The 71,581-nt window shown below is 43.1% G+C and overlaps 2 protein-coding genes and 2 pseudogenes across 2 annotated transcripts; 3 read left to right on the plus strand and 1 right to left on the minus strand.

The window, feature by feature from the left end:
- The first annotated feature begins 1,013 nt into the window (after window positions 1-1,013).
- On the plus strand, window positions 1,014-33,088 carry GNB5 (G protein subunit beta 5). Its single transcript, XM_070469267.1, has 11 exons — window positions 1,014-1,288; window positions 10,440-10,576; window positions 14,398-14,439; window positions 17,424-17,500; window positions 21,145-21,277; window positions 24,469-24,612; window positions 26,419-26,510; window positions 28,754-28,802; window positions 30,432-30,528; window positions 31,437-31,603; window positions 32,804-33,088. The coding sequence occupies exons 1-11, from the start codon at window positions 1,177-1,179 to the stop codon at window positions 32,813-32,815; spliced, it is 1,062 nt and encodes a 353-aa protein (XP_070325368.1). The 5' UTR covers window positions 1,014-1,176; the 3' UTR covers window positions 32,816-33,088.
- Window positions 33,089-33,862: 774 nt separating this feature from the next.
- On the plus strand, window positions 33,863-49,882 carry BCL2L10 (BCL2 like 10). Its single transcript, XM_070469268.1, has 3 exons — window positions 33,863-41,944; window positions 43,681-43,799; window positions 48,821-49,882. The coding sequence occupies exons 1-3, from the start codon at window positions 41,510-41,512 to the stop codon at window positions 48,855-48,857; spliced, it is 591 nt and encodes a 196-aa protein (XP_070325369.1). The 5' UTR covers window positions 33,863-41,509; the 3' UTR covers window positions 48,858-49,882.
- LOC139035459 (T-complex protein 1 subunit delta pseudogene) lies at window positions 45,429-47,194 on the plus strand (annotated as a pseudogene).
- Window positions 49,883-58,561: 8,679 nt separating the features above from the next.
- LOC110152947 (protein FAM114A2 pseudogene) lies at window positions 58,562-61,625 on the minus strand (annotated as a pseudogene).
- Window positions 61,626-71,581: the final 9,956 nt, after the last annotated feature.

Here is a 71,581-nt window from a genome sequence, read left to right on the forward strand (position 1 = left end):
TCCTTTAGGATGGACTAGTTGGATCTCCTTGCAGTCCAATGGACTCTCAAGAGTCTTCTCTGACACCGCAGTTCAAAAGAATCAATTCTTTGGCGCTCAGCTTTCTTTATAGTCCAACTCTCACATTCATACATGACTACTGGAAAAACCATAGCCTTGACTAGATGGACCTTTGTTGACAAAGTAATGTCTCTGCTTTTTAATATGCTGTCTAGGTTGGTCATAACTTTCCTTCCAAGGGGTAAGTGTCTTTTAATTTCATGGCTGCAATCACCATCTGCAGTGATTTTGGAGCCCCCAAAAATAAAGTCTGCCACTGTTTCCACTGTTTCCCCATCTATTTGCCATGAAGTGATGGGACCGGATGCCATGATCTTAGTTTCTGAATGCTGAGCTTTAAGCCAACTTTTTCACTCTCCTCTTTCACTTTCATCAAGAAGCTCTTTAGTTCTTCTTTGCTTTCTGCCATTAAGTCAATAAACTAGAAGTTTGTGGCATCATAGGGGAGCATTAGAGATACCAGGGATCAGAGCATACCCTTGGCGCAAGCCAGGCCCCTTCACCTTCTTCTCTCTCATCCGCTCTCTTCAGTCAGAAGCCACTGGGCCCCAAATAGGGGAGACTGGAGACATCCAAATGACTCTGTCCAGTCATTTCACATGTGTAGCAAACATGTGTTTCAAGCATGGTACCCTCAGGCACACCTAAATATCAAGTCCCAAACAGGGGAGGTGGGAGGAAGGGGCGTTGGAAGGGCTCTACCACTGGGACTTCGCCAAACTCCCAGGAGCAGGAGTAGTCCTGTGTTGGACTCCCAGCCCGGCCTTCACTAAGTGCGCATCCTTCAACAAGTCGCGTATCACTTCCTAGCCTTGTTTTTTCCACCGGTGAAATGGGCACAACGTTGCTGCGTGCCGGCAAGATGTGCGCTAACATTAGCCTCGGCTGGGGCGCGGGGGCGCGGGGGCGCCCCTGTGCCTGCGGCCGGCGGAGAGGGAGGAGGATCGGCCTCCGCAGCCCGGCTCTCAGCGGCGGCGTCAGCGCCGGAGGGCGTGGCGCGCTCGGGGAGGCGGCTGGAGCTGCGCCGGTGGCGGCTGGGCGCCCGCTAGCCGGCCCGGCCTCCGCCACCCGCTAACTCGCATCCCCGCTTCCCTCCCGCCGCGTCCCCGCGCGAAGATGGCAGCCGACGGGCTGCACGAGAACGAGACGCTGGCGTCGCTCAAGAGCGAGGCCGAGAGCCTCAAGGGCAAACTGGAGGAGGAGCGGGCCAAGCTGCACGACGTGGAGTGTGAGTGCGGGCCGCGGCGGGGGCTGCGCGCCGGGAGGCGGGCGGTGGGAAGGAGGCCGGCGGGGCGGGGCGGGGGAGGGCGGGATGGAGTGGGGCGGCCTGGACCCGGAGCCGGACCCGCGCCACCGCCCTGGATGAGGGCCCGGCGCCCCGGCGCCACTTGAGACGCGGCCCGATCCCCCGGGTGCGCTTGTGGGGGGCCCGAGCCGGACCCTCGCGGGCTCCCAGCACGTCTGAGAGTCCCCCGCCCGCTGGCGAAGGCCACCCCGCCTCTGGGCGGAGCAGCTCCTGGCCGCTGTCCTGACGAGGGACTGTGGGACCAGTTACCGTCGTCACCTGCCTGGGCGAAGCGAACTGATCTCATTCTTGCCGTTCCCAAGCTGAGCGGAGTGTAGGGGGTTGTCGGGGGAGGCGAGCGCCGCGAGCCGAGCTCTTGTGGACACGGCCTAGGGGAAACTCCTGGATTGCGGTTTGGTTTATGGGGGTTTTGGGTTATCATTTTAGTTTCTCCATCACTGTTGTCTCCATCACAGTTTTGCTTTTATAAGGAACCAGACTCTGATTTAAAATCTCACTTTTCCAGTCTGAGGGTGGAGCTAGGGAAAGGAAGCAGAGAAGCTTACCAAACGCCAACGTTTAGTTCATTTGAGGCTGTTCCAGATGCTTTTGTTTGGATGCCGTGTGGTTGGCATAAAAGAGGAGCAGCAGTCTTAAATAAATTTACGTTATTACTCACGACCATAATGCAGAACCAGCTCTGTGATTTTTATGAGTGAGCAATTAAATAGCCCGGTGACATGACTGCTTCCCTTTACTCTGTCGGATGGTTCATCCCTAGCAGGGCTTGGGCTAAGGCCAAGCTTGGGGAAGTGGCTTTATCTGCTTCTTGCTCAGCCCTGAGGGTGGCAGCTCTTTGCTGAGCAGGACCTTCCCAAGGTACCCTCAGGCACACCTAAACATTGTGCTCCTGCCATTTTGGTACCACCCTGTTTGCATCCTCTTTGGGAAAAAAGAATGAGGTTAGTGCTAGGTGCTGTAGCACCTGATTCCTTTCTTTGACAAACCTCTTGATAGACGCAGAAGACCTGAATCCCAAATATGCTGTGCCTTTGTAGGGGCCGCCTTTAAATAGGCAAGCTGAGCCACTGTATCTTTTAGAAATGTATTCAGTTACAGTTAGCTGTAATCCCCAAAGTAATTAAGTAAATTGAGATTTATTTCTCTTATCAAAAATCAGGGTAGGCGATCGCCTGCTTTGGTTCGAGTGCCCAATGTGTCATCAGGAACCCATGCTTCTTTTCTCTCCACTACTTACGGCGCTCATGTTTGCCCCGTGCTTATGATATAACTGCCATAGTGTCAGACATCACCTTTGTATCCAGGGCTGGAAGAAGGGGGAATGTGAGCATCAGCTTCTGTTTCTCCCTTTTCAGGAAGGCAGAAGTTTTTTTCAAAAACCTCCTTTGTCCCCAACATATTTTTCTTTGTACTTCATTGGCCAGAACCAGGTCACATGGCTACTGCAAGGGAGGCTGAGAAAGGAAGTGAGCTGGGCAGGCTGCCATCCCCAGACAAAGTTGGGTTCTGTTATCAGAGAAGTAGGGAATGGCTGATGGGTCCGTGCCATTTCCGTTTGCAAATTCCTGTGCTCCACAGGCAATAGTGCTGATGCTCTGAGCGTGGTGTTAGTGCCTCGGGGTCATCTGATGTCTGTTTTACAGATAAGGAAACAGGCTTAGAGAGGTGAAAGGATTTGCCAAATGATCCCAGCTAGTAAGTAGAGGCTGCAGGATTCCAGCCCAGCCTCACTTTGTTTTACTGTTGTTTTTTGTTTGTTTGTTTTACCAAATACCTTAGTGCTCAGTGCAGAGGGCATTCTCTAGAAACTCTCTTACTCACCAGTACAGGCTGCCCACTGGGATATTTTTCAGCCTTTTCTGTGAATCTGGTAAATTGCCTGAGGCAGAGAGGTGGTTACAATGAAGCTTTTCAACAGGGAACCCCTGTCCTGCCCAAAATGCAGGGCTCTCAGAAATCGGGGTCAAACCATGAACCCACAGCAGAAAGATTTATCCCCACCTGTATATGGCAGAATTTTTGAGTAGAAAAGATGAGAAGTCATGTGGCCAGGGTCCTGTTTATTCCCTCTGCAGCTTCCAGACCACTTCTCTTCACTCTGGTGTTAAACCCTTTCTCCACTGAGGCTCTGAGCATTCAGCTGGCCTCCCTCTTCCCCTCACCTCTGTTCTACTGTCTCCCGACCTCCCTCCTTTCTTGAGGACTTTGGCACATGGCTCAAGTCTTCTTTTGACTCTAAGCCCTGTCCCATCCCTGGTGTCTTCAGGATCCACAGGGTGACCCTCATCAGACACTGGCCCCTCACTCGATCACAGTCCCCCGGAATCTTATAAACACTCAGCACAGCTCCTCTGACTGCAGTCTCTCTCTTAGAGATCTCCTTGATCTTGGATTGCTGGGCTCTTCCCACTTCCATTCTCTCAGCCTCTTCCCGAGTGTGTGTGTGTTTGCGTTTTGGTGTTGTTATAGGTGACCCTGTAGCCCCGGTCCTGGTCTGGGAAGGGTCTTTAAGCCATAAGCCAAGGTGACCAAGTCATCTTTGTGCACCTGGGACTCTCGATTTTATAAAATGGAAAGCCTTGCATTCTGGGAAGACGTTCACTGCTGGGCAAACTGCAGCAGTTGGTCAGCCTTCTGTTTGCTCTGCCTTGCCCAAATTCTTGCCTTAAAAAAGTCAACACAACAAAACTAGAGCATAAACTTGGAGGAAAATGAGCTTAATTCCAGATTCAGTTCTTCAGTTCCCTTCCCTCTGACCCTCAGACCAGCATCCATACTGTTGGACCCTCATCCCCAGGTCAAACCCTGGGCCAACTCTTAACTACAGGAAGTGGTTCTTCTGGGTGAACTAAGGGTAAGCCAGCCTACATCAAACTCCACAGCCCCAGGCCCTGTGCCGCTGCCCTGCCTTTCCCCTCACTCCTCCAGCCCCTCCTGCTTCTCCCCATTATCACCTTCATCACCTTCTGATTACCTTCCCTTCTGGGTAGGTGCTTCCTCACTTGATTCTCAGGCATTTTAGAACCATGAGGTGACAGCTTGTATTAGTTTCATGTTGCTTTTGTACAAATTTCCATAAACACAGTGGCTTAAGACAGTACAAATTTATTCTCTTACCAGTCCTGGAGGTAAGAAGTCTAAAAGCAGTCAGAGGGCTGTGTTCCTTCTGAGGCTTTGGGGCAGAGTCCATTCCTTGTCTTTCCAACTTCTAGAGGTTGCCTGCATGCCTTGGCTTGTGGCTCCACATCATTCCAACTCTGCTTCTGTCATCACATCTCTTTCTTTGACTTTGACCCCTTGTCTCCCTCTTGTAAGAACCCTTGTAATTAATTACATTGGACCACCCCCCCCCCAGCCCCAGATGATCCAGGATACTCTTCTCATTTCAAGATCCCTAACTTCATCACATCGTCAAAGTCCCTTTTGCCACGGAAGCTAGCATATTCACAGGTTCTGGGAATTAGGATGTGAACATCTTTGTGGGGGTGTGGCTATCACACAACTCTTAAAACTACAGGGGTCACCTGCTTCAACCTCAGTCTTCAAGCACAAAAGTTTTCTTTCTCTCCCAACATCCCTATCCCCTTTCCTTGTGAATGAAGAAGCAGCCAAAGGTTTAGGACTTTTCCAGAGGTTATCCAGCTACTCTTCGAAGCATAAGAAGAGTAGACACCAGGCTCCTAGTAGCTCTCCCTCTCACCATGCTAGGCCATCTCTCAGAGAGCTGAGATTCACATTAAAAAGGGGAAAGGAAACTAAGTCTCTGTGTGTATTGAAAGTTGTCAATATGAAGTAAATAAACCAAAGTGCCCAACAGTGTATGTAACATGGTCTTATTAGCTTAAACAAGAGATGCTTGTATATGCATTAAATGTGTGGCAGGATACATGGGAGATGTTATCTCCAGAAATGAGAATAGAGGGGGATGTAGAGGTACTGTTAACTTTATACAGATTGGTGTATTTACTGCTTTTGTAATAAAAAATGAATACTGGAATGAGGGTTAAGATCAAGGGGGAAAAAAGGAGAGAGTTCAACTCTAAAGTCTTAATTTGAAATTAAAGTGACAGATGATCTGGAAGACAGGCTGAAAGCAGACAGCAGGAGGGAGGCTGTGTTTGTTTCAGCCTACATGTGTGAAGGTCCCTGGGCCTATGTGGGGGCTCCATGCAGGTTTCCAGCCCCTTAGGGGAAGATTCTATTTTTGTCTAGGAACAAGAGTAACTCAGAAAAAGAGACTTATGTAACATCTCTAGGTACAAATCCAGACAAAATAAGGGAAACTACAGGGTTTATCACCCAATGCTATTCACTTTTCTATCTGTTCTAAATATAACATTGTGAAAGGTTTTATCCTCAAAAGCTCTATGGCTGGAGCCTTGGACTATTCTGATGTTCTGGTGTTAGGAAAACCATATTTCTGGATTAGTCTGAAGCAAATTTATTGATTGACTTTTTCCATGTTCTGAGGAAATATGCTATGTGTACTGAGTCTTTAAAAAGTGAGTTTCCCAGCAGAGTGATTTGCTTCTGGCTCTTGTGTGTGTGGCCTATTATGTCAGAAGGAGCAGAAAGCAAACTTGCCTTTCATTTCCTCACCTCTTCCTCTTGCTAGAATACTGTCATAATAAACTAATGCCACTGTAGCAGATTCAGAAATACAGAAAAACACATTATCCATAAGCCCACCACCCAGAGGTAACCACGTTTAATATCTTGTTGTGTTTTATAGCTTATGTTTTCATTTTTGTATATGTATTTATAAGCATGTTTGTAATTGTACCAGGTATAGTTTGAGTTTGTTTTTTGTTTGAGCCTAGTTTTAATTTAACCCAATGAATTGACTAGCCCCTTGTATCATTTTTATAGTTCTTTTCAATGTCAGTATTTAAAAGTATGATTTAAAATCACATATTATTCCATCATAAAGGCTCTACCATAATTTAACCCTTCTAACTTTTAATTTGGGATTTCAGAGTAGGTTTTTTGTCTGTGGCTAATTTATGGTTTTTGTTGTTGTTTAGTCACTAAATTGTATCTGACTCTCTTGCAATGCCATGAACTGTATGTAGCCCACCAGGCTTCTCTGTCCATGGGATTTCCCAGGCAACAATGCTTGAGTGGGTTACCATTTCCTTCTTCAGGGGATCTTCCTGACCCAGGGATCAAACCCATGTCTCCTGCATTGCAGGCAGATTCTTTACCATCTGAGCCACCAGGAAAGCCCAATTTATGGTTTGGGGGCAATTAAAAATCTCTTACAAACATAAGTGAGGTAAATAATTGTAAATGTTTTCTTCCATCCAGGTGTTTGAAGCTTTTGTATACATCCCACCCCATTCTGCCGTGGGGTAGAGACAGAATGAGTTTTCACAAATTAGCTTTGGTTAAGTTTTCTTGCTTGATTCCTTTCATCTTCTACCAAATTGTGGCCATCACAGAAACTGTATACTGGTACAAAATTTAGGAAGTTAATCAAGATCATTTAAAAAATATTTCTGTTTTCCTGTTTAAGACCCCTTACTCATCTTTAAACTTATGTTCTATATTTATAATTGATTTCACAGTGTTCATTTTCAAGGAGATTTTAGAGCGTGCTTTCTCTGTGCCGGACTGGAATAGTCTTGCCAACAAGCCCATGAGGAAAATGAGGTTGCAGGAAGGTGAGCCTCTGCTCATGGATGTGGAGCAGCTGCACGGGGCTGTGACCCAGAGCCCAGGCTCCTGACAGCTCTGCTCCAGTGCATGCTCCAAGGAGATCCAAGCAGAAAGCACCCCACCCTCCTGCCTCTTACCTTCTGGTGGAATTTCTTTATAGGTTATCATTATATTCTAGAGGTTCTTATTATAGAAACAAGCTGGTTGTCTTCATCATTTCTTTTCTTTTTGTTTTTAAAGAAAAAGTTAAGTCCTGAAGGGGTAGTAAATCAGAAGGCAGAGGAGAAACCCCATCTGCGCTGAACCAAGCTGCCATAAATGATTTACAGGACATATTCAGCTCATTTCCAGGTTTTTGTTTTTAATTTCATTAAAAAAGATTTTTTTTAACTCGAATTTAGTGAATGTGAGATTTGGTGGATAGAAGCAGGAGTGGGTTGAGAGTGAATCTGTGTGTAGGAAGAGAAAGTGTCATGATAAATAATAATTAATAAGTTGGGATGTGTTCAAATTCATGTTATGTAAGGGACCGTATTTTGGTCGGTGAGTCTTTTTTTGGTAAGAGAGACATTAAATGGCTAGGATTGCCCTAATGCTGAACTGAGGGAAGCAGAGCTAGTACAGATATGAAGTTTCAAAGTAAAATACTGACTAGGATATGCTCACAGCTCTGAGCTGGTGCAAGCTTGTGTAAAAGGCTTGTAAAAAATTAGAAAACTTCAGTCTGTTTTTAAGTTGCATTCAATATGTTTTTGTGAAGAACGTTGCCATAAAAGACTAATGTGCTGTTTGTGGCAATAAAAAATGCAGTGTTTTAGCAGAAGCAATGGTGTATTAATTGCACATTCATGTAGCATTTTATAGTTTAGCAAGCACTTTTAACAACTTGGGTTTTCGCAAAGACTTTTAACCTGTGTACTCTTTTCTTTCATCATAAAAAAATGGGACAACTAAAAGAAACCAAGACTTCTTGGAGAAGTGGCTGCTTCCGGGGCCAGGGCATGGGGGGGACATGAGCCTGCCAAAAGATGCTCTCAGAGGATGAAGGGGTTATGTGGGAAGGTCTCCGGAGCCTGCTTGATGGGGCTCCCACTGAGCAAATCAGGGCCCAGTTGGGCATCAAAATAAATAGTAGCAAAGGATTATAACCCCTTGAATAAAGTGAGAATCCATGAGTTCCCTGTAATGTAAATAAATGAATACACTGGGGAAGAGGGAACCTTCCTCTGTATATTAGAAGGCCACCTGAAAATTGCAGAAGGAATGATTCAGAAAAGTCACCACTTACCAGCTGTCGTAATAATCAGGTTCAGGCAAGAATCATTAATGGATATTAAAACTGGGGTATTCAGGTTTGAGGGGTAACATGATAGGTGTGTGCTCTCAGAGTACATCCCCACAAAGTACTTTTTCATGACAAAAGGCTCAATGGTAACTGTGCAGTGGAGAACCACGGCAGATGCCACCTTGACCAGATGATCAGAGTGAACACTGCTGGGGATGGACTAGCAGACAGCAGATGCCTCCTGGTGGGACAGATGCACGGGGAGGATCTCATCGCTGGTCTGCAGTGTTCCTGCCAGTGTCCTTTACCCAGAGCTTATTTGGAAGAAGCACCAGACAAGCCCAGCTGGGGAACAAAATCACTGGAGACAAAAGAAAATGACCACTGAGGGCAACATGTGATCTTAGGTTTTCTTTTGCTATAGAGATATTGTTGGGACAGTGGAGAACGTCTCAGTAAGGCCTATAGATGAGACATAGGGTTGTGTCTGTTCTCTGACTTTGATCATTGTACAGTAGTTATGTAAGAAAGTTCCTTGTTTTGGGGAAATACACACGGAAGTGTTTAGAGAGAAGGAAGGGAAGACGGGAGGGAAGAAGCAAGGGTTTCCCAAGAAGGGGCACTGTTGTCACAAGGCTTACTGCAGAGTCAGCCCCTCAGTCCCGGCTTCCCGCGAGGGAGGCGGGCACTTCCCCAGGGAGGAAGGAAGGGGCCAGCGCTTTGTCTCTCTCCACCCCTGATGCTTCGTCTGTACCAAGACCCTACATCTTTCCTGGGGCTGACCCCTGGCTTAGAATGCCCCCTTCTCTCCTCCCCACCTGCCTGAAAAAAGGCCCAACCGAGATATTTGGAGGAAAGAGCAACAGAGATGAGGTTAGGAACCCGGGCACAGCCTCTAACCTGAAAGGGGGAGGCACTGCACAAGGGGGCAGATGCCGTGCGATTCCCCCACCCCCTCAATGACTGGATGGACTGGATGGTTTCTGGGGCCCTTTCTGCTGTTTCACGTGTACTTGTCTTCTTCTAAGACTGATCCGTTGACTGCATTTCTAAAAACCCCTCAAAAGCTCTCCCTGAGTCTCACGAAAAAGGCTGTGGTCCCAGCCCCTGAAGAATAGATTTTTGGAGCGTCTTCCTGGGGCACATGCCTCCCGCACATCTTGTGTTCGGACCCGTAGAATGTTGCCTTCATCTCTGCTGGCACTGTAAGTTTCCAGTGAATCCGTGGGGTACTGTTTGCTGGGTTGGTCAATTCGTTCCTTCCAGCAGCACGTGGAGGGGACACCAGCCACGTCCCAGGCCTGAGCCAGGCATGGGGGGACCAGAGGGGACGCACGGGGCCTGCTGTTGAGCAAGTGGATGCACATCCTGGCACCTGATGGGGCAGTTTCTTTAAAGTCACTTGTCCTTGTGACTGGAAAGGAGTAGGTGAGAGAGCCAGAAGCCCCTTCTTTGCTCCCAGTTAGTTGTATAAACTGGTATTAGCCAGATAACCTCTGTGAGCCTCAGTCTCCTTGCCCGTCAGTGGAATAGCGACCTCACTCCACTACCTCCCCCCACATTGCAGAGCTGTGGCCCTTCAGTGGGAGAATTCTGTGTCAGGCTTTGCAGATAGAAGGCAGTCCTGTCCTCAGTCCCTCAACATGCATGTGTGGATGCAAGCGCTTTGAAAAACGTGGGGTCTTTTTTAATGAGGCATAGTTGATATATAGTATTATGTAAGTTATAAACAGAGAGTCTTAAACCCACAGGAAATGACAGCGTGTCTCTACCTTCTGTGTTTTGTGTGTGCTGAGTTGCTCAGTTGTGTCCAGCTCTTTGTGACCACTTGGACTGTAGCCGGCCAGGCTCCTCTGTCCATGGGATTCTCCAGTGAAGAATACTGGAGCGGGTTGCTGTCTCCTCCTCCAGGGGATCTTCCCGACCCAGGGACTGAACCTGCGTCTGCCATGTCTCCTGCAGTGCAGGCAGATTCTTCACCCATGAGCTATGGGGGCTGAGCTTGAAAGAGAGAGCATCGTGAGTCATGGGGGTAAAGTGCAGGAGGAGGGGCCCCGACAGCCGCCCTGGTCCGGCGTGTGGCTCAGGCCGGAGCTTGGTCACGGGACTGAGTGCGCCTTGTCCTTGCAGTGCACCAGGTGGCCGAGCGCATGGAGGCCCTGGGGCAGTTTGTCATGAAGACCAGAAGGACCCTCAAAGGCCACGGGAACAAGGTTCTGTGCATGGACTGGTGCAAGGATAAGAGGAGGCTCGTGAGCTCCTCTCAGGTACGTCACACCTGTCGGGCGATGGTGGGCATGCTTCTGATTGTAAAGCTGAAGGGAAGGAGCCATCCTTTTCAAAAACCCTCTCAGGACAAAAACCTTATGACTCTGCCTGTTTGCCAAAGGGAACAAGTTACCTCGTTAAGAATTCTCTGGCATGCTTGATAACTTAACTAATTTGGGTAGATTTGCAGTTGGCAGTAACTAAAATATTATAAACTCTGTTTGACAAACCATTCAAAAATTTTTCTTCCTGAGCATATTTCATGGTCTTATTTGTAAGGGAAGCCATTTTTTAATTAGGATGTTTTTCTCCCCCAAGTTGAGGGCAAAAGTGAAGTGCCACCGTGGCTACTTTCAGCTTAAGAGTTTAGCAGTTTTTACACCTTAAGTAACACATTTAAACTATGTATTTTGTGAAATATAATTTTTGTCATTCAGCTTATATAGGTCACATCATTGATTTTGCATCCTATGTGTTACTTATTAAACTGCTGCATGACAAATTTCCCGCAAGTTAATCAGTGGATATTTGGTATCTTACATGGTTCCTGAGAGTGAGGAATCAGGGGCAGCTCAGCGGGATGGTTCTGGCTCAGGGTGTCTCACAAGGTTCCAGTCAATACATTGGTCGGGGATGCAGTCATTCAACAGCTCAGCTAAGGCAGAAGCTCATTTCCAAGATGGCCCGCCACTTGGCTCTTGGCTGGAGGCCTTAGCTCCTCACTGTGTGGACCTCTCCATCGGTCTGCTCATGACGCGGTAGCTGGCCTCCCACAGTGACAGAAGGAGACAGAAGCAGAAGCCATGCTGTGTTTGATGACCTGGCCTCAGCAGTGACATCCCCTCCATTCTGCTGTATACCACTGGTCCCACAGACCACCCCGATGTAACGAGGGAGGGGCCTGGACAAGGACATGTCTCTCAGGAGGCTGACTGCACCGCTTAGTGCTTTTTATGTCTGTATTGGTGTTTCATGTCATCTCTATTTTTAGCTGGTTTAGCCCCTGGCTCCTGCCGCTTCCTTTAGTCCAGCTTTTTCAAAGGAAAATTTGATTTTTGTTTATAGCCCTTATAAATATTAAAACTGTGGGGGAAAAAGTGAAAGTGTTAGTCAGTCGGTCATGTCCGACTCTTTGCGACCCTATGGACTATAGCCCGTCAGGCTCCTCTGTCCAGGCAAGAATACTGGAGTGGGTAGCCATTCCCTTCTCCAGGGGGTCTTTCCAACCCAGGGGTCTAATCTGGGTCTCCTGCATTGCAGGCAGGTTCTTTACCATCAGGGTTCAGAACCGCTGGGGAGGTACATATTCTAAATAATCCATGAGCTCTAATATCCATGTCGGTACAGTATAGGACGGGTGTTATTAATCTCCTGTGTTACCTACAAATCTAGTACATCACACTGCATGTGCTTTTTAATTTATTAGTTATGTATTTTACTGGAAATGAGAGCAAAGAGAAGTTTTTACTGCTACCACCCTGTCATAATTGGTATTATTTTAGAGCATTTCTTTCTAGGCTTTTTTTCCCCAAATGCTCCATTTTACAAAGGGTTGTTCAGATATCTGTGTTGCTGCCTAGCCTTTTAGACTTTTTTTAATCCTTAAAAGAACACCATATGTTGGGTTTCTGTCACTCTGTTCCGCTCTTACTAGAGAGGGAGGGAGGAGAGGAGGGCTGCGTGGGCACCGCTGACTCACGCCATCCATCCACCTGGACTGCAGAGGGTGTCTGGAGGTGGCTGGGGGTGGGTGGAAGGTGGGGAGCAGCAGAAGGCCCCTGGAACAGACTCTGAGTGACTCAGAGCAGCCTTTCTCCCCTAAAAGGCAGGAGATTAATCCGCCTGACTCTGTGGGTGGGGGTTTGGGGTGGAGGCTCAGTCTCTCCAGGTACATAGGCCCCTGGTGTATATATCTGTGCTCATGGAGGGACCACATTTAGCCCTGAGTCTGATTTTAGCCTCATGGGAGCCTCTGTCTCTCCGGAGCACAGTGGGTGGGTGGTGGGGCCAGGCAGGCCACCTGTGCGCTGAAGGGAGCCTCTGAAGGGAGCGCTGACTTGGGCGATGCACCGAGTCTCTCCGCCCACCCCAGCAAGCAGGGGCTCCAGACCCCACCCCACCCACAGCTCTCTTCTCTGCTCTGTTATCTAATCCACCCAAACTTTGTGTTTGGGCCTTTAGTCAGAGAAATTAGACTAGAAGAACCAACGTGCTTAGGAGTCTTGAAAGACTCCAAGCTGCCGGCTTTGACCTTGACCATGACTCCTCAGCCTCACGCAGCGTGGTCTTAGCATCAGATGAAGTGAAGCAAGCCGCTGTGTCACTTTAGTTCATCAGGCCTTGCTGGTGTCCCTGAGTCGCATCCGCCTCCCTCACCAGATTTGGCTCCAGATGGCTTGAGTGATTAATAAAAAATCCAGCCCACCATAGAGGCTACAGATTCTCCATCCCTAAGGATTGCACATCCTCCACCCATGTGCTGGAGGAAATCTACTTGGCCACAGCCTGGGGGCCTGGACCACCCGCACACTACGTTCTGTAGGGACTGGGGCTCGTGTGGGTTTATCTCTGGTGAGTTTGTGTTATATGGATGAGATCATAGCCCCTCCCCACACCCCCAGTGAGGGCCGCAGCAGTGGCTGCAGTGAACGTAGCCACACTGTCCATGGCATCGCCAGCCCAGAGCTCAAGTGGGAGCGCTCTGTGTTTCCTGAACAGCCGCCCACAGGGGTCCCCACCATCATAGGTGTGAGTCCCATGTTTGCGGCACAGGCGTGGTAGGTGTGAAATGTCAGGATAGGGGATGTTCCTGAGCACCTGGAGAAGTCAGATTGATGCAGAACTGCTCCACAGAACTGCTCCACAGCTTCCACACGGGGGGGGGACCAGGGGTGGGGTGAGGCTCTTATACAGTCCTACAGGAAATGTGGACTCCAAGGACAGTGGGAGAGAGGAGAGACTGGTGGGGAGGGTGAGGAGATGGAGACTGTTAGTGACTGTTAGGCATCTGAAGGTCATTTCAGGCTTACCTCATCCCGGTATAACTCACTGACATTTGGGGTATGGTGGTGATGAGAGTTGACCCGCAGTTTGTGCTTGGTTTATAAATGGTAGAAAAAGAGTGTCTGAGCATTGCTTTTTGTCATTGTATCTACGCAAGGGATGCAGGGTTTAGAACTGAGCCTTGCACCACCCTGGGAAGTGTAGTCCCATCTATTCCTGTTTGCTCAAGGGTGCATTGTAGGGTCTTGATTGTCCAGACACTTGCTCTGGTTTTCCAAGCGGTTCTCAGCAGTTCACCTGTTAAGTCTTGTTGACAATTCTTAAACTGTTTACACTTTTTTGTTTTGTTTCTCTTGAAGTGTAGTTGATACACAATAGTATATGTTACAGGTGTACACTATAGTGATGTACAATTTTTAAAGATTGTATGCTCCATTTATAGTTATTACAAATATTGGCTCTATTCTGTATGTTGTACAATATATCCTTGTAGTTTATTTTATACATGACAGCTTGTACCTCTTTTTTAAATGTTTTTTATTGTGGTAAAAGTCACATAATATAAAACATACTGTTTTAACCAGATTTAACTATAGTTCAGTGGCCCTAAGTACACTCACACAGTTGTGCAACTCTCACCCTCATCCATCTCCCAAATTTTTCACTTTCCTAAACTGAAACTTTTCCTGTTAAACAGGTAACTCCCCACTCCGGATCCCAGCCTACCCCCAACCCCTGGTACCTCTTCTTCCCCGCCCCCCACCATCTCCCAGGTGGTGATCACTAGTTTGTTGAACTCTTTACTCTTTTCCTCCAGGATGGGAAAGTGATCGTGTGGGATTCCTTCACCACTAACAAGGTAAGGCCTTGTCCCCGGCGGACTGAGGCACTTCACAATCCCAGTCCTGTCCTCATCCTCTCCAAGCATCGCACTAGTGGTTGCCCTGCCCCTCAGGAGCCTACTTGGGGTGTACACTCCACGGAAGCCCATCTGTGTTCAGATGGCTCAGCAGCCCGCTGTAGCATTCACTCTTCTCAAGTCCAGCCCTTGGCCAGGAGAAGAGCATGCAGGGCTAACGTGGAGGCTGCTGACATGGAAACAGAAAAGAGTGTGGCCCAGAAATGTGTCACATTCACACTTGCTACTGCATTGATGATTTTTCTTCTGATTGATGAGAAGAGATACCAAATCCCCAGTCTTCTCTTCCACTTCTCTCTCCCACTAGACCCCATGGTGGGTGGGGAGCTGAGACTTCAGTGGGATTAAACTGCACTTCATGGAGGTGCCATGGAGCCTGAGCCCCTTGCAAGTCTGGTGTAGACATGCACTACTCCAAATGAGACCTAAGTTTAGACTATTAACTAAACGGAAAGGGCAGAATCTGTGTGTAGGTGAGCCTGCGTGCCTGCATTGTGTTGGCATTTATGGTAACAAGTACTATATATTAAATATGGACTCCAATATTTACTTAGAAAGACAGGCTTCCTTTCACTGTATAAAAAAGAAAACCCATATCTGTCTCAACAGCATCCTTATTGTGCATTATTGAAAATGTTCAATAGATGTCATAACAGGCAGTTGGTCTGGTCAAGAACCATCTTGTAGAGCAAAGTCCTAAATGGTCCCACCCCTGGGGAATAACAAAAATGACAATATAGCAGTTTGCAGAGGGCTCCCTATATGTCACTCTGCCTCTCCCAGCACTCCTCAGCATCTTCAGGAGTAGGGGAGTGGGGATCCTTCCAGTTAAGACTTAGCATGGTGGAAAGCGCATGCTGCCTGTCTTCTGGGGAGCTGTGGTGTTGCCACTGGAGGCCCCTGGCAGGGCACGCAGTCACTGCTGGTCAGCAGAAGGGCTGGATGCCCTGTGCTGAGAGTGCCCACCTCACCTCCTTGGTGACACCCTGAGGCTATTCATGGTGTCCAAAGGGCTGCCAGACTGGGAGTGACAACAGAATCTTGACAGGGGTATCAGGGCCAATGTCTCCCCACAAAAACACAGAGGATCATCAATCAAAAAATGGACCAAAGAACTCAACAGACATTTCTCCAAGGAAGACATACAGATGGCTAACAAACACATGAAAAGATGCTCAACATCACTCAGTATCAGAGAAATGCAAATCAAAACCACAATGAAGTACCATTATATGCCAGTCAGGATGGCTGCTATCCAAAAGTCTACAAGCAATAAATGCTGGAGAGGGTGTGGAGAAAAGGGAACCCTCTTACACTGTTGGTGGGAATGCAAATTAGTACAGCCACTATGGAAAACAGTGTGGAGATTTCTTAAAAAGCTGGAAATAGATCTGCCATATGACCCAGCAATCCCACTTCTGGGCATACACACCAAGGAAACCAGATCTGAAAGAGACATGTGCACCCCAATGTTCATCGCAGCACTGTTTATAATAGCCAGGACATGGAAGCAACCCAGATGCCCATCAGCAGACTAATGAATGAGGAAGCTGTGGTACATATACACCATGGAATATTACTCAGCCATTAAAAAGAATTCATTTGAATCAGTTCTAATGAGATGGATGAAACTGGAGCCCATTATACAGAGCGAAGTAAGCCAGAAAGATAAAGACCATTACAGTATACTAACACATATATATGGACTTTAGAAAGATGGTAACGATAACCCTATATGCAAAACAGAAAAAGAGACTCAGATGTATAGAACAGACTTGTGGACTCTGGGAGAAGGCGAGGGTGGGATGTTTCAAGAGAACAGCATTGAAACATGTATATTATCTAGGGTGAAACAGATCACCAGCCCAGGTTGGGTGCATGAGACAAGTGCTCGGGCCTGGTGCACTGGGAAGACCCAGAGGGATCAGGTGGAGAGGGAGGTGGGAGGGGGGACCGGGATGGGGAATACATGTAAAACCATGGCTAATTCATTTCAATGTATGACAAAAACTACTGTAATGATGTAAAGTAATTAGCCCCCAACTAATAAAAATAAATAGAAAAAAAAAAAAAAAACACAGAGGATCATAACAGGAAAGAAGACCAGCACTTGAATGTACTTTAGAAACTGTCTAGTCCCGTCTTCTCCCTTGCCAGGTGGAGAGGGAAACTGAGGTAGGACAGATGGCCAGCCTGCGTGAGGCTGCACATATCACTGGTGTCAGGACCAGGGCCCATGGCTCCCAGGGAAATAAGGCCACAGACTCAGAAGTTTTTTAAGAGTGCCTTGGTTGCTTATCTGTTTATGCAGGAGAATATGGGTGACTCAGACCCCAGCCAGAATCCGAGGACTTTCATGTCCTCTTAATGCTTCCATTTTACTGGTTCCCTTTTCTCCCTCCACTCCCCCTCCGCACCCTCACCCACATTCCTGCCTGGAATGGTTTAGGACCCACAGGGGACAGAGGCAAGTAAACAAACTTACACATATAAAAAGTCGAGTGTGTTTTTAAGAGTTTGTTTCAAAAATAACACCTGAGTAAATAAGATGAAGTGTGTGTGTGTATACACACACACACACACACACACACACACACACACACACATATATATCTGAAATGAAATTTGGATAGTCTTTTTAAAAAAAAAATGAGCCCCAGTATTCATTCAGAGCAACAGGAGGAGTATAGCAGTAAGAAAGAAGATGTTAAGGATATTTTTTTGCTAGGTGAGATTTTTAACTTGTAGAATATATGATACAAGGTTTGGATGATTATTGGAGAGCTGAGTCTCCTCACCAGTCTCAACCCCTTTGAAACTGGAATGTAATTTGGTAGATGCCTCAACAGTTTTACTTGTTAAAAGCTGACATTTGTGTAGAAGCGCCCTCATTTATTCTAAGCACGGTGTGTGCTATGTTTCAGGAGCATGCAGTCACAATGCCCTGCACATGGGTGATGGCATGTGCATATGCCCCATCGGGATGTGCCATTGCATGTGGGTAAGTAGGGGAGACAGCAGCCTTTCATATGTCCTGTTAGCCATAAAACACTGTTCTATTAACAAAACATGCAGATAAGAACTTGTAATTTTTGTTGATTACTTAAGCACTGTGTAATCCTCCTTGAATTTTATCAAGGAAAAAAACTGCAGAATGTCTTTCATAATTTATTTTCATTACAGATGGACATGAGTTTAAAATCATGTTTTAAATCATGTTTCATAGTTTAAAATCTATTCTCTCCACTCTCAGATGCTGTTGGCAGGGACCACAAATTTGTGCAGATACTTTGGAAAGCATGTTGGTAATATATATTCAAAGCCTTGAAAAATTTATGACCATTGATCTAGTGATTCCACATTTAAGAACTTGTTTGAAAGAAAGAAAGATAGAAGAAAACATATGAGCAATAACATTTATTGTATTGTTATTTAAAATAAAGCAAAAAGGGGAACAATATGTGCACCAAAGGAAATTAAGTGAATGGTGGTACATGAATTGAATGGAATATTATGCAGCTGTTAAAAGGAAATTCTTAATGACAGTAAGTGAAAAGAGCATCAAGATTAATAGGAATATTGTGCCTTAATCTGTTTTTCTTGTGCTCAGTTTAACAGAGTTGGCAGTGAGAATTGCAACCATGATAATTTCCTGTCCTTGTGTTAATTCTGGACCATTCAAAGTATTTCTATAGTAAGAGCTCAGCCATATTTAGAGAAGAAGTGTCAGCATAAAGGCTGTGATGAACTACACCAAAATGCAATTGTAGTTCTCCTGGATGTTGAGACTTTGGTGTTTTTCTCTTTGTCACAATTTTGTCTATTTTTGGTTTTTTTAAATCATATGTTATTTTTATAATCAAGAGAAAATAATCATATTATTTCAAATATGAAAATGCTGGACCTCCAAGCAAAAACTTTGGAGCCTTCTCCAGCCAGGGTCACCCCAGCCATCACTCCCCACATCTTCTCTGTTTAGACCGTTGTTTTGAGGCAACTTCCCACTTTCTCCACTTGCTGAGATCCCTCTGGAGACCCTGCTTACATACATGCATTTCATATTTTCCCATTTTTTAAATAACTCAAAAGTAGATTGTATCATTTTATAACTGGATGGCAATATTTATATAAACTGTATACCCATGTACTTCCTAAAAGGATATGAAGTGACCACAATAAAAGATATAGATATAAATATAGATGTGAACACACATACATGTTTAACACATTTATATACATATGACACAGTTATAAGGTAGGTGTGAAGGAGTTTGGACAGCTCAGCAGTTACACGGCATAAACCCCACTGGACTCCCCTCAACTTCACATAGGCACAGGGTCATACCCAAAAATTACCATCAGGCTCAGTAATTAACTGGAACTCAGGAAAGTGCTATACTTAACGCTCACAGTTTCATCACAGTGAAAGGATACAAATTAGAACCAGCCAAAGGAGGAGATGCACAGGGCACAGTCCAGGAGGGGTCTAAACGTGGAGCGTCCGGTCATCCCCTCCCTGTGAAGTCACATGGCCTTCCTCCTTGCATCACACTGCAGAACTTTTCTGCTTCGCATAGCATTACAACTAATCCTAAGTGTGAGTATCGCAACAGAGCTACAGCAGTGACCCTGAAGCTTCAGAATAGGAGAACATGTTTCACCTCCAGGGTTAGGGAAGCCCAGTCTGGAGCATGCTTGTCTGTTGTCACAGCCAGGTGCCAATCATTCTCACCCACATGATCTATAAACAAGCTTGCCAAGGCCAGTCACTGGTCATAAACTAGCCAGCCCTACACCTGTACCTCCAAGCAATTAGAAAGGCACAGGGCCTCAGAAGAGAGTACCCCTCCCAAATGTCATTCCCCCCTAAATAGAAGCAGGGCTCCTTGGAGTCAGTCTGGGCAGGAAGAGAATAAAGCAAGCTGAAGGTGTTTCCTTGTTCCAAGAAGCAAGGGAACATTCAGTCATATCAGTGGAGTCATATAAAATGGAAAATAAGACCCACTTGAAGGGACCCTCAGTGTCAAAATTTCGGATAATTTCAGCATCACATGACATGATGATAGTAATGGATCTTAACACTTTGACATGCCTTCCTCACTAAGTTTGATCATTTCTGGCTTTTGATTTAGTGAGAGACTTGCAACGCTTCCTTTCACTTAAACACTTGGAGGCCGTTGTAGGGTTAATAATTGGCCTAATTTCATTATTGCTGTGTCTCAGAAAATAGGGAGGCCTGAGGGGAAGAAGAGAGATGGAGGAACAGCTGAGCGGTGGAGCAGTCAGAACACATACGGCATTTATCGATTAAGTTCACCATTGTAAATGGGCACAGTTTGTGGCATTCCTAAACCATTACAGTAGTAACATCAGAGATCACTGATTACTATCAAAATGTAATAACAATGAAAAAGTTTGTAATATTGTGAGAATTACCAAAACGTGACACAGAGACATGAAGTGAGCAAATTGCTGTTGGAAAAATTACACTGATAGACTTGCTTGAGGTAGGGTTGCCACAAACCTTCAATTTGTAAAAAATGCAATAAAGCAAAACGCAGTAAAACGAGGTATGCTTGTAATCACCAGCAAGTCACCCTTATTGTGGAAAGATCTTGTGGTCCCCACTTTGACCAAGTAATCAAAGTTGGCACCACCAATCTTGGGCTGAGAGGCATGGCAAGCCTCCTAACGTGAAGCAGTAAGAAAGAAATACACAGTGTCACCTTTATATATCACATTTGTATTGTTGCTAAAAATGTTATACTTAAATGTAACATTAATAAAAGTGAAAGTGTTAGTGGCTCTGTCCTGTCCAGCTCTTTGTGACTCCATGGACTGTACCCACCAGCCTCCTCTGTGCATGGAATTCTCCAGGCAAGAATACTGGAGTGGGTAGCCATGCCCAACACGACAAATCCAGACTGTGGGACATTCTGTAAGACAACTGACCTAGTGACATCTCTCATTATAAACAGTCAAAATCTGTGTCCGTCCTCCATTAAAAGATCTTGTTGTTGTTTAGTCGCTCAGTCGTGTCCGACTCTTTGCGACCCCGTGGACTGCAGCCCCCCAGGCTCCTCTTGTCCCTGGGATTCTCCAGCAAGAATGCTGGAGGGGGTTGCCATTTCCTTCTCCATTAAAAGATCTTAAAAAGATATAAAAACAGATTGTAATGTGGAGACCTATTTGGGCTTTGGATCCTTGAGACAGTTGGGAAATTGAATATGGATGGCTTACTACATGGTGTTACAGAATTTTTGTTAGTTTTCTCAGATGTGATAATGAGTTAGTGATTATAAAGGAATGGTCTTATTTTTAGGAGATGTAATTTGCAGATTGAAGTATTTAGACGTAGTATGTCATATCTGAAACTTGCATTCAGACGGTTCAGAATTTGCTCCCACAAATGCGACAAAATGTTAAGTTAGCGAATCCATGTGAAGGGATCTGGGAGTTCGTTGTACTATTTTTCTTTCAGTTTTACTATCCATTTAAAAATATTCAAAGTAAAAGTTTAGGGATAGGTTACAACATATAATACTGCCAAAGGAAAACATTTTTGAAAGTGTGTGTGAATGAGAAAGTATACACATGTTCTATTGCCCTGTATTAACATTTGACCCTTCTGTCTTTTTCTGCTAGTGGTTTGGATAATAAATGTTCTGTGTATCCTCTGACATTTGACAAAAATGAAAACATGGCTGCCAAAAAGAAGTCTGTTGCTATGCACACCAACTACCTGTCAGCCTGCAGCTTCACCAATTCTGACATGCAGGTAAATCAGGGGCCTGGGTGATGACGGGCCAGCCTGCAGGGGGAGCAAGTTCGGTCTTGGAGAACTAAAGAGGGGGTGCAGGAGAGGAAACTGTTCCCATGTCCCTCTTCACAGGACAGTGTTTACGCTCCAGCAGTTGGCCCTAAGAGGAAGCTTCTGTTGCTTCTCACTGGTTTTATATGTACTATCATTTATATATATATATAATTTTATATAGAAGGCTAAGTCACTTTAGTTGACTCTTTGCAGCCCTGTGATCATATCCCACCAGGCTCCTCTGTCCATGGGATTCTCTAGGCAAGAATGCTAGAGTGGGTTGCCATGCCCTCCTCCAGGGGATCTTCCAAACCCAGGGATCGAGCCCACGTCTTTTTTATCTACCGCATTGGTAGACGAGTTCTTTACCACTAGTGCTACCTGGGAAGCCCAAATATTTTATATATATATATATTATAATTTTGGCCACACCACATGGCTTGCTGAATCTCAGTTCCCCAACCAGGGATTGAACCCAGGCCACAATGATGAAAGTGCGGAATCCAAACCACTAGCCCACCAGGGAACTCCTAGTTACATTATTATTTTTCATAAAATCAGAAATGGGTAAAGTTGGGGCTGTTGATTGTTGGTATAGTTGAATGAATTCCCTGCCATATCAAACCTCCTCCTCTAAATTGAGTTGGTGGGGGTGGGAGTGGATCAGGGAACCTTCTAGGGTGGTGGAAATTCCTGTCTTGAGTTGGAGAAGTGGTCCCAAGGCCCTCCTGTGTATAGAATTTCACTGGGTGCTGACTTTCAGAGTTGTGCATTTGACACACCTCACTATACCTACATTAGACTTCTGTTTTAACAAATGTGAAAAGAGAAGGCTTCATATAGAAAATCTGTGCCCTGCTTTGAATAAGCCACAAAGTGGAGGTAATACGTAAGCTATATTTTCTTTCAGAATTCTAAACATCCTGCAGTGCCTTTGTCACATCTCTCCAGCAAACCCTCATAGATGCCACCACCCACATGGCCAGCTCCCAGTGGTGGCTGAACCTGGGGAGGCTGGGAGCCTGGAGCAGGAGCGGGGGGTCATAAACATGCCTTGAGAGGCTGCCTTGGAGGACAGTGTGTTGCCAGTGAGGTGTGGGGAGCACTGTGGGAGGCAGGCAGCCTGAGAGTTAGGAGGACTAGGTTACATCCCTGCATGGTGGAGCTGACCCTACAGATGGTAGGGAGCCATTGCAGGGCTTGGGGCAGGTTGGGTTTATTTGAAGGAGGAGATTGTCTTGAGTCAGACTAAAGCCCATTCTGGTTTCAGCTGACTGATGTCAGCAGGTGGGCCAGCAAGGGTAGTGGTAGGGAGACCTGGCGATGGGTAATTGTTTGATTGCTGTCTGGGGGCAGTGTCCTGATTGGGAGGCCAGTGTTGACCCTGTTGTTTGCCACCAGGAGTCTCGCAGGTCTGTGCAGTAGGGGGCACGGTGGCCCTGGCTGTGGCCGTGGCCACTCCTCATGTCTTTGGGTGTGAGGAACAGCCAAAGCAACAGAAGATGTTTAGTCTGATGTTCTAGCTGGTCAATTCTAAACGAGGTTTTATTATCCTCTGTGTTTCGTTTTTCTCACCTACAAGTGAGGATGGTAGTATATTCCTCCCTCAGGAGGTTTTCTGAGCATTAAATGAGATGATTTGTGTAAAATATTTAGTGTTGTTGCTTAGTAGCTAAATTGTGTCTGACTCTTTTGCAACCCCATGAACTGTAGCCCACCAGGCTCCTCTGTCCTTAGGATTTCCCAGGCAAGAATACTAGAGTGGGTTGCCATTTCCTTCTCCAGAAGTACTTGGTATAAACCCTGGTAAATATCAATAAATGCTAGCTCTTATTATTTTATTATTAACACGAAGCTTCACAGGTGATTCAGATGTATGGCCTTTTTTGGCTACCACTGAACTCATGAACTTAGCATTCTTCCAGCCCTGGGATCTAAGATGAATAATGAAAACCTCAAAAGGCTGGTGTAAGACCTGCACGTTCTCTGCATTCCAAAATAAATGAGTGACGGTGGCGTTAGAGGATCTGTTTAGTGCATTTATCATAATGAATGTTTGATTTTTAAATTTTATTTTTTACTTACATTATAATGAAGATCACAAATATTTAAAATATTTTAAAGATTAAGAATTTACTGTTAACTTTTAAAAAACTATTCATTTCTTTGATCAAAGAGTATGCCATGAAAAATTTCCATTAAAGAGCTAGACTGAGGACTTCCCTGGTGGCTCAGATGATAAAGAATCCGCCTGCAACGCAGGAGACCTAGGCTCAATCCCAGGGTTGGGAAGATCCCCTGGAGTAGGAAACGGCAACCCACTCCAGCATTCTTCCCTGGAGAAACCCATGGAAAGAGGAGCCTGGTGGGCTATAGTCCATGGAGTCGCAAAGAATCAGACATGACTAAAACGACTTAGCACAGCACACTCTGTTTCATGAATTTTTTACAAAGCTATTAGTCCTGATAAATAAGTTGTTTAGTTCAGAGTCTTATCTCACAGGATCAGGTTATTTCCTGGAGCAGGCAGCTAGCTTATTTTTATTTGGTCTCAGTATTATCTAATGCAGCACTGGGAAGGTGTGGCTTGCCCTGGAATTGGTTAACATGGGGACAGGGAGTTAGATGGGTCTCCTGCCAATCCTGTTAACGGAGCCCCAGGAGAGCAGCAGCCAAGGCACAGTCTTTCTGCAGCCCTGCCACCTAGCAGAGGGCCTGGACGCGGTCCGCACACAGCGGAGGCCTGGTCCTGCATGTGTGTGTCCGCACCCCTCAGTGGCCCGGGGAGCCCTGGGTGTGGGTGCACGTTAATGTCTGGGAAGCTCCGTGCTGGGCTTGGCTGCCTGTGGGGCCCGCTGGGGGTTCTGTTCAGCAGGTATTCGCAGAGCGCTTCCTGCGGGTCAGACAGGCAGGTACTGCAGGAAGGCCTCCAGAGTTCATCCTCTGCAAGAGGACGGGCGTGTAAACAGCTCGCGACAGCAAGGGTGTCAAAAATGGACTGTCTTTCTCAGTCCTGGCGAATGAGTTCTGTGCTTGAGTCCAGATTCAGCAGGTGTGTGTGTGTAAGGAGCCTTCTCTTCCCTGTGGAACTGCAAGCATCTGCTTGGCTTCCCCAGAGGCCCTACTCACCCCCTTCCTGTCCTCTCCGGCGGCAGATCCTGACGGCGAGCGGCGACGGCACGTGTGCCCTGTGGGATGTGGAGAGTGGGCAGTTGCTGCAGAGCTTCCATGGGCATGGGGCTGACGTGCTCTGCCTGGACCTGGCCCCGTCGGAAACCGGGAACACCTTCGTGTCCGGGGTAAAGATCCAAGGAAGATCTCTAGGAGCCCTCTGTCCACCAGGGAGCCTCAGGGTGGCACTTCCTGTCAATCTGTGGGACTAGACGGGACACCCCTGGAGTGGGGCTGAGATTCCTTGGCTGAGTAGCAGAGAGTTGGCATCCAAGAGCAGTCGAGACAGCAGCCAGGGCACCAGGCAGCTCGAGTAGAAACAGCGGTGAGGCATAGCCGTGGTGTGATCAGGGCTTTGGCACCAGTGGGACACTCTCCCGCCCCGCCCCTGCCAGTCTCCAGCCCCTCCAGCTCCCCCAGCTCCCAGGCACAGGGAACGGTGTGTCTGAAAGCTCAGAGTCGGGCAGGCAGGCCACCATGGCAGAGGAGCCCCACATGAGGCGTTAGCACACCTGGGACCCACCTTTGCTGCCTGACTCCACATTTCATCCTTTGTAAATTGTGTGGAAGGCACAAGAGCATTTGCCCCCCACCTCCCCATATATTCTACTATATTAGGAATAGTAGAGGGAAGAGTTTCCAGTGTGTTACGCAAGTAGGAAAGGCAAGTATTTCTAGGACATCTGGGAATAAAGGTGGAGAACTGAGCTGGCTGACCCGACCCTGGTCCTGTCTCATCTCTGTGAAGAGACAGTGGTGGGAGGGGACAGAGATGCAGACACCATCTAATGATGTTTGCAGCTAGAAGACATAAAGGCCCTTTGTTCCATGCTGTCCACTTCTTAGTTCTGGACCTCAGGTAAGGGTTGTGAAGCCTCTAATTGGCAGGGACCCTGATTTTCTTCTTGGATATTTGGCCCCATCTGTGTAAGTTTCATTCCCATGTCTTTGTATAACTGTATTTATCTCCAATCAACTACGCTGTTTTTTTCAGATTGTTGATATCATTATAGATCATATTGTCTCTTTCAGAGTATTAAACTTCGTGGTTTAGGGTCCTCCAAAGATTTGAAGACACTCTGATTCCTTTGTCCACATTCTCAGTAAAGATGTTGGAGAGTTGAATCCCCATTGCAGGTCTTTCTGAAACATCAATGTGGTACCTCACCCACCCCTTCCTCTGAGTTGAAACCAACAATCTAATTTTAACCCATTTTTCCTTCTGTTTGTCCTTTCAGAGTCTAATTACACTGCTCATGCTTGATCGCAGACTGCTCTGCAGAAATTTATCAAAATGCTCCTAGGATCAGGATAGCATGCATAAGCTTGGTGTTTTTGAGTCTCTGGATCATGTTAACTACCCAGAGAGGGTTCATTTTATAGGTGTTGAGGCGGAAACCCAGGGAGGTGACTTGCCTGAGCCACCCAGCTGACTGCGGGCAGCCCCCTGACTAGGCTGCTGGGCTGCAGCTGGCCAGGAGCACCTGGCTGTCCACCTGTGTTCAGGCTGCCCCACACACCTGAGGCAAGCCTGGGGGGTCCCACCATACCCACTGGCCACTTGCCCTCCCCTCTGGCCTTACAGAAGCAGAGATAAAGAGGAGGGGGAAACATGAAGAGAACTGCCTAGGAGGAAGGGGAGAAGGAGGCCCTGGAGGACTTGCAGCCATTTAGAAAGATAGCAGAGAAGAAAACATGCTAAAAAGGGTGTCTGGGTACCTTCTTTTGCTCCACCTACCGCAGGACCTAGCTCTGACTTCCTGAGGTCAGAGGGAAGTGGCCTTAAATAAAGCTAGTCTCAGAAAAAAAAAGGCATGTTGTCAGAGCCATTTACTAATGGGAACTGAACGATCTCTGTGACATAACCAGAACTCATACCTGTCTGTGGGCAGTCCTTGCAGTAGTCATAACTCTGGGTAACTTTGCGTTTGCAGGGATGTGACAAGAAAGCCATGGTGTGGGACATGCGCTCTGGACAGTGCGTGCAGGCCTTTGAAACACACGAATCTGACATCAATAGTGTCCGGTCCGTGAGTAGAATGTTCACATTGCTTCTCTATTTTATGCTGTCTCCCAGCCTGGGCTAATGCTTAGCCTCCAGCCTCAGTTTACTTTGCTGAGAGGCTTTTCCAGCAATAAGAGCTGATGTGTGGTGAGACCGAACGGTACTCCAGATTTCTTGGAGAATTTCAGTGTAATTGCACCAGAGGCAATGGCTATTTCCTGTCTAAACAAAGTCAGTGTTTTTTGTTCATTCATTCAACCAATATTTATTAAGTACTTATTTGCTGAACATTATTCCAGGAACTGGGAATACTGTTTTAAACAAGATAAAAATTTCTGCTTTCCTATAGGAGACAAACAAGACAAAGCACAGATAAATGTACAGTGTACAAAGATACTGATAAGTTCCATTGAAAAGTAAAACAGGGAACTGTGATGGAGATAGGTTATTTCTTTGACTGGTCAGGCATCTCTGAGAAATTGATGTTTAAACTGAGACCAGGATAGTGAAGGAGGCAGGCTTTCAAAGAGCTGGGAGGAGGATCAGGGAGATGAGATGCTCAGGGACCTAAACAAAAGGCCAGGTGACCACTTGAGGTGGCTAACATGATGCATGTTTTGTCTTTAAAAGATCACTCTGGCTGCTGTTTGGAGAATGCATTGTAGGGGGATGAGAATGGAAGTATTATGGCCAGTTATAAGGCTGTTGTGTGAGTTCCAGATAGAAATGATACTGGCTGAAACTAAAGAAGACACTGTGAGTATAGAAAGGTTTCGAATTGGGAAGGATTTGAGATTTTAGCCTAATTCCAGACTCTCAAGTTAAGGCTGCCAGAGTTTTGTGGATGCTGGAAAAAGGCATAAGATTCCTGGGTTAGAGATGAAGGATAGTTGATTACTAATAGTGATGGTTGTAGCTATGCTAGTTATCACAGGGTGACATGCAAAGGACTAAATGACACCTGGGCATGCAAGGAATTGCATTTCAGGAGGAGAACCCTGAGCTCAGGGAACCCGAATCTTTTATAAGGGACAGTAAACATTGATCCGTTTGCGGAAGGGTTGGAAGCAGTGCAGGGAGAAGGCAATGGTTGCACATGGATTCTGGAATTCTGTCTTGGGCTAGCCAAGCTTGAGATGCTACTGTATGACCAAGTGGAGACGTCAAGTAGGTAGCTGGATCTGTGAACTGGATTCCAAGAGAGAGGTCAGGACTTAACATGTACATTTGAGACATGGCACCATCAGGACAGCATTTAAAGTACAACCAGTGAAGAATCTTCATTATACTTAGAGGAAAGCACTAGACTTATTCCCCTTAAAAGCTAGAACACAGTAAGAATAATTACTTTATTAGTAGAAATGTTAATGAGGATTTTCTAGCTCACTGACCTTAAATGTAGGAAGGGAAAACACTATCACTTTTTGCAGGTGTATAGAGATTTACCTAGAAAATCCAAGGAAATAATTTGAGAAATTACTACAGTAGATGGAGTTATTAAGATACAGGATAGACTATAAAGCCACAAAAATAAATTCCTATATATTCATGAAATAACAGCTTAAAATTGCATATTCTCTCATCCATGCTGTTCCCTCAACGCAGAACCCTCTTCTAATGTTCATCAGGTCTCAACTTACAGTACCCTGTCTCCAGAAGGCCTGATTATTGAGGAGAGGATGACTGTAACAGTAATAATGTCATTTGTTGCATGCATTTTATCTGGCCCCATGCCATGTTTTTTGTGTATACTGTCTTATTCAGTCTTTACAATAGGAAATGTGCATTATCCTCCTCACTTTTCAGATGAAGAAACTGAGGCTGGGCCAGTTGAAGTCACTTGCCAAAAATATCCCCTATAGTGAGTGGTCAGTGCAGTCCCCTTTCATTCAATTGCAGTGTCTGTGTTTATAAGCACTGTCTTATCCCTGAGCCTTTGGAATGAGGTGTGTGATCAAGGGAAAGTAAGGATGTAGGCATCTGCCTGTGTTCAGTGTCAGATACAAATAGACATATTGTCTCATTTATCCTCACCAACACTCTGCAAGGCCAGTGTCAACTGTCCCATTTACAGAGAAGAAACTAAGGTAGGCCAGTGGGGCCTTCCGGCTGAGCCTCCATTTCTGGTCTCTGTAACGAGGAGTCCTTGTGTCCCTAGAGTCCAAGGGCCCAGCATGGGACGGCCTTCCCAGAGGCTTCTGATGGTCACCCAGGATTGGGAATCACTGCTCTAAGTGCCTTCTCCCCACACTTCCTCTCTGCAGGTACTACCCAAGTGGAGATGCCTTTGCTTCAGGATCAGATGATGCTACGGTATGTTTAAGTCCTTAAGAGCTTTTCCTATTTGAAGGAGAGATATGCTGACCTAATTTTATTTTTCAAAAATAATTGTTTTCCTGATTACAGAACTGATATGACTTCTATAAAGAAAACTTAGGGGGAAAAAACTAAATTTTGTTTATCATTCTACACAAGAAAAATCACAGTTGAGTAAATTCCTTTCTTTTTACTTTTTAAACAAATGCTGTTTTATAATTTGCTTTTTGCACTTAGCAATAGATTGTGAACATTTTCTCATGCCAATAAATACTTTCCTACATTATATTTTCTTGAAGTTTTCCATACTATGGATATGTCATCATTTACTAGCCAATCTTCAGTCTGGGGACATTTAGGTTTTTTTAAGGATTTTTTTTTTCCCTGTTAAAAACTGCATAAGCAAGTATTTTTGGTACCTCTCTTATTTTTTCCTTAGGATGAATTCTTATACGTAAACTTGATGAGTCAAAAACTGGCCTAATTTTAAGGCTTTTGATACTAGTTGCAAAATAATGTTGACCTGTTTTTCAGTAGGCACAACCTTATTGTGCTCTCAAAATAGCAAATATCTTATTAAATAATGAATTTCACCTTAGTTGGCTATTGTGAAAGAAATTACAAGGAATAGATTGAGAGTTTGATAATAATGAAAATTTAAAACTTCTGTATGCCAAAGAATATTTAACAAAATACAAGGGCATACATTTGGGGAATTTCAAAAGCTTTCCTTACCCTTTGGAATTTCTTGGAAACAATTCTAAGGATTTCATCCTTAGCTATTCTAAAAAAATATTAAAGATGCATATAAAGATTTTGATAGCAAAATGATCATGGCTTCCTCATAATTTTATTTATAAAAGAGAAAAATTAGACACAATCAAGACACTTAGCAGAGTATGGCTAAGTAGATTCTGATATATCCACATGAGGAATATAACAACCACGTTAATCCTATTTTTTGAAGATTATTAATGGTATTTAAAAATGTTCATAGCATCAGGCTAATTGAAGCAATAATGAAACATCCACCCCATTTAAATCCACACATAAAATAGATTAAGACTGGGACTTCCCTGATGGTCCAGTAGCTAAGACTCCAAGCTCCCAATGCAGGGGTTGCGGGTTCGATCCCTGATAAGGGAACTAGATTTCACATGTTGCAAGTAAAGATGCTACATGCCACAATAAAGATTGAAGACCCTGTGTGTGCCACAACTAAGACCTGTTGCAGCCAAATAAGTAATTTTTTTTTTAAAGTAAATTAAGACTGAAGGAAGTAGCCAGGTGTTAGTAAATATCTCTAAGATTGCCTTCTTTATGCATTTCTGAGATTTTCTGAATTTTCTACAGTGAACACATATTCCTTATCAGAAAAAAAAGAAGGCTTACATTTTGTTTTTTGTACTAAAGAAATCTGCATTTGCTGTTTCTTCGAATCTCCAGTACTCCATGGGGATATAGTAAGAATTGGGATTGAGGAAGAAAATACTGAGAGAAAACGAAAGGTTTTCGCCTTGACCCTCAAACCACGTAAGCTACGGCACCTGCCTGTAGCTCTGTGATCACTGATGCACCAAACAGGACCCAGAAACAAGTGCCTCTTTGTCTTCTTTGCCACCCCAGTGTCGCCTCTATGACCTCCGGGCAGACAGGGAGGTCGCCATCTATTCCAAAGAGAGCATCATCTTCGGAGCTTCCAGCGTGGACTTCTCCCTCAGTGGTGAGATTTTCCTGGGACTGTGACACAGGAACTCAGAGAATCCACCAAGCTTCCCCTCAGCTGAGCTTCCTATGGCCTCGTGTGCTAAGAGTCTGCGCCTGCATGGGTTTTCCTCCAGTGCATTTTTGACACCACATTTTGCCCAGCCTGAAGCAGCTTCCCCAGCCCATAAATGAAGGCTGGGCCCATCTCACACTCTTCTTCAGAACAATGATATATCAGAACTCCATCTTCTGTGCCTTTAGGCATTTCCTCTCTAGCCTTCCATTTTTCCCCTTCATACTTGAAAAGGGACTTTTTTCAGAGGTGGAGAGAGTGAAGTGAGAGTCCCCTTAATGCCCCGAAGCTCATGTCACCTCTGCCTTCACAGCCAGAGAGGCTCCCGGGGAAAGTTAGGGCAGCATTTGTGGTGTATTGTGTATATATCTGGTATGTTGTGTCAGTGGACCATTCAGTTCTCCCAGACACCTTCTAGTCATGCAGCTGTGCCTTTGTGCTGCTGCTGCTGCCTGGAACATCATTTTCCCTCCCTTCTCTGCATGGCAAACTCCTATTCAACCCTCAAAGGCCAACTCAAATAGTGCTTCTCCCATAGTATCCTCTTTGATCCCCTTTCCTCTATAATCATGTAGCACTTTACACATAGCTGAGCAGTTCCATTACAGCCCCTTCCACACAGCGCTGCCATGATACATGAGTCAGCCTGCCCACCATCACCCTCCACAGGGGCCAGCAACTGTGCTCTCTCCTCTTTGAACCTCCAGGGCAAACCACAATGCCTGGCACATAGTGGGCACTAAAGCACTGTTTCTTGAATGAATGAATGAACGAGCGCAAGAATGAGAGTCATGAAAAGAAAAACAAAAGGAAGGAACTGGTTGAGTGACCATCTTACCTCTTGCTTTAAGGTCGCCTGCTGTTTGCTGGATACAATGATTATACCATCAACGTCTGGGATGTCCTCAAAGGGTCTCGAGTCTCCATCTTGTTTGGACATGAAAACCGTGTTAGTACTCTGCGAGTTTCCCCTGATGGGACTGCCTTTTGCTCAGGATCATGGGATCATACCCTCAGAGTAAGAGAGAAGCTTTTCTACTTTACCGTGTGTGTGAGAGCAGGAGTGATTGGTCTTCTTGAAAGCGGAGAGGCGGAGAGGTCAGAGTAAGCTAGGATGGGCCTGGGCAGCCAAAAGAGAGCTCTAATTTCAAGTCTATAGCCACAGAGGAATGATTTGCCTTGGGAGGTAGTGAGTTTCCCATCAGTGCAGGTATTCCAGCACAGATACCCTAAAGGTCTGATTCCAGCCTGTGACAGATCCAATTGCCAATCTCACCTCCCAGGAGCACCAGGGTCCTTATCCAGTCACAGACCCCTGTGAAGTCCACACAGAGGCTTCAGGAGACCTATGAAGTCCATGCAGTTATATGCTAAATTGTGTATATGTGTGCATTTTTCCAGGAATAGTGTCCTTATGGCTTTATTAGATTCTCAAAGAGCTCCATGACTGTGTCAGGTGTTGGCTCCCTAGAAATGCCACCAAAAAACTTTCAGCAAGCAAAACTTACTTCATTGTGGAAGATCACAAACTTGACAGTCTTATTAGCATTTCAGAAGGAGAGAGCAAAGGCAGATATTTATCTGCCAAAGGTTTTAGGGGTCTGATTGAAGGTAAATCTTTTGATGGAGGGACTTAAGTAGGATTGAACAAATTTGGGGCATAGCTTAAGATTGTTTGTTGGACACAGGGTCAGAGGAGGGAGAGAATTTCAAAGACTGTCTAGAAAAGTAGCTGGCCATTTGATGCTGCATATTATCCTAAGAAGTGTGTGTCATTCTTAAAATGAGTAATTGAATAGTCCAGTCTTAGGATAAATGGATTTTTTTCAAAATTCGAGAAATAAACAGTGAAGTTATTTGTGATTTCATCATCCTGGGCAAGAGTTTGCTAAATTAATAAAGCCATGTTAGTATACCCAGAGAGCTGGATGCATACAGAGGATTCTGGTTGTCTGTCTAAAAATTACCATTCCTTAGCAAGGGAGCCACAGATGCCCTTCAGACAGTTAACTAAGGGAGAAGGAAAGTGAGGGGCAAAGAAGCACCTTTGAGTTGCTAGGAATGAAGTATTATCCTTTTAAGACCTGTGAGTGCTCTGTTTTGGATGCAGTGTGTATGTTTGTGTATTATATAGACTTTGATTTTCTCTCTTTAAACTCAGGTTTTACAAATGTCAACTGAAAAACAGACTGAAGATTATCTGTTTGTGTCTTTGCAGGTCTGGGCTTAATCACAGTGCACATAGGCACCTGAGAATAGAATCTGAAATCGTCACATGTAAATATATCTTACTTCTAGAGAGTCTGAGAGTTTCTTGCAACTTAGCTTCAAGTGAGCAACTCTGTGACTGAAAGTTCACCAAATGTCTCCAACATTACTATTAAAACCATCACCCTGGAAAGATCCCAGTATGAACCTCCAACACTATGAGAACACCTTCCAGTACAGTGTTTTTCATTTTGAACATTTTTGAAAATATATCTGTTTTTAAGATTATTATAAATTATACTAGTCTCAACTCATTCTCTAGTCCTGGTTGAATTCTACTATTCCCAGTAGAATTGACCATTTACTATATTCCTGTTTTGTTTCCTGGAATCAGGTTATTTTTCGGAGCACTTTAAGAGCTGTTTTTTCTCAGTGTACATTCTGACATTTGAAACCTTCCCCAGGAACTGCTGATTTTAATGGACTATGTGAGGACCACATTACTTGGTCTTAGAAGAAAATTCCAATTCCAAATGTAATGAGACAAAATCAATTCTTTTACATGTGGTTTTATTGTGAAAGTATCCTTTTCAGCCTTGCCTCCTCTTGTCTTTTTTTTTCAGGTAAAACATTTCCATGTTACAAAGGAAGCAGAGATATGGGTAAAATAGACAGGTTTGATCTGTGCATCTTGTGACGGTGGCTTGTATCAGGAGGACGGGACATTTTCTATCATTAGAGGGAAAAACTGAGTGCTGTTTGGGACACAAACACTTCTCAGAGGAACCAAAACCTTTCTGTGTGGGAACAGAGGACAGTAAACTTATTTGAAAACCGATTTGTGGTATTAGATGTATTAGGATTAGTAGCATCTACTCAGGCTAAAGTGAATCTTGTCCATATCAGTTATACTCGTATTTATTGCATTGCAAATGTAATTATATACACAGATTGATAGCTCTTGAATGATGATGTCTTTGCTTCACTTATATGGAGGAAGAAACATAATATCCTGCCTTTATTTAAAATTCAGCAGATCCTTCTGGACGATACCAAGTGCTTTAGTTATAGGATCCATTGGGGAAATAAAAGGTCACCTCAAACCAAAAACCATTCCTGGGTGAGGCTTGCCCTCTGGGTGGTTAGGTCTGCCGGGCCATGTCCTTGTGTCCGAGGGCTGCGCGTGCCGAGTCCCCCGGATCCTCGGTCCCCTCTCACGGCCCTTCTCCTGATGGTAGCTCCAGCTTTGCAGGCCCAGCCCCGGGCCCTGCTGTGCAGAGGCCCTTCGACGCCTGGAGCTCTCGGATAGGCCTGGGCCTCGTGCCCCTGTAAACCTCGGGGTGCACAGGCCCACCCACAAAACTACTCATTCAGATGTCAAAATGAGTCAGAAATTCCCCAGGCCAGCTTTTCCATAAACTCTTTTAAAATAAACATAATGGTTATATTCAATCATTTGCCAAGAAAACATTTACTAAGGGTTTTACTACACAGTAGGTCCTGGAGTAGAGAGAGACAATGTGAAAAGCCCCTACTCACCTCCCCCAGTCTGCACCCCCTCCATCTCTGCTGCTCTCCCACCCTGAGAACAAGAGAGAAGACGGGCGGGAGCAGAGCCCGGAGGCACAGCCTTCAGCACCTTCTCCATTCCGCGCAGGGGCTCAGGAGAATGGGCAGCAGGTCCACCCGGTTCCTGCCAACTGCTGAAGTGCTGGCCCCACAACATGTCCTGTGAAATCCCCAAGCTCTGCTCCCAGAAGGTTCTCCCAAGTTTGTTCCTGGGCTCCCGGTTATGGTACTTCCTTCCCTGTCTCCCACAGACCCTTCCATGTGTCTGCAGTCTGACCTGGGCCTCCCAGAAGTGAAGGAAGACGGGGCAAAGGAGAAGTCAGTCAGGCTCAAGCAGATTCAAGGCTGTATATTTGGAGAGGTGGGAGGCATTGTCAGTATACGTGCAAAGTAGTCCCTAACTTTACAATCAGAAAAGTGATTTTCAGGGCCCTAAGAAAGTATTCCCTCCAACACTCACTCCCATGGGCATTAAGCCACCTCCCCTATAAGTATTTAATCTCACCTGGGTGTTGTTTAGTAGTATTATTGATGAAATACTTGGTTGGGAATATACCAGATTACATGGATATTCAGGGATAAACTTTAGGTAATAAATCGTATTTTGCACATTGAAAATAATAGTGGAGTTTGTTAATCAGGCTTTCTGTTTTTTTTTTTTTAGAGGACTAGGAGGCAAAGGTACTAAACCATTGTGGTGAAGGGGCCAAACAGATGTGCCCACAGGTGTGCAGAGCCTTGGACACCCCCTTTCCAGGCAGAGAAGAGAAAGGTTAGGCAGAGAAGGGGTTTAACAAGGAGGTGTGTGATGACAGGTGGTGTGGGAAATACCTGTGAACTAAAACCAAGGCAGCTGCTTTGAGGGAGTGAGTGGCTGGCCTCCCAGAAGTGGGTCTGGGTTCAGGGCTCTGGAGTGAGCCCAGGCACCCATTATCCACTTCCCTCTTCCCATCCTGGGCCTCCTCCACACCCTTCACTGGATTGTAAGTGACATTAAAATAGCACAAGTTCTAAGGGCCCTTGCAACCTGGCCTCTCCTAGTTGCTTGGCCATCTGGCTAGAAGGTGAACCTTCTAACACTTGATTGATCTTAAGAGGGGGACAGCATGGGGACAAAGGTTTAGACCGAGCTTTTCCACTTTTACAGGATGTATAATATCTAAATGCCTCTCAGCCTCAGTTTTCTCATCTAGGAAATGGGAGAGCTCTAAAGTTCCTTCCCCTCTTCTCTTTCCTGTTCTCTTCCTGTCCCTTTCAACTCCTCCCGTCCCTTCTCCCTCATTCTTCCCCTTGTCCCCCCATCTCCTCCCTCCTCTCTCTTCTTATTTCACCTCTTTCCTGTCTCTCTCCTCCTCCTCCCTCCCCCCTCCTCCCTACTCTCCTCCTCCTTTTTCATTCTTTACTCTCCTCTCACTCCTACAGCCCCTATTCATATATCAAAATAGTAATTATTAAAGATTCATCTAGGCTACTGGTTCTCAATGTTTTCATCTAAAGATCCCTCTACACTCTTAAAAATTATTGAGGACCACAAAGAGCTTTTTGTTTATGTTGCTTATATCTATCAATATTTATCATATTAGAAATGAAAACTGAGAAAAATGATAAAACACAGGATTCCAGAAGCACATATTCTACTACCCATCAGTAGCCTCTTGAAAACTCCTGAGAAAATCAGAGTTTTAAAAGACACACGTACAAAAAAGGAGTCAGTATTATTGTGAAAATAGTTTTGACTTTGGAGGGTCCCCAGAAGGACTCCCAGGGTCATACTGACTTTGAAAGCAGCATATCTGGGCACAGAGAGACAGTGGGCAAGGCAAGAGACCAGCAGGGGCTGTGAATCTCTGACAATCTTTTCAAAGGAAGACCCTTGGGATTCTGGGGTAAGCTCAGCTGCTGAGTTCAAAGATTAACTGGCACTGGGATTGGAGCTTCCCTCCAAGCCTAGGATTGCTGACTGAGCAGGCATTTGTAGATCTGCATTCCCCAGATGTGCCCACTGGCTCGACAGCAGGTTAAACACACAGACCCTAAGGCCTGTCCCCTGGAGATCAGGATCAGGCAGGACTGAAGTGGGCTGGGAATTCTGATGAGGGGGCAAGCTGGGGAAAGGTCTCAGTGAATCTTCTTGTCTGTAGATCCTTTGGGAGCACACGAAGCTAAACCACTCGCTGTCTCACCAGTGACGGGGGAGAATCAGGTCACTCTTCAGAGTATCTGCCAACCCCTCATTCTCTAACCAGGGCTTGGTGCTAGCTAGGCTGGCCTTCAGGACTGATCAGTCTCCACGGTGGGCAGTCTCCCACTAATTCTGGTGAAAGAAGTGAATATGTTTCTGTAGTTGTGAAAAGGATGCAGACCCCCTAGGGAGGAGATGGGGTCAGAAACAATGTGCTGATTGATTTAACCACATAAGAAAAACTCAGTGCAAATATGAACATTTATGCAAAGACTGTGACAACAAAAATTGCCTATCTTTGAACCCCAGGGTATCTAACCAACACACCACTGGGGAATGCTTAACATTTGCCTGGTTACTCATGTAAACCAGGAACCAGAAGTCACTGCTTCCAACCTGTCTGTGTTCCCCAGTAATAGGTGGCCTCCCCTCCTAGGTGTTACCCGAGGGAAATGAAAACACGTCCACACAGTAACTTGAACACAGATGTCCACACAGTAACTTGAACACAGATGTTCACAGCAGCTCAAAGTGGAACAACTCAAAGGTTCAGCTGCCGATGAATGGATGGCCAAAATGTGGTATGTCTATACAATGGGATATTATTTAGCAACACAAAGGAATTAAGTACTGATTCAAGCTACAACATGGATGAGCTTTGAAAACATACCAGGTGAAAGAAGCCAGGCATATAGGACCACATAGTGAATGATTCCATTTACATGAAATGTCAGAACAGGCAGATCCATAGCAACAGAAAGTAGGTCACTGGTTACTTACGAGATTGGATATCCTTCGAGATAATGAAATTACACAGTGGTGATGGTTGCACTACCTTGAATATACTATAGCCCACTGAAATCTATACTTTAAAAGTGAATTTTGTGGTATTGTGAATTATATCACAATAAAGCTGTTTAAATGTATATGAAAAAATAGTAGGTGGTCTCTAGCTACTTTCAGTATTTTAAAAACAAAACCAGAAACCATATAGGTAAGGCTCACCAAAAATGTCACAAATTGCATTTTGGTTAGAAGTGGGCCAAGTGAGCCTGGTAACCTTGATCAATTCATATTAATAATACAAGCTCCTCTGTAAAGAGCTTTTACTATGTGCCAGGCAGTATGCTAAAGCCTTTGTACATACCAACTCATGTAACCCTTTTAACAAAGTATGATGCAGACAGTTTATCACCTCCATTTCTTAGTTTAGGAAATTGAGGCTGGGAGAGCTGAAAAACTTTTTTCACAGTTGCACAGCTTCTAAGTGGCAGAGGAGGGATTATAGCCAAGTCTGACTGCAAACTGGATAAGAAATTCTGTGTGGAGGTTAATTTATCCATTTGTTTGATTTAGCTAATACTAACCAATGGCAGGGCCAGAGGATTTACTACTAACACCCAGGCTACTCCAAATCTAAGAAAAAACTGTGTGCTTGCTAATAAAATATAAAGTGTGTGCTTGCTAATAAAATATAAAATCATGACTAACTTGAAAATAAAACATGAACTTATATCAAAACATTTAACATAATAAGGGAATTCATAAGATATTTCAACCAGCTCTTTTTGACAACGTTTATATTCCCTTCTGGCAAAATTCATTTCTCACCATATCAATCACTGGCACTTGCAGAACAGGCCCTCAGCACTAGCATTAGCCAGCTCAGCCTTCACAGAGGGAGTTCTGTTAGGGCCACATCCTCTGTCTCTGCTGCATGGCCTCTTCATGGGCATTCACAGAGCAGGCACCGTGGCAGCTGTGTAAAGAAGCTGTCTGATAGCCACAGAGCACAGAATTTTGTCTACTTGATTGTAAGATCCTCTACAGTGGCCACCCTTTGGAGACGTTGACATGGGAGACAAGTATCTTCAATCTGCACCTGTTCAGAGGGGTTCACCCACATAGCTGTGTGCAAGATTTCCTTGTCACCAATCTTCAAGGTCCTGACCATCCAGCCAAACCATCAGAAGCTGCCCAAGATTCAGTGAAGATCTCTACTCTAACCATCTCTCACCCCAGACTTAGGGTACAGTCATATATCCTGCTTGAATTTCTAACTGGTGGGAGGATTTTCCTTCACCACTGTCTTCACAGTACCCCCCAACCCCAAGCAGAACTATAAGGCTCTAGCTATCCACTTTCATGTGGTACCAGCATATCATATAGACCTATCTACAATATATCAATAACCTCAGATATGCAGATGACACCACCCTAACGGTAGAAAGCAAAGAGGAACTAAAGAGCCTCTTGATGAAGGTGAAAGAGAAGAGTGAAAAAGCCAGCTTGAATCTCAACATTCAAAAAACTAAGGCCATGGCATCTGGTCCCATCACTTTATGGCAAATAGATGGGGGAAAAAAATGCAAACAATGACAGACTTTATTTTATTGGGCTCCAAAATCACTGTGGACAGTGACTTCAACCATGAAATTAAAAGATGCTTGCTCCTTGGGAAAAAAAGCCGTGACAAACCTAGACAGTGTAGTAAAAAGCAGAGACATCACTTTGCCAAAAAGGTCTGTATAACCAAAGCTGTGGTTTTTCCAGTAATCATGTATAGATATGAGAGTTGGGCCATAAAGAAGGCTGAGTGCTGAAGACTGATGCTTTCAAACTGGTGCTGGAGAAGACTCTTGAGAGTCCCTTGAACAGCAAGGAGATGAAACCAGTCAATCCCAAAGGAAATCAACCCAGAATATTCATCGGAAGGACTGATGCTAAAGCTGAAGCTCCAATATTGTGGGCACCTGATGCGAAGGGCTGACTCATTGGAAAAGACCCTGATGCTGGGAAAGATTGGGGGCAGAAGGACAAGGGGGTGACAGAAGATGAGATAGTTGGATGGCATCATCGACTCAGTGGATATGAGTTTGAGCAAACTCTGGGAGATCATGAAGGACGGTGAAGCCTGGTGTGCTGCTGTTCATGAGGTCAGACATGACTGAGCAACTAAGCAACAATACAACATCTACAATCCAGGTTTGAGTTCTTCTCCATCAGTCAGCTTCTCATAAGCAACTCCCTGGAGGCCACAGGCATGGAATGAGGGGGCAAAGCAACAAGAGTTGGTGTTGCAGCGGTCTGAGCCACCCACCTATACAATCCTACGTCATGGACCTGAGTTCAGTCTCTTATATACCATTTCGACTTGATGATAGATTTCTACTGTGCACGCCTAACTTTATAACGAGATAGGTCCAACAGCATCCATATTATGATTAGATCTCAAACTGCCTGATCACCTCATTCAGCTTCTACCAAGTAGCAAGCCAGAACCTGCTTCTCCAAAGGAGAATAGTTAGTTACTGGCAAAAGAGGACATAGATTTGCTTTAAAATCCTAGAGGTCTGCACTGCAGTGCTATTGGTGCTTGTCAGAGATTCCATCCAGCTTCCCTATTTGACACTTCAAGTATCATTGGATCTTTTGGATCACCAGACCCAAGTGGTACAGCAGCTTGTTGCTGATTAGTCACTCCCATGGACTGTAGCCCACAGGCTCCTCTGTCCGTGGGCTTTCCCCAGCAAGAATACTGCATTGGGTTGCCATTTCCTTCTCCAGGGTATCTCCCCAACCCAGGGATTAAACTCACATCTCCTGCGTTGCAGGCAGATCCTTTACCACTGCACCACCTGGGAAATCAGTTCGTACTTCAGCCTGAACAGCTGCAGAGCCTTCTCTTGTTTTACTCCCAAATCCACCAGCCTGTAGATGGGTTGACGTTGCATACTCAGATGTGTATGTTGCCTCCGAAGTGACCTACCAAGTTTGTGCCTCTTTCTTTTTGTAGGTGATACAAGATACAGCTATTCATCTTTCACCCCGGTGGGGATATTTCAAAATGCTCCAGACCAATGAACCCTCACAAATTTCACAGCTGATACCAATTCTGTGTCTGCCTGAGTCCATTCAGGAGAAAGAAGCCATGGAATAACATGAACAGAGAAAGATTAGTATAAGAAGTATATTAACTATAATAGGGGAGTGGAGTAATGAGGGATTAGCTAGTAAAAAGTGGAGAATTCTAAGTAATATAAGGATGGTAGCTATAAGAAACAACCAAAAGCCTGGATAATTCTATTATAATGACAGTTTAACTGTGCTGTGATTGGCCGTTTCTTTGTCCCATCACTTAGACTGTAGGGTCCTTAAGAGCAGGGACCACGTGCCTTGTTCTCCATTGTGTCTCCAGTGCTAAGGGGGAGACCTAGCACCCCAAAGGCTAGGAGTAAATGAGTGAATGAATGAATGAATGCACAAAAGTAGCTAATATTGGTACTCTAGTAGCAACATGCAGGAGAATTACCCTGTTTCCTGTCCCGTATGGCCAGATTCCAACACACACCTGGATGCTTCCATCCAATCTGAGAAAATGCTGATAACACTTTCGAGGGAGTCACCAGCGGAGGGCTGTGTGTAGCCTTTGTCAACCTCTCCTGGTATGAAAGAAAATGTCGGTGGCTCACCCATGTTCGACTCATAAACTGTAGCCCCCTAGGCTCCTCTGTCCATGGAATTCTCCAGGCAAGAATACTGGAATGGGTAGCCATTCACTTCTCCAGGGGGCCTTTCCCACGTAGGGATCAAACCCTGGTCTCCCACATTGCAGGCAGATTCTTGACCATCTGAGCCACCAGGGAACCTCTCCTAAAGGAGAGGCCAGCCTAGCCCATTTGCCTTGACTGTTCCCTCTGGGTTCTTAGTCCCCAAGCCGAAAGCTAGAAACAATAACCCCCAGAGTCTCACTCTGACCCTGACTGCTACGTGAATCCATGCACACCACGGGGCCCTGGCTGTTGGGACCGGAACAAGTGTAGATGGGATTCCCATCAAAGGCCCCTCTCCAGACCTGGGAAAGCAACTGCGTGGGGGCGGGCTGAGCCGAGCCAGCGCGAGGAGGGGCGGGGCGCCGGCAGGCCCAGAAAACAGGCCCGGGTCGGACCCGGTAGAGGCGGAGCCATGGTGGACCCGTTTAGGGAGCGCACCGCCCGGCTACTGGTGGACTACCTCGAGTTCTGCGCCCGGGAGCCCGGCACTCCCGCTCCTGCGCCCTCCACGCCCGAGGCTGCCGTGCTGCGCCACGTGGCCGCCCGTGTCCAGGAAGCAAATCGAAACGTCTTGCCGCTTTACCGCCGCTGCCGCAGGCACCGCGTCGAGCTGGTGGCCAGGATGGCGCAGAGGCTACTCGACGAAGACCCTGGCCCCAGCTGGGGACGCGTGGCCTCACTCGTGACCTTCGCGGGGTCGCTGCTGGAGAGGCTGCCGCAGACGACCCGACGGCAGAAGAGAGACGACGACGACGGCGTTAGCAGGGACTGTCGGCTCCTGGTGGCCCTTCTGTGTGTCCAGTTCTGCGAAAGGCACCGCGCCTGGCTGATGGCCAACGGCGGCTGGGTGAGCGCGAAGGACGCGGGGCTGGTGGGCGGCCTGGGACGCGCACACGCAGCCACAGCCGGCTAGCGGAGGGACTCCGAGGCGCCAGCCCTGTAGAGCATTCGTTTCAGCAGGACTGGGAAGTTTGGGGTGAATTCTGACTTTCTGTACCGGTAGAGGCAGTTGCCGAAACAGGCCCAACTAGACAGCTCGCATACTAAACCGTTCTGAAAACGCAGCACCCGACTTGGGTTTGCACACTTTGGCCCTTCCCTTGACCACCCTCCGCTTGTAGGGTGTGCTCATGGTAGGTCTGGATGCTTTGTTTAGTTAAGTAGACTCCCGAAGTGGTGAAGTCAGCAATGGGGTGACCTGGGCCAGATGGATTCTTTATACGAAACTTATTAGATGCACCTTTCTTTATGACCCCACAGCTCTGCAGGTCAGAGCACACCAGCCTTTTTCATTAGAATGAAAAAGCAAAAAAAAGAAAAAGCAGCCCCTGGTCCATCCCCACATCCCTCAGGAAGCACTAAGGCAGAGGTGTTTGGCGGTGGGGTGTGCGTGGGCACCCTGTGGTGGTGCTGACCTGAGGTTCCTTAACTTCTGATTTACCACACTCAGCCTTCAATTGCGAGAGAGCCTGCCGCCCAGGCTCTCAGCTGTAAGTCATTGATCTCTGGTCTAGGCTAGAGCAGGAGTTGCACTGCAGCTCCAAAACCAAGCCAATGACCAAGGAGAGTCTGGCCAGCCTTCAGTAAGAGGGTAGAATGCCCTGCTGGGTTCTGAGCGAGACCCCTGCTTCTTTCTTCTCTTCCTTACTGGAGTTGGAGCAATGACTGTAGTGACCCAAGTTATAGAAGAAATGCAGCCAAATTATTAAAACCAGCAATTAAAAACATAATCTAAAAAGCAGTTGAAACATAATCTAAAAATAATCTGGGGAAGACACTGCACTGTTTGCCATTTCCTGACAGACCTGTATTGATGAATTGCGTTCCTTTTGTGGAGGAAGGATAGTATTTGAGTCAGAACCTTGACCTTATATGAACAGTTTAAGGTGTTAGCATTAACTTCATCCTTTTGGTATATGAAGGGATGGGGGCGTAGGTCTTCAACTCTCCAGGCCTGTGAATTGTCAGAAATTCACCTGAGCCATTTGTCTTAACAAGGCATTTGGCCCCCAAGAGCCCTTCACACTAAAGAGGAAATTGATGGGGAGGTGTTGGTTTTTTTTTCCCCTTAACTTTTGGCTAATCACCATTGAGTAAAGAATAATCTTTTAATATCAAAAAGCAGAAACTGTCCAGTTGGGTAAAGAAGAAGTGCCCACATCTCTCACAGCTGCAGTTTAAATGCCACAGTCTGGATTTCAGGTCCCTTCCTGCCCATTTTTCTGAATGGAACTACTTGCTTTATTGTCTCTGGAGATACCTTTCAAGTTAGTAATTTGTCATTTTCCCAAATGGCATCTGTTTTGTGATCAGGAAAAAACAGATATAGTATTCTACTTTCCTCTTGGGTTTTGAAAGAAGTGAGTAAAAGATGAGGATTCCTGCTCTAAGTGACAAAATCATGTCCTCTATGTTCCTCCTGTGTTAGACAACTTCTTACAAGCCCTAATTGAAAGATTCCTAATTACAAGTAACCTACTGATCAGAACCTTTTTTAACTTTTTAAATCCGGGAGTTGTCTTACTGCTTCATCCAGAAGCTCTGAGTATTATGAAACTAATTCTCTTCTTCCTCCCGTTTTAGGATGGATTTTGCCTCTTCTTCAGCCACTCATTGCAGCCATCTTGGGAAAGACAGCTGGTCTGGTTATTCCTCTCATACTGGACAGCAATAATCATAATCTACTTCTGGATAAAATTATCGTGAGTTCTAAAATTCTTAACTCATTTCTGCCTGCCTAACTCTGACCAACCCAGCAAATTTGAAATGTGAAAGACCAAATCAGAGTAAACCACCTTCTGAGACATTTTTATCTGCGTTCATATAAGGAGTCCTGCAGTGTTTCAGCCAGCGTTTTAACTCCTGACAACCCAATATATTGGGACAAAGGCATAAATGGCTCTTTTAAAAATGGGGGACACAGGGGTCCAAAGGCTTATTGCTCCAAAGAATTACAGAAGAAACCGCTTATCATTAACTACGAAATGTGGGGCTATTTGCTACATTTGGATAAGAGTGGATATGCGTCTCTCATCTATCCATGATTTCATGTGCTACTACTGATTGATTTATCAAGGCAGTATGTCAGGGGTGTAAAATGATACCACAAGTTCCCTGAGTCACAGTCTGACAAAGAATGTAATAGTAAATCTTTTTAAAGGAATCCTTTCTAAATTCTTCTTGGTTTCTAGAGTTAATGTATTGAAATTTATTAAATTTTATTTTTCTGATTTCAATAAATTTTTAAATCTTTAGTTTTAATAAATTTATGCATCTTTTTAAAAAATAATGGTGTTGCTTGGGATTCAATAAGCCTTTATTCTTAGGAGTAACTTGATTGACAGTTTCCTTTTATTGTCCCTTTAAATACAGCACAGACAAACATTTTAAACATTTAATCAATACACAAGCACTTAGCAAATCCATATCTTTCACCTTCCATTCTGAAGTCAGCTCATCAGTTGAAGCTGATGGAGAGAGAAAACTTGACCCTCTTAGATACTATACCTGAGGCCTGTGAATTTAGAAGACAAAAGATAGGAAACAGGAGGAAAACATACACGTTTTATTTGTTGCTGTTTTTTACAGGGGACTTTATAGAAAACAAGTGAAAAAGAAACAGACTTGTATACCATTTTAGCAAAGAATGGTAAATTGTGGCGATATGACTAAACAAGGGATTCCCAGGTGGCTCAGTGGTAGAGAATCTATCTGCCAATGCGGGAGGTGACGGTTTAATCCCAGTTTTGGGACAATCCCCTGGAGTAGGAAATGATAGCCTGCTCCAGTGTTCTCACCTGGAAGATTCCATGGATAGAGGAGCGAGTCCGTGGGGTCTCGAAAGAGTCGGCAGCAACTGAGCCACACAAGCATGACTAAACAAGGAAAAGGGTTGGACGTCCAGGGGTCATTTTGCATTGGCCAGAAAGTTCATGTGGGTTTTTCCGTAACATCTTATGGAAAATCCCAAATGCACTTTTTGACCAACCCAGTCTGTTGTGGGACAGTGACTAGGAAATAAATGGGGGAAGCAAATGGAAGATGAGGATTATTTTAGTAAAATTAATGCAGATTCATCTTGGTATTAACTCCCATTGCCAGTAATAGAAGTGTTCTCCCCTTCCTGGTACAAAAAGTCACCTTCCTCACGGGAAATTTATACCCTCCTTTTGGGCAGGAAGAGGGAGAAGAGAGAGCCCTTCGTCTGTATGCTATTTCTCAGATTTCTTCAGCTCAGATTAATCAGTATGCCGAAGTGGCATATTTGGGGGTAACATTCTGATCCCTTTCAGTGGACATAGTTATCCTGCTGCCCACTGGAATCTGTGTCCATGTGTCCTTTTGGAGCCCTCACGGACCCAGCCAAGCTTGTCAGCAGCCAGGGGAAAAGCGCCTGTGTGGATAAAAAGCTAGCCTAGATCTGCTTCAGCAGTGTCTCCATAGATGAAGCTGTTGCTGATGCTATTAGAACAAGACTTGAACCAAAAGGAATGGATAAAATGGTTCAAGATGGGAGAGGTAATGAGACCATTACGAACGGTGCTAGCATTCTGAAACAAACACGAGTGTTACATCCAGCAGCCAGAATGCTGGCAGAGCCATGGCTCAAGAGAACCAGGGAAGTGGCGCCACATCAGTGGTCATTGTTGCTGGCTCACGCTCTCTCTCCGATTGCTCTAACAACTTTTTTCAGAAATGGATTTATTATTTCTCAGTCATCCTAGAGGGTTTGGAAAAGGGTATTGAAGTCTTGACGTGCCTTGACCTGTGGAACCAAGTGACAGAGAAAAGTTGCTAAACAGTGCAACCATTTTGTTGAACTCAGCCATTGTCTCTCAGTATTCAAGTGTAAATGCAGGGAGGAGAGTGACCGACCCACCACAGCTACTGGCATAGATCTTAGAGATGTCAGAATAGCTAAGAAACTTGCTAATGCCCTCGAGGGTGTAATGCTAAGTGAAATAAATCAGACAGAAAGACAAATATTGTGTGATCTCTCTTACAGATGGAATCTAAAAAATAATAAAGAACCAAGCTTATAGATAGAATAAGTTCGTGGTTGCCAGAGGTAGGGGGTGAAGGATGAGAGAAATAGGTTAAACTGTTGTTTTTTTTTTTAGTTTAATTAAACTGTCATTTTAAAAAAGAGGCAGGTGGGGGCGGGAAACTTGCACGGACAGTTGATTGTGAGTTGGTGGAAGGGCTGGTTCTCAACCAAAAGGTGGCCAATTCTGACATAGCCAGAACTGAAAAGCCTAAGATTGGGCTTAAAAGCAGATCAGGATATTCAATTTCTGTTGTGCAGCCAAGCCCTGAGGGAAGACAGCCTATGTTCTAAGTGAAGCAAATTTTAAAAATAGAATTCTCTTCTTAAGACATGACCTTAGTGATCTTGTGTTAACTTTCCTGATCAAAATGAATATTGTGGTAGTTAAGGATAATTGAAAGAGACTGGAACCAAGCCACTTGCTCATACTGACCAACTTGCTGCTGACATGCTGGGTTTGGGTGAGTGAGCCGAGGGGATCAGTTTTCATGATTCTGGCAAACTGCTCAAGGTTACAGGCTGTATGAGCCCAGGAAAAGGTTGCAGTTGTGGTTCCTGGTTCTAACAAATCAGGCTTGAAGAAGCTGAGCCCTTGATTCATGATTCTCTATGTCTGATTCGTTGTTGAGTGAAGCAGAAAGCTGTTCTTGTTGGGAGGGCGTGCTCCAGAAATAGTGGGCCCTGTGGTTAGCTGGATATGCATGAATATTGAGTGGTATGAGATCCTACTGCGTTTGTGCCTTTACAGATGTGGTGACGGTCATTTCATCTATGCTAGCTAAAACTGCTGGGCTGAATCCCATTTCTACAGTAACAGAACAAAAAACAAGCGAAAAACAGATATGCCCAAGGAGAAAACTATAGGCATTAATGTCCAAAAGGGTGGTATTTCCAGGGTTTTGGAGGAACTGATTGTTCAGCCTTTGTTGGCTTCAGTCAGTACTGACACTAACAACTGAAACTGTCTGGAGCATTCTGCACATTGATGATGCGGTAAATGCTCAGTAATCTGGATGATGCTGGCTGCACCGTCGTGGCCACTGATAGTTTAGCTGGAGTGCACCACTCCCTTGGTGTCCCTTCTTGTTTGTAAGATTGTTTTCCTCTTTACATTCCTGAGCTTGGTCTTCCATTTGGCATTAGCTTGAAATTGTTTTGACACAATGAGAATATTAACTATTTGATTATAAAATTAAAAAACTGCAGTGTCACACCAGGCCTTCCTGGCCATTACTTTACTTGCATTTTATAAACAATTGGACCTGTTTTGTTGCCTCATCTTACAAGCCTTTTCTCTTCAGAACATGCAGTTCTGCTTTCTGTTCTGACTTGTTCCGTATGGCAGGATAAGCTGATTTAACTTTCCATTGCCTTGTGTTTTAGGGTGTTTCTCCCCTTATGGGCTATTGGAAACAATATTGCATGGATTTTGCCTATGTGCATAGCCCTGCATTATTATGTCTACAGAAAAGAATTATAGAAAAAGATTCTGAGTCACAGTTGATATGTATTCAAATTGAGCTGCTGCTAAATTACTTTTCAAAAGAGGTTCTACCAATCCAAACTTAGACCAGGTCAGGGAATGCTTAGCTGTTCACTCTTGCCAGTGTTAAATCATCCTAAGCTTTTGCCTTTACATCTTTTGGTGTTTGTCTTCTTTAGGAAGGTCATTCTTGTCCCAGGATTACAAAGAAAGTATTTTATGTCCTTGGTCATTGATCCATTCTGGAATCCTTTTTAATGTAGTTTTGTAATAGGGAAGAACAAATCTGACTCTATGCTTGATCTGTTCCTTTTACTTTAACATTTGTGCTTTGTTGCCAATGCTTAGTCATCCTGCCTCTGCACCTCTTGTAAAAGTATGTTGCTTACTGTCTGAAATATACAGGATAGCCTATTCTCAGGGCTCTGACTTTTAAGAGTCTATTCATATATAGATAAAAAGTTGCAAGTCAGAGAATAGTGTCTGTCTTGTTGGAGGTTTACAGGACCATCATGACCTGACCTATGTGGGCAAGAACAAAGGATTCCCACACCAAGAAGTTTGCAACAACTAATCTCCCCCTCCCTCACCTTGCCTTTAGAAGTGCTTTGCTGAAACTGAGAAGTTCCAGGCTTGAGGGTAGGAGCCACCTTCTCCTTGTAGAGCTCTGCAATAAATCTGTGCTCCAAACTCTTGTCATTTCAATTTGTTTGGCTTCACTGTGTGTGGGGCACATGAACTTGCATTTGGTATCAGCATGACGTAGGACAGTCCTTCTAAGAGCTGGGGTAGTATTTCAGCCTTGTTTATATATGGTTCATTTTTTCCTAGCTAATTTGAATGTATTATCTAGTTTGTAGACTTATCTTTTTCTTTACTAATAGCACTCTGTCACAATTACTATATGTTTATATATTTGAACATATTTGAACATCTGGCTTTATAGTTTAATCTCCTCCACCATTCTTCTTTAAAAAAAAAAGTCCTTGGCTATTTTTGTGAATTAAGATGAATTCTAAAAACCAGTTAATAAAGAATCCGCTAAGACATTGCTTAAGGATTTTGAATAGAATGGGATTAGATTATAAATCAATTTGGAAATAAGTAATATGTTTACAATATTGCATTTTCCCTTTTAAGAACATGAAATTCTCTTCCATTTATTTAGGTCTCTTACAATTTTCTTCACACAGGTCCTGTGTTCTTGCCGGACGTATTCCAGCTTTTTGACTTATGTCACCATTGGGAATAGAATCTGGAGAGAATGTTTTGCCTTCCCACAGAGAAGAGGTCCCAGAACAGAGGTCAGAGATTGGGGGCAGGATGGAGTGTGGAGAAACAGTTTTGATGACATGACTGAAATCTCATAATTTGAGTGTGCCTGAAGCTACTTGGGGCTTGATAGTTTTCCTTTTTGGCTTAAACTTTTTTTTTTTAACTCTTTATTTCTTTCTGGAGTTTACTTGATAAACAATGTTGTGTTAGTTTCAGGTGTACATACAGCAAAGTGATTCAGCTAGCATAAATATGTATCTGTTCTTCAAATTCTTTTCCCATTTAGCTTACTAAATATTGAGCAGAGTTCCTTACTATTGAGCAGTAGGTCCTTATTGTTTATTTATTATATATAGTACTATGTGTATGTTAATCACAAACTCCCTAACTATCCTTCCCACTCCCCATGCCCCACACCCCTGCCCGTTCCCCTCTGGTAACCAAAAGCTTGTTCTCTAAGACTGTGAATCTGTTTCCATTTTGTCAATTCATTTGTATCATTTTTTTAGATTCCGCATATAAGCGACATCATATATTTGTCTTTCTCTGTCTGACGTCACTCAGTATGACAATCTGTAGGTCCATCACTGTTGCTGCAAATGGCATTGTTTCATTCTTTTTTTAAGTTTTTTTAAAATGTGAATCATTTTTAAAGTCTTTATTGAATTTGTCACAATACTGCTTCTGCTTTATGTTTTAGTTTTTTGGCCTCAAGGCATGTGGGGTCTTAGCTCCCCAACTAGGGATTGAACTCTCACCTCCTGCATTTGAAGGCAAAATCTTAACCACCGGACCACCAGAGGAGTCACTATTTCATTCTTTCTAATGGCTAAATACTATTCCATTGAATATATGTACCACATAGTCTTTATCCATTCTTCTGTCAGTGGACATTTAGGTTGCTTCTGTCTTGGCTATTTTAAAGAGTGCTGCGGTGAACACTGGGGTGCATGTGTTTTTCTCCGGATATGTGCCCATGAATGGGATTGCAGAATCATACAGCAACTGTTTTTTTTTTTTTTTTTTTTTTTGGTTTGTTTGGTTTTTGTTCTTTAAGCATAATTTTTTAGAATTTATTTTTAGTTGGAGGAGAATTGCTTTACAGTGTTGTGTTGATTTCTGCCATACAACAGCATGAATCAGCCATAAGTATACATATATCCCCTCCTCCTCAACGCCCCCCACAACAGCTCCCCCATCCCACCCCGCTAAGCCATCACAGAGCACTGGGCTGAGCTCCCTGTGTTATGCAGCAGCTTCCCACTAGCTGTCTATTTTACACACGGCAATGCATATGTTTTAGTACTACTCACTCAATCTGTCCCACCCTCTCCTTATCCTGCAGTGTCCACAAGTCCATTCTCTACATCTGCATCTCTATTCCTGACTTGCAAATAGGCTCATGAGTACCATTTTTCTAGATTCCATATATATGCGTTAATATACGATATTTGTTTTTCTTTTTCTGACTGACTTCACTCTATACAATACCCTCTAGGTTCATCCATTACAGATTAACTGACTCAAGATTGATTTCTTTTCATGGCTGAGTAATATTCCATTGTATGTATGTACCACAACTTCATTATGTGTTCATCTGTTGATGGACATCTAGATTGCTTCCATGTCCTGGCTATCATAAACAGGGCTGCAGTGAACACTGGGGTACATGTGCCTTTTTGAATTATGGTTTTCTCAGGCTTCCCTGGTTACTCAGACAGTAAAGTATCTGCCTGCAGTGCAGGAGACCTGGGTTCGATCCCTGAGTTAGGAAGATCACCTGGAGAAGGAAATAACAACCCACTCCAATACTCTTGCCTGGAAAATCCCATGGACAGAGGAGACTGATAGGCTGCAGTCCATGGGGTCACAAAGAGTCAGACATGACTGAGCAACTTTTCTTTCTTCTTTCTTTCTCAGGGTACATGCCCATTAGTGGAATTACTAGGTCATATTGTAGTTTTATTCCTAGTTTTTAAAGGATGCTCCATAATGTTCTCTAGAGTAGCTATACCAGTTTACATTCCTATCAACAGCATAAGAGATTTCCCTTCTCTCCGCACCCACTCCAGCATTTATTGTTTGTTGATATTTTTAATAATGGCCATTCTGATGGGTGTGAGGTAATATCTCATTGTAGTTTTGATTTGCATTTCTCTAATAATTAATGATGTTGTGCACCTTTTCATGTGCCTCTTGGCCATTTGTATGTCTTATTTGGAAAAATGTCTGTGTGGGTCTTCTACCCATTTTTTGATTGTTTGTTTTTATGATACTAAGCCACATGAGCTGTGTGTAAATTTTTGGAACTAATCCCTTGTCAGTCACATTGTTTATAAATATTTTCTCCCATTCTGTGGATTATCTTTTTGTTTTGTTTATGGTTTCCTTTGCTCTACAGAAGTGTTTGAGTTTAATTATGTCCCATTTGTTTATTTTCATTTTTATTTCCATAAATATGGGAGGGGGATCAAAAAAGATATTGCTGTAATTTATGTCAGAGAGTGTTCTGCCTATGTTTTCCTCTTAAGAGTTTTATAGTGTCTGATCTTACATTTAGGTCTTTAATCCATTTTGAGCTTATTTTTGTGTATGGTGGTAAAGAGTTTTCTAATTTCATTTTTTACATGTAGCTGTCCAGGTTTTCCAGTGCCATTTATTGAAGAGACTGACTTTCCTGCATTGTATAGTCTTGCCTCCTTTCAGTTCAGTCTCTTTTTCATGTCCAACTCTTTGCGACCCCATGGACTGCAGCATGCCAGTCTTCCCTGTCCATTACAACTCCCAGAGCTTGCTCAAATTTCTGTCCATTAAGTCGGTGATGCCATCCAACCATCCTCTGTCATCCCCTTCTCCTCCTGCCTTCAATCCTTCCCAGCATCAGGGTCTCTTCCAATGAGTCAGCCCTTCACATCAGGTGACCAAAGTATTGGAGCTTCAGCTTCAGCAACAGTCCTTCCAATGAATATTCAGGACTGATTTCCTTTAGGATTGACTGGTTTGATCTCCTTGCAGTCCCAGGAACTCTCAAGAGTCGTCTTCAACACCACAGTTCAAAAGCATCAGTTATTTGGTGCTCTGCTTTCTTCATGGTCCAACTCTTACATCCATACATGACTACTGAAAAAACCATAGCTTTGACCAGACGGACCTTTGTCAGCAAAGTAATGTCTCTGCTTTTTAATATGCTGTCTAGGTTGGTCATAACTTTCCTTCCAAGGAGCAAGCATCTTTTAATTTCATGGCTGCATTCACCATCTGCCGTGATTTGGAGCCCAAGAAAATAAAGTCTGTCACTGTTTCCATTGTCTCCCTATCTACTTGCTGAGAAATGATGGGACTGGATGCCATGATCTTAGTTTTTTGAATGTTAAGTTTTAAGCCAACTTTTTCACTCTCCTCTTTCACTTTCATCAAGAGGCTCTTTAGTTCCTCTTCACTTTCTGCCATAAGGCTGGTGTCATGTGCATATCTGAGGTTATTGATATTTCTCCTGGCAGTCTTAATTCCAGCTTGTGCTTCATCCAGCCTGGCATTTCACATGATGTACTCTGCATGTAAGTTAAATAAAGCAGGGTGACAGTATACAGCCTTGATGTACTCCTTTCCCAATTTGGAACCAGTCCGTTGTTCCATGTCCAGTTCTAACTGTTGCTTCTTGACCTTGCCTCCTTTATCATAGATTGATTGACCATCGCTGTGTGGGTTTATTTTTGGGATCTCTGTCCTGTTCCATTGATTTGTATTTTCTATTTTTGTGCCAGTAACATACTGGATTTTTTTGGTTTAACTTTTTACTTTGTATTGGTGTATAGCCGATGAAGAATGTTGCAATAGTTTCAGGTGGACAGCAAAGGGACTCAGCCATACATATACATGTATCCATTCTCCCCCAAACTCCCTTCCCATCTCAGCTGCCACATATCATTGAGCAGAGTTCCTTGTACTAAAGAGTAGGACCTTGTTGGTTATCCATTTTAAATACAGCGGTAGGAGACATAGGAGGTGTGGGTTCGATCCCTGGGTTGGGAAGATCCTTTGGAGGAGGGCATGGCAGCCCACTCCAGTATTCTTGCCTGGAGAATCCCCATGGACAGAGGAACTTGGTGGGTTACAGTCCAGAGAGTCACAAAGGGTCAGACACAGTTGAAGCAACTGGACACACATGCATGTTCATGTCAGTCCCCAAATTCCTATCGCTTCCCCCTGGCAAGCTTCAGTTTGTTCTCTTAGTCTGTGAGTCTGTTTCTGCTTTGTAAATAAGTTCATTTGTATCACTTCTTTTTCTGTTTTGTAAATAAGTTCGTTGTATTATAAGGCATGTCATACAATATTAATCCTTCTCTGTCTGACTTCATTCAATATGACACTCTCTAAGTCCATCCATGTTGCTATAAATGGCATTATTTCATCCTTTTTAATGGCTGAGTAATATTCCAGTGTATACATGTACCAAATCTTTATCCATTCTTCTGTTGATTGGCATTTATGTTGCTTCCCTGTCCTGGATGTTTTAAATAGTGCTGCAGTGAACACTGGTGTGAATGCATCTTTTTAAATTATGCTTTTCTTTGGGAAAATGCCCATGAGTGGGATTGCTGGATCGTATGGTAGTTCTTTTTTAGTTTTGTAAAGAACCTGAATACTGCTCTCCATAGTGGCTGTATCAGTTTACATTCCCACCAACAGTGCAGGAGCATTTCCTTTCCTCCACACCCTCTCCATCATTTATTTGTTATAGACTTCGTTTTTTTTTAACTGTATTTAATCGGAGGATAGTTGCTTTACCATGTTGTATTGCTTTTTGCTGTACAGTAACATGAATCAGCTACAAGTATACATCTGTTCCCTCCCTCTTGAACCTCCCTCCCACCCCCACCATACCACTGGCTTAGTAGTTATAACTTTATTTTGTGTTATTTTACTTCCGTTTATACTGTGTATTCTTAGCACAGCCTGCCTTCAAGCATTACACCATTTTATACACAGTGTAAGAACTTTGACAGTGTACCTTCATTCTCCTGCTCTGGCATTTTTTATATTGTTATCATGTATTTCACCAGTATGAATTATAAAACCAGAAATTTTTTTTCACTTTCTACTAAAGCCATCAACTGTCTATTAAAGGGAGGTATATAGTGAGGTAAATGTCTTTGTATAATTTCCCAATATACTTACCACTACTGTTGTTCTTCACTCTTTTCTGTAGATCCAGACCTCCATGTGGTACCATTTTGTTTTGACTTGAAGGACTGACTTCCTTTACATTACTTTTTTTTTGCCCCACCCCCCTACATTATTTTGACTTTCCTCATATATGGTTCTGCTGGTGACAAATTCTTTGATGTTATGCATATTTCGGTCTGTATTTCATGTTTAAAGGAGCAATCATGTGTTTGTTGGTTGGATTTGGATTTTCCCCTCCATTTTATTCAGATATAAGTGGAATACAATATCAGTTTAGGTGTAAAATATAGTGATTTTATATGTAGTAATTTATATTTATGTAAAATGTTCTCACAATAAATTTAGTTGACATTCACCACCGCACATAGTTAACAAGCTTTTTCCTTAAAGACCGCCTCTCTTAGCAGCTTACAAATTAGCAATGCAGTGTTATCAGCTTTACTCCACAAGGTGTACATTACATCCACAGGACTCACTGTGTAACTGGAAGTTTGTACCTTTTCACCAGCTTCTTCTACTTCCCCTACCACCAGCCACCTCTTCTGGCTACCACCAATCAGTTCTCTGTGAGTTTGAGGGTTTTATTTTATTTTTTATTAGTTTTTAATGCAGTATAGTTGCTTTATAATGTTTTAGTTATACAGAAAATATCATGTTTATGTATGTCCCTTGTTGTTTGGACACCATAGAACATTGACTAGAGTTCCCTGAGCAGTTCACTAGGTTCTCATTATTTATCTGTTGTATGCATAGTATCAATAGTATATATATGTCAATCCAAATCACTCAGTTCATCTCACCCAGCTACCACCCACCTTGGCATCCATAGATTTGTTCTCTATGTTTGTGTCTGTTCGTCTGTGTGCAAATAGGATCATCTATACCATTTTCCTAGCTTCCATGTATATGTGTTTATATATGATATTTGTTTTTCTGTTTCTGACATACTGAACTCTGTATGACAGTCTCTAGGTCCATCCTCGGTGCTGCAGATGACACAATCTCTGTCCTTTTTCGAGTAACATTCCATTGTGTACATGTACCACATCTTCTTCATCCATTTCTCTGTTCATGGACATTTATGTTGCTCCCCTCTCTGGGGTATTGTAAATAGTACTGCAGTAAACAATGGTGTGGATGTATCTTTTGAATTACGGTTTTCATTGTGTATATGTCCAGAGTGGGATGGCAGGGTCATATGGTAGTTCTATATTTAGTATTTTAAGGAATCTCCCTGCTGTTATTCATAGTGGCTGTATCAGTTTACATTCCCACAAACAGTGTAGGAAATTCCCCTTCCTTCTGCAGCATTTATTGGTTGTAGATGGTTTTTTTTACTCTTTTTAATTGGATGGTGGCTTTACACTGCTGTATTGGTTTCTGCTGTACCACAACGTGACTCAGCTGTAAGTATACATATATTCTCTGCCTCTTGAGCCTCCCTCAATTTCATTCCTTTTTTTGACTGAGTAAATTTTCTCTGTGTGTGTGTTTGTGTATCACAACTTCTTTATCCATGCATCTGTTGATGGACATCTAGGTTGCTTCCATGTTCTGGCTATTAGAAATAGTGCTGCTATGAACAGTGGAGTACATGTGTCTTTTTCTCTTCCTATATGCCCAGTATGCCCAGTAGTGGGATTACTGGGTCTTATGGTAGTTTTATTCCTAGTTTTCTAAGGAATCTCCATACTCTGCTCCATAATGGCTATGTCAATATATACTGACACCAACAGAGTAGGAGGGTTCCCTTTCTACTCCAGCATTTATTGTTTGTAAATGTTTTTATGATGGCCATTCTGACTGGAGTTAGGTGTGATACCTCATTGTATCATTGATTTGCATTTATCTAACAATTGGACTTCCTGGATGACTCAGTTGGAGAAGGCAATGGCAACCCACTCCAGTACTCTTGCCTGGGAAATCCCATGGACGGAGGAGCCTGGTAGGCTGCAGTCCATGGGGTCGCGAGGAGTTGACTTCACTTTCACTTTTCACTTTCATGCACTGGAGAAGGAAATGGCAACCCACTCCAATATTCTTGCCTGGAGAATCCCAAAGATGGAAGCCTGGTGGGCTGCCGTCTGTGGGGTCGCACAGAGTCAGACACGACTGACATGACTTAGCAGCAGCAGCAGCAGCAGGCTGACTCAGTGGTAAAGAATTCACTGCAGTGCAAGAGATGCAGGTTGCATCCCTGGATCAGGAAGATTTTCTCAATTAGGAAATGGCAACCAATGAAGTATTCTTGCCTGGAAAATTCCACGGACAGAAGAGCCCAGTGGGCTACTCTCCATGGGGTCCCAAAGAGTCATACATGATTGAGCGAATGTGCACACATAGCACAAACTATCTCATCCTTCCTGCAGCCAGTCACAGGCGAGGATGGTCAGATTATCTCCCTGTGAGCTGAAGAAAGGCACTTTAGCCCAACAGTCAGGCAGAGCAGCTGGGTTTACTGAGGCAGGGATTTATGTATGATTATAGAAAAAACAGCAATGAAAAACAAGTCAAATAAACCATTCCAATATGGAGTCAGAATTGCTTCTTCTCTGCCAATATTTGCATGGTGTATATTTTCCATCCTTTTACATTTAATCTGTGAAAATGAAAGTCACTCAGTTGTGTCTGACTCTTAGCGACCTCATGGACTGTAGCCCACCAGGCTCCCCTTTCCATGGAATTCTCCAGGCAAGAATACTGGAATGGGTAGCTGTTCTTTCTCCAGGGGATTTTCCCAACCCAGGGATCAAACCCAGGTCTTCCACATTTCAGGCAGATTCTTTACCATCTGAGCCCTTTTATCTGTGGATATCATATTAAAATATTTTTTATAGATTCATGTCAATGTATGGCAAAAACCACTACAATATTGTAATTAGCCTCCAACTAATAATAATAAATGGAAAAAAATAAAAATAAATAAAATATTTTTTATAGGCAGCATATTTTTAGGTCATGAATTTTTTCCTCCATGAAGTAGAATTATTTCTACTTCTGCCTTTGAAATGAGGTTCTTAAACAAGGGACTAGTCAACTATGGCCTTGTTTGTCATAAATAACATTTTATTAGAACAGAACCACATCCATTTCTTTGTGTATTGTGTGGGGCTGCTTTTGTGCTACAACAGCAGAGTTAACCTAGTTGCAGCAGAAACTTTGTAAGTTGCAAAGGTCAACTATTTACCATCTGGCCCTTTAAGAAACTTTTGCTGATCTTTCGTTTACACCTTTATATCTGTTGTAATTCTTCATATGGATGGTTTAAATCTACTGTCTTGCTGTTGTCTCATCTGTCCCTTGTTCCCTTTCCTCTTTTCCTGCTATCTTTTGACTAGTGAAAGTTTTTTTGTTTTGTTTAATAATTTCACCTTGCTTCCTTTCTTGGCTTAGTAATCATAACTAATTTTTGTGTTGTTTAACTTTAGTTTATACTGTGTATCTTCATCACAGTCTACCTTCAAGCATTACATCTTTTACACACAGTGTAAGAACTTGGACAATTCACTTTCCTGCTCATCTCCTGGTCTTTTAGCTATTGTTTTCATATATTATATTTCACCAATACATATATTATAAAACCAGGAATGTTTTCATTACTTTTGCTTCAAGCAATCAGTTGTCTTTTTTTTTTTATCAGTTGTCTTTTAAAGAGATGTAATAGTGAGGTAAATGTCTTTATATCATTTCCCATTATACTTTCTGCTCCTGGTGCTCTTCACTGTTCCCTGTAGATCCATACCTTAATCTGGTACCATTTTCTTTTGACTTGAAGGATTTCCTTTACATTCCTTTCACATTTCTTGTATATGGTTCCTCTGGTGACAAATCTTTTAATGTTATGCATATTTCAGTCTTTATTTCATGTTTAGGGGGAGCAGGCAATCACTTGTTTGCTGGTTAGATTTGGATTCTTTTTCCTCCAGTTTTATCAGTTTTAGGTGTGCAACATAGTGATTTTATATATATTAATGTATATATATATATATAATGCAAAATGATTATCAGTAAGTTTAGTTAACTTCCATAACCTCATAAAGTTAACAGATTTTTTCCTGTGATGAGAAATTTTAAGACCTACTGTCTTAGCAGCTTACAGTTCTGCAATGCAGTGTTATCAATTATACTCAGAAAGATGTACATGATATCCTCAGGACTTTCAGTATAACTGGAATTTTGTACCTTTTCACCACCTTCTTCTACTTTCCCCACCAATAGCCACCTCCTCTGACCACTACCAATCTGTTCTCTATATCTATGAGTTTGGGGGTTTTATTAATTTTTTATTAATTTTTTTGATGTTGTACCTTTTTATTCCAAATCTACCTTGCTTAACAAACTGCCCCCTATCTCTTATTTGGTGACACATAGAAACAGTCTTGATATCAACCTATGTTACAGGTTCACTTTGCTATTTCTTTGGTCTGAGAAAATTATTGGGGCTTACATTTGGAAAAATAAATGAAAGGATAGACTGACAGAACTATTATATTTTATTTAAAGGTTTTTAAAGATACAGGGCAGAGCTCACAAAAGTTAGCTGAATCATTAAAAACCATAAAGTTGGAGAACGGTTTTTTTAAAAGAGTGAATACCAAAATAGCTTTAAGGAAGCGGATAACCTGTAAGTCTTTTAAATTACTGAAGAAAGCAAAAGAAGGCTTAAAATCTGAAGGTTAAAAGTTATATTTATAAACATGCTAAAGAATACATTAAAAGAAATAAAAAAAGAATGAAGAAAATATACTGTGTCTTAATCCTGTTATACTTATATGTCTTATCCTATTATATCATTTTCATGGGATTCTACAGTCCACTTTAACAATATTCATACAGCAAAAACAATAACTGAAAGAGCTTCAACACTCTTTGGAGCTGGCTATTACAGAATTCATCCTGTATATAGGGTATATGCATGAAAAACATCCTGGAAACTCAGAATATCTGCAAACATGAAACTGTTTCTCCAAATTGCACTTCTTGGTTTTAAATTTGGTAGAGTGGGGGTCAGCTACAACTTGAAGCTTACCATTGTGGGATGGGAGAGCAATTTGAAGTCAAAGGGCACTTTGCTATAGTTAAATATTCTGTAAGCTTCTCCTCAATGCCACATATCTACTGAGAATTAAAGAGTAAATGAAAATTTTCTAACCAGTTACAAGAATCCATATAATAAAGGGTAATCACTACAGGATTTATACATACTCAGTTTTCTTAAAGCCATAGATTTTATTATAGAAAGAAGAAAGAAAATGGCATTAATAGATCAAGCACATGAATTCCAGAATACTGAATTCCTTTTCCTCTTTTTTTTTAAATTTCTTTTCCTCTTGCTTAACAACCAGTTATATCCAAGGACTGTAAAATTACATCCATGACAAAAATTTTAGTGCTTTGCGTATTGTCGAAGAAAGACCAATATCCTTGCCTGAGTGTCCCATTAACTTTCACCTAGAGCTGTTCTTTTTAACTGTCTATAAAAGTTTCTTTTCAAATAATATATTAGTTATAACAACTGGGAAGAGCAGTGTGAGGACCTGAATACTTCAGCCAAGCAGTGAAGGCAGCAAACTTCCTTCAAACCTGCTCTCGTGCCGGGATTTTTATATACTTAAATAACCTTTCTCTCTCACTTCTGCAGGGCTACCAGAAGAGAGTGGCATTTCTTGGCCATCACAAGTCTCAGGTAGAATCTTCTCTGTTCCTCAATGTTTGGACAAAGGCTTCTGGACATGAAGTTCATGTCTCTGATAACTCAGTCTCGTTCTCAATAAGAAGAGATCTCCAATTCAGGTAAAAGTCACTGAAAGACATCCAGAATGTAGGAAGCACTGTTTGATGCCTCTAGTGATTAGTGGATTAAGGACATCAGCCTTTTCCTTAAGTCCAGCAGCTGTAAGGCAGTTAAGCTTTAGACAGAGAGGCCAATTCTTGACACAACAAAACTCATCTGGCAAAGGGCTCTGCTCCTTTCTGTGGTTGTTACTTCCTGCTTCCAGCCATGCAGAACCGGAGCAACTGTTTTGTGAAGTAGTTCAAGTGAGCAGGCAGTTCTGCTAGGCTCCGGATTGCAAATGCACAGATATCCTCTATTGAATTGTTATTGATTTGCTCAGGTTTTTCTGCTTCCAACTGTTTTTCTCCTTCTCCCTCTCTTCCAATGGTTTCCATCTCTTCCAGAGATGTCCTGATCCATTCATAGGCTGTATATCTTGCCCTGGCAAGTTTCTCTGGTTTGGAGGAGACATGCAGCTGAGAAAATAGCTCTGTTATCTCTTCAGTAAAGTCTTCATTCCCTTTCTTCTCTTCTTCATAGAACTCTGCTAGAGAAAATGCTTCTTTAAGTTGCTCCAATTCAAGTTTTAGAGTCTGTAATTCTTCTCCACTTAGAGAATTAAGAATAGATTTCACCTTTATTTCACTTTCTTGAGAGAGCATCTCCAGAGCTTCTATAAGTGGAAGGCCTTGAAATTCATCAAAGGGTAGCCTATAATGAATTTTCTTGTCTGTTTCCATGGTAACTTCTTTGGAAGTTCATAGCTCTTCTTTCTCCTTTGCCTCTTATAAAACCTGAGAGTGTAGATCAGAAGTCTGGTTCATCAGACCCTTGGTTCTTTTAAATCCAGGATCCCCTTCTGCTGTTACATCCATTGTCTTTTTTCCAATGAATTCTAAGGCATCCAAACTCCCACTGATAACACTCTTTCCTGTGCTCTGAACAGCAGTAGAGATGGTCAAGAATACTCCAAATGGCCCACTCATTGGAGAGGAGTTTCCATTCTCTTTGGCATTTGTCTCTCCTGTTGCATACTGGACTTCAGTTGAAATTTCACTGGGACTAGGGATTCCAAGGGAGGTCTCTGCCTTCTCAATGACATTTGAAATACCTTGTCCTACCTGAGGCTGAGGAGAGCAAGGACTTGCCCCAACTGCCGCAGTAGCCCCATCCAGACTTGGGTACATCTTTGGAAACAGTCTCTTGGCCTGCAGCCTGTGATGCCTGAATAGGGAGAACTTCTGTGTCAAGGTCACGGGAAGGTTTGGACTCTGGTCTTTTCTGAGTAGAAGCTATAGATTCTGATTTACTCTGACTTGGCACTTTGGTCAACTGACTCAAAATTCTTGGCTGGGCTCACAGTTCTCATCTTCATGGATGGGAGTTGCTTCAGTTATCACTGCAGTCTCAAGATCATCTTTATCCAATGTGATTAGATCATTGCCCAGGCCACCTCCTTCCTCACCACAGCCACAGCCTCCTCTGAGGAGCTGCTCCTACTTATTTTTTTATTAATTTTTAATGCAACATAGTTGCTTTACAGTGTTTTAGTTTCTGTTGTACAGAAAGTGAATCAGCAACATGTTTATATATGTCCCCTGTTGTTGGATTTCCTTCCCATTTAGGTCACCATAGACCATTGAGTAGAGTTCCCTGAGCATTTCACTAGGTTCTCATTATTTATGTATTTTATGCATAGTACCAATAGTACACATATGTCAGTCCAAATTTCCCAGTTCATTCCACCCTACCTCCTCCATCTTGGTGTCCATACGTTTGTTGTCTGTGTATGTCTGTGTGCAAATAGGATCATCTATACCATTTTCCTAGATTCCACGTCCATGATTTAGTATACGATATTTGCTTTTCTCTTTCTGACATATTGAACTCTGTATGACTGTCTGTAGGTCCATCCATGTCTCTGCAAATGACACAGTTTCTCTCCTTTTTCTAACTAAGTAATATTCTATTGTGTATTTGTACCACATCTTTATCTATTCCTCTGTTGATGGAAATTTACCTTGCTTCCCTCTCCTGGATATTGTAAATAGTGCTGCAATGAACAATGGTGTGGATGTATCTTTTGAATTATGGTTTTCATTGTGTATTTGCCCAGAAGTGTTATTGCAGGGTCATATGGTAGTTCTATTTTTTTTTTTTTTTTGCATACCAACAGCACATTTATTTTTAACTGAAAGCAAAAGATAATAAAAGAATGATAAATATTCCATAGATTTGAATTTACCAAATGAAAATGTTTGATTCTTTTAGCAAATTAGTAGGTATGTCTTCAATGTTAATGTTTAGGGTGTTTACCTCACCTCTGTGAGCATTTTAAATCTTGGAAAAAGAGCTAAAATCAACACAGGGAATTTAACAGAGTTAAGTGAAAGTTACACATTCATAAAGCAAATATTAACTATAGGAAAGTATGAGCTGAGTCAGACAACTCAGTAGTAATTCATTTGAAAAGATCAAAGAACTTAGGCAATAAGTTCAAGGTAAGACAAAAAGGTGTGGTAAATATGTTTTCAATACATATACTTTAACCTAGTTAATTAGCACGTGGGGATTAATCTACAATTGAGTGTTGAGATCTACCTATTATATTTAAAAATGAATATCACCTCAATGGCAAAATCTTTGCTAGATACTACAGAGAATGAAAAGCAAGGAAAAACGTATATTCCCTAGAAGAATAATCATTGTAGGAGGTCGTAGGAAACTTGAGTGAAGTGTCAAGTACACTAATAGTAAAAATACCAAGTAGATTCAGAAGTGAGAAAAATGCCTTCAAAAGAATGTTTAGATCAGCCAGCTTGAAGTGTATCAACAAATTATATATAGGAAATATTACATATAGAAAGTCTCAGCTCAGAACTCCCTTCTTATTTGAATAGGTTATAGAAGAAAGGCTAGTTTGCAAAGCAATATGAAAAAGGAAAACAAAAGGAGATTGATAGGTTGGAAGAAAACAAAAGAATAAAATTACTGAATGTTTTGATTCCTGGAATATTAAGGAAACGGAAAAGTCATGAATTATTCAAGGAGATTTTCCAAAAGAAAAATATAGGTTTGGAATTCAAGCGATTATCTCCACAGCTGTGATAATTAAAGTTTTATAGGTAAAGTAAGAGAGAGAATTAAAATATACATACACACACACTCAAAATCCAGCCAAGAGCATACTCTTAGGTAATGATCTCTTATAGGGGAAGGAGAAATAAAAGGAACTAACAGAGGACAATTTATGGAGATGGGAAGGGAACCAACATACTTCAGTATTACAAAGAGAGAGTACAAAGAGGTGTTCCTCGGGGGTGGAGTGAACCGTGGAAGTTATTTGGGCTTTTCACAAATGTTTGGTTCTCTCCTGGTCACATAAGATTATTCTTCCTGCCTGTGCCTCACCACTCCCCCACTTAGTTCAGGAATGGCCAAGTGGCTTAGTTGACCAATAAAATATGAATGGAAGTAACCTGTGTCACTCCCAGATGAACCTTTGAATGCCAGAGCATCCAGTCACAGGAAGCATTCCAGAAAGTTCTGCTCTACAGGTTAGCGTTCCAGGAGTGAGGATAACATAGATCTTCTAGATGATTCTCACTGAACATGTATTTTGACAATCATAGTTTTTAAAATCTTTTGTTTTATTTTTTTTAAGTTATGAAATTATAACACATTTATAAGAGACTTGGAAAATACAGAACAAAGTTACATATGGTTCACTATATGTGACAATTGTTTAAGTAGATAAATTAAGATTTTTAGTTGGAGTTTTAATATCAAACTCAAATTAATTGAATGAATGTTCAGAAAAGTAGAATAATATAGTAGACCTGAAAAGCATTACGAACCAATTCAACATAATTAAGGTTTATACAATTTTCACACAACAGTAGGATACAAATTCTCTTCAAGTTCCCATAGAGTGTAAACTAGGAGACACTGGAACATATCCAGAGACATAAGACCAGGTACAGAAATGTCATGGTCTACAGGTATTGAAATCATACAGATCTGTTCTCTTACTACTGTGGAATAATGTTAGAGACCAATATCAAAAGGTATCTGAAAATAACCTACATATTTTCAAGTTCCATGTGACATTCACCAAGAGAGATCTTTGACTTAGCTGTTGAAACTCTTGATAAAGTTCGAAGACTGAAAAAACATGGAGGGTGATTGCAGAGAGTAAAGGATTTAAGTGGGAAATTAGTATCAAAATGAGAAATAATAGCAAGATCTTTTAAAAATCCCATGTGTTTGGAAATTAAATGTCCAGTTTTAGATGAGGGTATATCTAAGAAGCCATAACAAGGAAAATTAGAAAATATTTGTAATAGAATAAAAATGAAAAGAGAATTTACCAGAATGTGCTACATGTAGCTGAAGCTGCTCAATGCAATAAAATGTGGAGTCTTGAATAAGGTATGAAAACAATAATGGAAACATGATTAACCTAACCGTATAGATAAAATAATTACATACAATTATGGGAGTTAGATAGAATGATGTGGTAAGTGGAAAGGTACACATGCATATGTTTTCATTTACCCAGCCAGTCTCTATCTTTTGGTTAATGCATTTACTCCATTTCCATTTAAGGTAATTATCAGTATGTATGATCCTTTACTATTTTCTTAATTGTTTTAGATTTATTCTGTGTAAGTCTTTTCCTTCTCTTGTGTCTCTTGCTTAGAGATGTTCCTTTAGCATTTATTGTAAAGCTGGTTTGGGGGTGCTGAACTCTCTTAACTTTTGTCTGGAAAGCTTTTCATTTCTCCATCAAATCTGAATGAGAGTCTTGCTGGGTAGACTATTCTTGGTTGTAGGTTCTTCTCTTTTATCCCTTTAAATATATCATGCCATTTCCTTCTAGCTTCCCTGGTAGCTCAGTTGGTAAAGAAGCTGCCTGCAATGCAGGAGGCCCTGGTTCAATTCCTGGGCCAGGAAGATCCCCTGGAGAAGGGATAGGTTGCTCACTCCAGTATTCTTGGGCTTCCCTTGTGGCTCAGCTGGTAAAGAATCTGCCTACAGTGCAGGAGACCTGGGTTCGATCCCCAGATTGGGAAGATCCCCTGGAGAAGGGAAAGGCTACCTACTCCAGTATTCTGGCCTGGAGAATTCCATGGACTATACAAGGTCACAAAGAGTCATATACGACTGAGCAACATTCACTTTTCACTTTCTAGAGTTTCTGTTGCAAAATCAGCTGATAACCTTATGGGAGTTTCCTCATATGTTATTTGTTGTTTTTCCATTGTTGCTTTTAATATATTTCCTTTGTCTTTAATTTTTGTCAGTTTGATTACTGTATATCTCAGTGTATTCCTCCTTGAGTTTATCCTGCCTGAGACTCTCTATGCTTCTGGACTTCGTTGACTATTTCCTTTCCTATGTTAGGAAAGTTTCCAGCTATTATTTCTTTAAATATTTTCTCAGGTCCTTTCTCTCTCCTTCTTCTGGGATGCCTTTAATGCAAATGTCAGTGCATTTCATGTTGTCCCAGAGGTCTCTTGGAGGTGAAAGTGAAAGTTGCTCAGTTGTGTCCAACTCTGCAGCCCCATGGTCTGTAGAGTCCATGGAATTCTCCAGGCCAGAATACTGGAGTGGGTTAGGCTGTCTCACTTTTTCATTCTTTTTTCTATATTCTGTTCTGTGGCAGTGATTCCCACCATTCTATTCTCCGCGTCATTTGTCTCTTCTGCCTTAGTTATTCTGCTATCGATTCCCTTGAATATATTATTCATATTTATTTGTTCTTTAGTTCTTGTAGGTCTTTGGTAAGCATTTCTTGCATCTTCTTCATTATTTTCCCAAGATCCTGGATCATCTTCACTATCATCATGAATTCTTTTTCTGGAAGGTTGCCTATCTCCACTTCATTTAGTTGTTTTTCTGGGTTTTTATCTTGTCCCTTCATCTGAGACATAACTTTCTGCATTTTCTTCTGATTAACTTTCTGTAATGTGATTTTTGTTCTAGTCAGCTGTGGAATTGTGGATCTCGCTGCTGCTGCTTTCTGCCCTCTGATGGAGTAGGCTAAGAGCCTTGTATAAGCTTCCTAATGAGTGGGACTGGTGGTGGGAAAAAGTGGGTCTTGCTCTGGTGGGCAGGGCCGTGCTCAGTAAACTTTAATCAAATTGTCTACTAATGGATGTGGTTGTGTTCCCTCTCTGTTAGTTGTCTGGCCTGAGGCGACCCAGCCCTGGGCTGGGCTCTGTGGTCGGGTTAGTGGTGACCTTCAAGAGGACTTACACCAAGGGTCCTGCCAGTGCCTATGTCCCTGCAGCAAGCTGCTGCTAACACATGCCTCCACATCAGACTCCCCAACACCAACAAGAAGGTCTTATTCAGTCTCTTGTGGGGTCATTGCTCCTTTCCACTGGGTCTTTGTGCACTCAAGATTTTGTTTGTGCCCTCAAGAGTGGTGTCTGTTTCCCCCAGTCCTGAGTAACTCTTGTAGTCAAATCCTACCAGCCCATAAAATCAGATTTATTGGGTACTCCCAGTCCCTTTGTTGGATTCCCAGGCCGGGAGACTGATGTGGGTCTCAGAACCTTCACAACAGTGAGAGAACTTTTTTGGTATTATTGTTCTCTAGGTTGTGGGTCACCCACCCAGCAGGTATAGGATTTTTTTTTATCATGATTGCACCCCTCCTACTATCTTGTTACAGCTTCTTCTTTGTCTCTGGACATGGGATATATATATATATTTTTTGGTGGGTTCCACTGTCCTCCTGTCCATGGTTGTTCAACAGCTAGCTGCAATTTTGGTGTTCTCACAGGAGGAGATGAGCACACTTCTTCCTCTCTGCCATCTTCAACCAGCAACATCTATTCTTAGTTTTTTAAGGAACCTCTATACAGTTCTCCATAGTGGCTATATCAGTTTACATTCCCACCAGCAGTGTAATAATATTCCTTTTCCTTCACACTCTGTGCAGCATTTATTGGTTGTAGATGTTTTCTTGTCCTGAAACTGGACGACAGTGCTTTACGGTGTTGTACTGGTTTCTGCTGTACAACAACGTGACTCAGCTGTAAGTGCACATATACCCCCTTCCTCTTGAGCATCCCTCCAACCCACACCCTCTGACCCCTAAGATCATCACAGGCCGCTGAGCAAATTGTGCTGTGCTACAGAGCTGCTTCATGCTAGCTTTCTGTTTTACACATGATGGTGTATGTATGTCAGTGATACTCTTAATTCGTCTTACCCTGTCCATCCTCCACAAGTCCTTCCATTGTCCACCGGTCCGTTTCTACATCTCAGTCTCTATTCCTCCCCTGCAAGTATGTTCATCAGTACCATTTTTCTGGATTCCATATATATGTGTTAACATACGGTATTTGTTTATCTCTTTCTGACTTCATTTTGTATGACAGGCTCTAGGTTCATCCACCTGACGACAACTGACTCAATTTCATTCCTTTTTATGACTGAGTAACATTCCACTGTATATAAATATATATCACAACTTCTTTATCTGCACATCTGTGGATGGAATCTAGGTTGCTTTCCTGTCCTAGCTATTGGAAGTAGTGTTGCTATGAACATTAGGGTACATGTATCTTTTGCAGTTATGGTTTTCTCTGCATCTATGCCCAGTAGTGACATTGCCAGCTCATATGGTAGTTTTATTCCTAGTTTTTTATGGACTCTCTGGACTCTTCTCCATAGTGGCTCTATCAATATACATTGCCACCAACAGAGTAGGAAAGTTCTCTTTTCTCCACACCCTCCCCTGAAGTTGTTGTTTGTAGACTTTTTTATGATGGCCATTCTGACTGGTATGAGGTGATACTTCATTGTAGTTTTGATTTGTATTTCTCCCATTATTGGACTTCCTTGGTGGCTCAGCATTAAGAATCCACTGCAGTGCCAGAAACACAAGTTGGATTCCTGGATCGGGTAGATCCCCTCAAGTAGGAAATGGCAACCACACCATTATTCTTGCCTTGAAAATTTCAGGGACAGAGGAGCCTAGCAGGCTAAGTCTGTTGGGTCACAAAGGGTCTGACACGACTGAGCAACTCTGTACATACAGCACAAACATTCTCTTCCTTACTGCAGCTCATCACAGATGGGGATTGTCAAATTATCTCCCTGTGAGCTGAGCAAAGGAACCTTAGACCAACAGTCAGGCAGAGGGACTGGGTTTTCTGTGCTGTGGCCTTATATGTGATTATGATAACAACAACAGGAAAAGAAGTCAAAGAAATAGTTCCAGCATGAAGTCAGAATTCCTTCTTCTCTGCCATGTTTACATGGTGTATCTTTTCCATCCATTTACTTTTAATCTGTGGATATCATATTAAAGTATTTTTTTGTAGGCAGCATATATTTAAGTCATGCTTTCCCCCCAGTCTGCTCCTATTTTGTTTTTTTTAGTTGTTTACTTTAAAAAATATTTTTATATTTTTATGTTTGCTTATTTTTAATTGGAGGATATTGCTTTACAATACTGGGCTGGTCTGTCATGTATCAACATAACCCTCCCTCTTAAACCTCCTTCCTTCAGACTACTCCATCTCACCCCTGTAGATTGCCATAGAGCTGCTGATTTGAGCTCCCTGCATCATACAGCAAATTTCTACTGATTATTTAATTTTACATTTGGGTAATGTATATGTTTCAATACTACTGTCTCAATTTGCCCCACCCTCTCCTTCCCCTACTGTGTCCACAAGTCTGTTTCCTAAATCTGTGTCTCCATTGCTTTCCTGCAAATAGGTCCATCAGTACTATCTTTCTAGATTCCATATATATGCATTCATTAGTATACCCTATTTCTTTTTCTTTCTGTCTTACTTCACTCTGTGTAATAGGCTCTAGGTTCATCCACCTCAAGGCACCTCAAGTGCCTTGCTTTTTCAGTTCAGTTCAGTCACTCAGCTGTGTTTGACACTTTGTGATCCCATGTACTATACCATACCAGGCGTCCCTGTCCATCACCATCTCCTGGAGCTTGCTCAAATTCATGTCCATTGAGTTGGTGATACCATCTAACCATCTCATCCTCTGTCGACCCTTCTCCTCCTGCCTTCAATCTTTCCCAGTATCAGGGTCTTTTCTAATGAGTGAGTTCTTTGCATTAGGTGGCCAAAGTATTGGAGCTTCAGCTTCAGCATCAATGAATGTTCAGGATTGATTTTCTTCCAGTGAATATTCAGGATTGATTTCCTTTAGGATGGACTGGTTTCATCTCCTTGCAGTCCAAGGGACTCTCAAGAGTCTTCTCCAACACCACAGTTCAAAAGCATCAATTCTTTGGCACTCAGCTTTCTTTATAGTCCAAATCTCATAACTATACATGACTACTGGAAAAACCATAATTTTGACTAGACAGGCCTTTGTCAGCAAAGTAATATCTCTGCTTTTTAATATGCTGTCTACTTTTGTCATAGCCTTTCTTCCAAGGAGCAAGTGTCTTTTAATTTCATGGCTGCAGTCACCATCTGCAGGGATTTTTGAGCCCAAGAAAATGAAGTGTGTCACTTTTTCCATTGTTTTCCCATCTATTTGCCATAAAGTGATGGGACCAGATGCCATGATCTTAGTTTCTTGAATGTTGAGTTTTAAGCCAGTTTTTTCACTCTCCTCTTTCACTTTCATCAAGAGACTCTCCAGTTTCTCTTCACTTTTTCCCATAAGGATGGTGTCATCTGCATATCTGAGGTTATTGATATTTCTCCCTGCAATCTTGATTCCAGCTTGCACTTAATCCAGCCCAGCATTTCACATGATGTACTCTGCATATAAGTTAAAAAAGCAGGGTGACAATATACAGCCTTGACGTACTCCTTTTCCTAATTTGGAACCAGTCCATTGTTCCATGTCCAGTTCCAACTGTTGCTTTTGACCTGCATACAGATTTCTCAGGAGGCAGGTCAGGTGGTCCGGTATTCCCATCTCTTTCAGAATTTTCCAGTTTGTTGTGATCCACACAGTCAAAGCTTTGGCATTGTCAATGAAGCAAAAATAGATGTTTTTCTGGAATTCTTTTCCTTTTTCTATGATCTATTAGATATTGACAATTTGACCTCTGGTTCCTCTGCCTTTTCTAAATCCAGCTTAAACACCTGGAAGTTCTTGGTTCACGTACTGTTGAAGCCTGGTTGGAGAATTTTGAGCATTACCTTGCTAGCGTGTGAGATGAGTGCAATTGTGTGATAGTTTGAGCATTCTTTGGCATTGCCTTTCTTTGGGATTGGAATTAAAACTGACCTTTTCCAGTCTTCTGGCCACTGCTGAGTTTTCCAAATTTGCTAGCATATTGAGTGCAGCACTTTCACAGCATCATCTCTAGGATTTGAAATAATTCCACTGGAATTCCATCACCTCCACTAGCTTTGTTTGTAGTGATGCTTCCCAAGGCCCACTTGACTTTGCATTCCAGGATGTCTGGCTCTAGGTGAGTGATCACACCATCATGGTTATCTGGGTCATGAAGATCTTTTTTGTATAGTTCTTCTGTGTGTTCTTGCCACCTTTTCTTAATATCTTCTGCTTCTGTTAGGTCCATACCATTTCTGTCCTTTATTGAGCCCATCTTCGCGTGAAATGTTCCCTTGGTATCTCTAATTTTCTTGAAGAGATCTCTAGTCTTTCCCATTCTATTATCTTCCTCTATTTCTTTGCACTGATCGCTGAGGAAGGCTTTCTTATCTCTCCTGGCTATTCTTTGGAACTCTGCATTCAAATGGGTATATCTTTCCTTTTCTCCTTTGCTTTTCGCGTCTCTTCTTTTCACAGCTGTTTGTAAGGCCTCCTCAGATAACCATTTTGCCTTTTTGCATTTTTTTTCCTTTGGAATGTTCTTGATCACTACCCCCTGTACAGTATCATAAACCTCCATTCATAGTTCTTCAGACACTCTATCAGATCTAAGCCCTTGAATCTATTTCTCACTTTCACTGTATAATCGTAAAGGATTTGATTTAGGTCATACCTGAATGGTCTAGTGGTTTTCCCTACTTTCTTCAATTTAAGTCTGAATTTGGCAATAAGGAGTTCATGATCTGAGCCACAGTCAGCTCCCGGTCTTGTTTTTGCTGACTGGATAGAGCTTCTCCATCTTTGGCTGCAAAGAATATAATCAATCTGATTTTGGTATTGACCATCTGGTGATGTCCATGTGTAGCGTCTTCTCTTGTGTTGTTGGAAGAGGGTGTTTGCTATGACCAGTGAGTTCTCTTGGCACAGCTCTATTAGCCTTTGCCCTGCTTCATTCTGTATTCCAAAGCCAAATTTGCCCATTACTCCAGGTATTTCTTGACTTTCTACTTTTGCATTCCAGTCCCCTATAATGAAAAGGACATCTTTTTTGGGTGTTAGTTCCTCTGCAGGAGACCCTTTAATACCAAAAGGTATGTCTCACTCTCTTATGAGGTTGCTGGTTTTTATCTCCTGGGTCCTGGTACACAGAAGACTGCGTGCACCCTCAAGAGTGGATTTTCTGTTTCCTCCAGTCCCATGGAACTTCTGTGATCGAACCCTGTGTGTGTGCTCTGTCGCTGAGTCATGTCTGGCTCTTTGAGACCCCATGGACTATAGCTCACCAGGCTCCTCTGTCCATTGGGTTCTCCCGGCAAGAATACTGGAGTAGGGTGCCATTTCCTCTTGCAGAGGATCTTCATTACCGAGGGATCAAACCCACAACTCTTGCATCTCCTGCATTGACAGGCGGATTCTAAACCCTGCTGGC

The sequence above is a fragment of the Odocoileus virginianus genome, chromosome 6 (genome assembly GCF_023699985.2).
Source record: "Odocoileus virginianus isolate 20LAN1187 ecotype Illinois chromosome 6, Ovbor_1.2, whole genome shotgun sequence".
In the NCBI taxonomy this organism is placed as follows: Eukaryota; Metazoa; Chordata; class Mammalia; order Artiodactyla; family Cervidae; genus Odocoileus; species Odocoileus virginianus.

Coding starts and splice junctions, on each gene's coding strand:
- GNB5 (XM_070469267.1), top strand. CDS start 1,177: ATGGCAGCCGACGGGCTGCACGAGAACGAGACGCTGGCGTCGCTCAAG. Junction 10,577..14,397: donor GGCTCGTGAGCTCCTCTCAG/GTACGTCACACC, acceptor CTTTTCCTCCAG/GATGGGAAAGTGATCGTGTG. Junction 14,440..17,423: donor ATTCCTTCACCACTAACAAG/GTAAGGCCTTGT, acceptor GCTATGTTTCAG/GAGCATGCAGTCACAATGCC.
- BCL2L10 (XM_070469268.1), top strand. CDS start 41,510: ATGGTGGACCCGTTTAGGGAGCGCACCGCCCGGCTACTGGTGGACTAC. Junction 41,945..43,680: donor TGATGGCCAACGGCGGCTGG/GTGAGCGCGAAG, acceptor CTCCCGTTTTAG/GATGGATTTTGCCTCTTCTT. Junction 43,800..48,820: donor TACTTCTGGATAAAATTATC/GTGAGTTCTAAA, acceptor TTCTTCACACAG/GTCCTGTGTTCTTGCCGGAC.